Source organism: Plectropomus leopardus, chromosome 22 (assembly GCF_008729295.1).
Source record: "Plectropomus leopardus isolate mb chromosome 22, YSFRI_Pleo_2.0, whole genome shotgun sequence".
NCBI lineage: Eukaryota > Metazoa > Chordata > Actinopteri > Perciformes > Serranidae > Plectropomus > Plectropomus leopardus.
The window spans coordinates 4165413-4237501 of NC_056484.1; positions in this window are offsets into that span (position 1 = coordinate 4165413).

Genomic DNA, 72089 nt, shown 5'->3' on the forward strand with positions numbered 1-72089 from the left:
ATGAAGAAACAAAAGCAGGATCTACAATGTGAGGGTGTGTTTGAAAAATCTGTATGTCAGCCTTTTATTGCGTCTCAACCACGATAAAAACAGCTATTGATATTTGGGGAGGTTTTCAAGTTACTGCTGTTTGAACTCACTGTTTTGTATGCACATATTACAAATGAATGTAAGATTTAGGGAGGATGTATATATGGACAATATGTTTTTAACATTGACATAAAATTTTGTTATTAATGTATATATTTTTTATAAATTAACATCAGAACAAAGCGCTATGTTTATGTGGAATCAGTCACTTGTATTGATGAACTCATTATGTATCTCATCACCTAATTCTATGTATCATTTTAGCGTCATTTGGCTCATTGTTTTGGTTTTTCGGCTCACATCTTTACTTATTTTGGTTAAGTAACACCGCTTTCATCTGTGTTGTTTTCAGCAGCAAAGCTCTGATGAACCCACAGTGATCTACCAAATCAGCACTAAAAGGTACGTTGAAAGACGCGGAAACATGCTGGTGAACAAAGTGGAGGATTACCTAAGAGCTACAGGATACAACAAGGCCTAAAACGTGACGACAATGATGTTTTGCAGGACACTTGGATTACTTCAGACAGGCAGTATGAAGACATTTTGTGGTTTTATTAAAAAAAAATTCTTAAACATCTGAACACTGGTCACCATTTGCTTCAATTGTTTGGGAAATGAGAGCAACACATTTTCCCCTAAAAACCCCCGCAGTGTTTTGTGGATTATTAAACTTTACCCGACTTTCCATCTGCATGAGGGTTAGAAGATAATGACTGAATTTTCATTTTTGGGTGAACTGTCCTTACTGTCCTCCTTGGTTACTTTTCAAGTATGATTTGAGCTCACAGCTAAGGCCGGAAATATAGTTGCTGTTTAAACCTTGCATTTCCGTCTGGCTGCATCTGGCTGTGTGATGAGTGTTTTTGAATATATACTTACCTCCACACGATGCATGTTACTGGAGGATATCTTTAGAGAGCACATGAAAGAGCTCAGGCTGTATATAACTGCTGGATGTGTGGAATGTAAAGAACAGAGAGCATGTTAATGCTGAGATCAAGGCAGAAAAGGCAACAGCGGCAACGACGTCTGTGGTACGTAAGGCATCTAAATCAAGCCCATTGGGACAATGAGGAGTATGTGTCTCTCGTGCTTTCCACTCTTTGTAATCCCTGCTGCTGTGTTTACAAAGTCACATCTGCTCTGCCTCTACACTGCCCCATGCTGTTTATATACATATGGCATCTTGCGTCCGCAGCATGTTAAAATTTTGAGAAAGCCCACAGCTGACGCACCAAACCGACGCAGGGGACACGTTGCAGCGATCACGCTTATGCGTAGTTAACACCAACTATATCTCTGGCCTCAAAGCTATATGGTTTGTTGCCATGATGTGACGGTAAATGTTTTTATGATCAAAAAATACAGACAATATTGCTCCTGCATTTCTCCCATTTGTCCAAAACATAAAATCCTCCAGGACATGTGGACTGGCACCAATAGATCAATGTAGGATAAGCTAATAGTATACCTGTGAGGCTTGAGCAAAGAGGAGAACTCAAAGCAGTCAGAGAAGTGAAAAGTGCAGTTTCATCAGCTGGGTGAAGAAAAGTAGTTGGAACTAAGTGACATATGTAGTTGACTGAATGACCTGAAGTCATACAGGATATCAGCAGGGAACCAAACCAGCAAACACCGCAGTGAATGGAATTGCGTTTAATAACAGCCCTGGTAAAGATACATGCTGCATTTTATGAGATCTAATAGGACACCTCTAGGGGGAGATTTCAATCCCACATCACTGTTATTGTATTCTGCTGTGATTATTAGGCCTCCTGTATTATCTTCCCTGCTGTCGGAGGCTCGCTCATGTTTAAACAGAACCCCTCACTGTGATAATTTTCACAGCCAAATGCATCTCCCACTGTCTCTATTGGTTTTATCAACATGAAATGGGTTTCAATTGCTCTGAACATGATTTTAGACGTGACATGGAGCCAGCCAATGTGACCAAAGATTGATTTCATGGTTCTTTTCAAATAAAGCAGGGGGACTGTAACGCCTCCTGCATAGCACGGGTTGATTAGCATATACATAGAAAGGTAGCTGTTATAATATTATGTCTTGTCTCCATTAGATACGTTCATCTCAGGTATGAGAGCGTCTGCTCTGCAATGCATTCCCCATCAATTATCCAGCTTGCCCCAGACTGTCAAGATCTGAGAATAATGACCGTACTCAATCACTAAATTTGAAAGTAATGAGCGCTATTAATATTTATTTTTTAGTAGACGCAGGCACAGCCTGAACAGACGATAAAACAAGTGTCGCTGACACATCTTCTCTTAATTACCCAAAGGGAAGTTTGTTTCTTAAACTCAAGACAAAATGAAAACAAAACGTAGTTAGTTTGACAATTAGTTTGACAGTAATCATTTAAAGGCACATCTAAATATTTTGAAAAAAAATAGCTGATTTATATTTTCTAACGTATCTAGGCAAAAATAGCTGACTTTTATGATTTTTTTAAAAAATTGTGACTTTTAGTTTCAAAATTACAGATTGTATCTCTCAAGATATTGGGCCCATTTAGGGTAGAACTTTAACATTTTCCTCTTTACTCAACAGTTCATGCGCCAACTTTTAAAACATTTCATGAACAATTGATTTGCTAATTTCTTTTATGTTTTGCATTATAAATTTCTAAAGAAGTGAAAATAAAACCTGAACAATGGTCATTTACATACAGTATGTTTTGAACACTTGAGTCAAATCTAATCCTTGAATATATTACGACCTATCAAAATTGATAAACAAAACATTTGATAGCATTGTTTTCTGCTGAAATATCCTAGCTATGAGCGACACATTGCTGTCATTCTGAGCTGAACTTTTTTCGAAGGCACTCGTTCTTTCTATTCCTGTCGCTCGCTTTGAAAGTGTCCACTGGACAAGGAAGTACTGCATGAAGTTAATAATGAAGCATTATCCATACGGTACCTTCTCATTTCACGAGAAAAAACAAAATAAGGTGGCAGCTAGCTGGAGGGAGATCACCAGGAAGCTTAAAATAAATAGTAAGCATCGCTAATAACAACTTGATTGCTGCTGACTAAATTGTCATATCCAGTGAATACTACAATGTAAAATATGTATTTTTCATTTAAAATGTTGAATTATTGGAAAAAAGAAAGTAGTTGCCCATCTTTGAAGTAGTTACATAACTAGTCTGATCTCGAGTGCACAGCTGATAAGGCAAGTTGTTTGTTTACATAACATAATGGCACTGTCAATTGTTTTTAAGGCTTATAAACACAGATATTTTGTTGTATCTACAATCCAAACTAAAATATTTCTTTGCCAATGATTATGTTTACTGTGTTTCCAAACACAGTGTCCTAACTGAATGTGACTCAAGCGAGCGTCAACAACAAAATCAATTTGATTGCATTGTTTTCTACTGAAATATCCTAACCGGCTGCGAGTGACACATTGCTATCATTTTGAGCTGAACTTCTTTCAGATGCCCTAGTTCTTTCTTTTCCTGTCGCTTGCTTTGAAAGTGTTCACTGGACAAGGAATCACTGATTGTGTTTTCTTTGCTTCAAGAGGTGCTCAGACTCTTTCCTGCTACTGGATTTTGCTTTTGAAAAATCAGTATACTACCACATTATTGCTTATGTTTTTGGATTTTTTTTGGTCATTAATCTGTCTACTCGTTTATTTTGGTGGCATGATGAAAGTCTGTATCACACTTTCGTTCCTGCGCTGTGCTGAGAGAGCTTTATGCAGTGTATGCATTTCACCTTGGATGTATTGGAAAGGGTTAATAGATCACCACCACATGGATTTTCCAGTCACAGACAAATGATGCTATTTGCTCTTTGCTTGAGTAGAAGTCTGGATTGATTTGTTCAGTTTGTCCTTCTGAACTCTGAGACTTGACGAGGCTCGGGGGAGGCCTCCGTCCATCATTTAAACTCATCAAGGTAGCAGGGTTTTTTCCCCCCTTCTTATTAATAAAGGTGCCCTCTGGCAGTTACCTCCATAGCACTGTACAATCTTCCATTATTGTTTTTTTCTTATTCTTTTTTGTGGCCGCGAGATGAAAAGAATTTACCAAGCATGAAAATTGATGACCTATTTCATTCACTACAATTCCACAAGAAGTAGAGCTCTAATAAATGAGCCTCGCCAAGCTTCATGCTTTCTATTACTGAAGACTCGCGGCTAAAAGGCAAGGCTCGAATCTCTACTGTACAATATCATCTGCCTTTAATGCTGCGGCTCGAGCAACCCAGAGTGCTGACGCTTTCCATGCTATAGGTGTGAGTGAGGCTGCAAAATTAATGATTTGATATGAAAGTAAATCAGGACAGCTTAGGCAGGCTGAAAGGAACAATTGGAGATAATCTCCCTTTTACTGCAGTGCCAGAATATCCTTCATTTTCAAGGCCTTGCTTTCTCTTTGAATCTAAAAGGATGTTTCTGCAGTGCTTGAGCAGGCACCTCACCTTTGTTGTTTCTGAGTGTTTCTAGTCAGCCTTTTAAAAGCATGCCTCATTTGGGAAAAAAGAAAAAGGAAAAGGAGACGTTAAGTCCTTTTTTCCTGATCGTTGTCTCTTTAATAACCATGAAAATTATGTTTTTCTTACTGCAGAGTCATGATTAACTCTTTGAAACCTGGACTGACATCACTTTTCTTGTGCTGCCTTCAGATGCCTTTCACAAGTATTTAAACCTTTGAACCCTGAGCAAACTGATTTCTTTCAAAAACATGAGAAAAAAGGCAATCAGTAATTTGGGGATGATGTCCAGCAAATTGTAAGAAATTAGTACATGTGGAAAATTATTTTTCAAAAAGCTAAAAAAAAGTTTCCAGAGAATTATACTTACATTAATTAATAATAATTATGATTATATATTGATTATACTTACTTAAAATTCTTTTCATAGAATTTGTATAATTTTAGAGTAGTTTTTCAGGTCTTTTCTTTTTTCTTTTTTTTCTCCACTTTGCCATTTTGGTTTTGTTGTTTTGTTTGTGTGGTTGTTTGGTTTTGAGGAAGGGAGGGATTTTTTATTTGGTAATTTTCTTGCACGTTTTACTAATTTCTAGCAAATTTCAATTTCAATTTCAATTTCATTGCCTCTCTTCCATATATCTGAAAGAAATCAAGTTAATTTACCTTGATTTCAAAGAGTAAAGGAAAGGACTCCCTGTGGATCCAGTAATTGTAAACACCTTTGCAACCTCACATATCAAAGCAATCAGTTACCTTTGCAATCCCGTCGTCTATCTATTCTTTATAATCCTTCAGGCTACTTTCTTTTATCATTATTTATTCATGACTTTTATCATCGGGCAGCTGATTTTACAGCGAGCGAGGACAACTTCAAAGTTGTGTAACGGATTAAGATGTTTCATGGGTGCTGTTGTGAACTCCAGCGTCCTCGAGTAACAAGCTGAGGGAGTAATTGAACACTTATGAAGCTCCATCGAAATCCCTCACAGCCCTTTCGAAAAAAGTATTTAGTCACAAAAGAATAAAGTCTTAAAAGCCTCTTATTCCCACCAACACCTGCACAAAAGAATAGCTTTGCCAAACTTTTCAAGGCTTTTTCATTTTTAAAGCCTGCCAGTTCAAGGGTAAATAATAAGTAAATAACAGCAGTGGATACTTGGAGAAAAAACTATAGTTAATTCCTGCACATAGTTGCCAACGTTTGACTTCTTTGTGCAGGAATAAAGACCACAAAGATCAGCAGCCAGGATTTAAAAACACATAATTATGTGCATTATTACCATGACAACAGGACTTTTTATTAACTTGTCATTTGACCAACTGAGGTCACAAGATCTGTGTTTAACAGCATTCATTTGCTGGTGATGCACGAGCTATAAATACAAATAAGCCAATAATATGTTCTTCTTGTGTTCACAGCTTGTTTTCACTGCCCGACAAGCAGCCAAAAAATCACTGCAAGTTTAAAATTCAGTCGTTTCTTTTATTTGTTTGTTTTCCAAGATATTTCTGGAACTCTCTCGCCAACATGCCACTTTAATATTTCCCCAGCTGTGAAGAGGTCTTGTGTTTCCTTTGTGTATTGCATTGTGAGAGCACTTGGACAATGAGTCGTATTTAGTATGCATGCTGCCTGCTTTAAGTATACTTAATTTTGTCCCTTTGTCAACACACTACAAGACACAACCTGCTGAGAACTGGTATGTATGCAGACTATATTTAAGGTATTAGGGATGCACCTAATGAATATGTTTGTTCCTATTTAATCCATATGTCATTTTCCTGATGAATCGATTGATAATTTGGTCTTCATAATGTTAGAAAACTGTGAGTGGAAAACTGGCTTCATCAAATGTCTTGTTTTCAGTTAACATTTCCAAACCCCAAAATATTAAATTAACTATAATGTAAGAACATGAAAAGCAGCAGATACTCACATTTGACAACCTAGAGAAAAAATCATATTTTTGGCTTCTCTGCTGGAAAAATGACTTGAACAGTTATTGAGTTTTCAAGATAGAGTGTTGCAGTTGTACTGGGAATATCTGCATATATGCCCGTCACAATGACTGGTTTTGTTAAATGATAAAACAGGAAATATTGAGGTCAGAAAACTGATCAAGGTCATGTTCATATACCGTACGATAAATGAAAAATGTAGGTATTACCACAGGCATATTTACACATATGAAAAGATAGATGGATGGATGGATAGATAGATAAAAAATTATTAACTTCTGGCTCTCTTTCTTAATAATAAATGAATAAATAATAATAATTTTAAGGTCATTTTCTTGTCAGCGTTTCTTAATTTCTTGCAGTTTGTGGGACAACTCTTACTGAGTTGCGCAGCGCCTTTTTAGCCCTGTTTTTAAGAGAAATTAAACCAATTTGCTCAGGTTTCAAAAGTGTAAATGCATGTGAAAGTCCTCTGAATTCAGCACAAGAAAACTGATGTCGTTCCAGGTTTCAAATGATTTAACAGACTTTACCATAGACCTTTCAAACTGGTTTATGTTAAACACCAGGCACTTTCCAGGCCACAAAACACACCACCTTATAATAAAATTAGTGCTGTGATGACTCTCCTGATAGCTTCTTATTAGATGAAACAGAAAGGAAGGGACACACTGCGCCCTGAGCAAACTGTCGCTGCAAGGCTGGCAGATCCTGGTGAAACTAATGAACTGGATCCAAAGACAACATTAAGACTATAGAGCACTTGTACTTAACAAGTTATTGTAAGTATATCTGCAAAACCCTCTGAAAACAATACTGAAAACAAGAGCTTAAAGCAGTTGGTGAGGAAAACATCCAGTGCCCACCGAGGGAACCACTGCTACCAATTAAAAGTGAGATGCAATCAGGCTCGACGCTTGAAAATAACACGGTGGAGCTTTTGTGTTGTCGGTTGCTTTGTGTATTCATCAGTCGGAGTGGAAAACAATTTCCACTTCTTTGACAGAAACCTCCAATTTAGCCCTAAAAACACACTGTACGCTGCTCCATACACTCGCTGTGCATCCTCGTGTGCACACTCGCTGTGTTTTTCTTCAAGTGCACTGGGGGAGTCCAGCTTATGTAACACTATCCAATTAAGGAGCTGGGTCAGCTGGAGGACCAGCCGTCCATATAGCAGCTCTCCTCTCAGGGTGCGGCCATTCTTTGGCCTTTTTTTTTCTCTCAAAGCACTTTGGCAGCTCAATGCGAATAGCACAAGTCAAACTTCCAGCCACAGCAGCGGACAGGAAGGCTGCTCTGGCATCTCACGCCTGACCTCATCCCCTGGGTTAGCATACGATATACATAGATGATCTGTAAATATACAGCCAGAAGCCAAGGATGTGGCTTTTTGAGAGGGAAAATCTGCAGTGACCTAATGTATATTTATTTTTTCATATGATTTCAAGAAGGTGCAGCTTTAACTGAGGATGATGTCTAAAGCTCCTGAACACCACATACACTGCACACACCAACAATCACATGGTCAATTTTGATCCAACCAACGTAATAAAAGGGTCATTTTAACCAGTACCCATAGGGAGCAAAAAAAAAGTATTGTGTCAATGTTTACATACTTTTTCAAGGAAAGATGCCAAATATTTCCTAGTTCCAGCTTCCACAATGCCTTTCTTTGTCTTGTGTTATACTTAATTCAATATCTTTTGGTTTTGTTCTGTTTACTGAATCAGATAAGTAGTTTATAAAACAAAAGTATCAAAAACGATGTGTCTCTAGCTTTCCAACTGTTCAGATGTGCTGCTTTTCTTTGTCTTATGTTATCGTAAATTCAATATAATTGGGTTTTTGTTATGTTTGCTGAATCATTTAAGTAGTTTAGCAAACAAAAGTGCCAAAAATAGTATGACCCCTGCTTCTGAAAAGAGAAACATGAACTGTTTTCTTAGTTTTCTATCATTATAAATTATATTTCTTCCAGTTTTGGGATGCTGGTCAGATTATCGAGCAATTTAAGGAGGTCAGTTTGTAGTGTAGGAAACTGTGATGGGCATTTGTTGACTACTTTCTGACATTTTATAGACCAATGGATTCATTAAAGATAATGAAAGGTGATTAAAACCGAGAACAATCATTACTTGCAATCATAGATAGATTTTAAGGAACGATAATAGTAACTTGTCACCCCGCCTCTCACCAAATGACAGCTGGGATAGGATAAGAGAATAAGTGGTTACAGCCAATGAATGAATGAATGAATGAATACATAAAATAATCTAAAATATATTTTGTAAAAATCATAGAGAATGATAAAGTAATATAATACAATGATAAGACAATTAAAGCTACTGAAACTGGTACTGGTATCACCCAGCTGTACCACAGACTGAGCTAGTGCCGCCCTGTTTAACAGAAGGCTGGCTAAATAAAATGAATGCACACGAGTTCAATGTTTCAGATACTCCCACATATCGTGGACTGTAGTAGATGACTAATAAAAGAGCCTCCCTCGCTAGAGAAACACAGACCCTACTTACTTTTTGAGTTGTTTTTCTTATTGAGGTCAGAGAGCCTTCGTGAGAAACAAAAAGCTCCATTAAAGTTGCTGTAGGCTGCTCGCGAGATGAATTTACTGCCACTGCCTCACCTCATTATTCTCAAAAACACACAGTAAATTCCCCAGAATTGCCAGGGAGAGTTGCAGACAGGTATTCCTCTTAATGAGGCTCAGATTCTTTCAGTTTCAGAATAAATTCTCAAATGTGTCCAAATAAGATAATTTGCATAAGATGGTGAAGTTTCTCACCACCACCTGCTGTGCGACACGGTCCTGCCGTGTTTCAGGTGTGACACAAACTTCCTTAAAGTTTTGTATGAGCCTGCAGTGCTATCCAGAGCTGTTTCAAATTATGCTCAACACATTCTAACATATGTGGGATGCCGCTTTTATTCAGGTTTTAGGAGCATTATTTGGGCATTTCTACAGCTAATTTGGAATATGCGTCTCAACTGGGTATTTCACCACAGTTTGCGACACACAGCCTCTCATCTATTTATGGTCAGCTCTGTGCGTTGTCATGGATACGTTGTACACAAACCAACTTGGCAGCAGTTTGCAGGCTGGTGGAGAGATGCATACAAAAGAAAATCCCCGATTTATGGTTAGACGGAGAAAAACACCTGCTTTTAAACTTCATGAAAGACTGTGATATAGGTTTTTGTATATGTGCAACTATTGAGATGCTGGAAAGAAAGAAAGAGAGTCCAACAAGTCCACCAGTGGTAGTTAAAATGTGAAAAAATCCTATTGTGATGCAAAGACGCAACATGATGTGCAGCTCCAGCTTAGGGCCGTACCACACTCAGAATTATGCAAGTCGGATTTGGTTTAATATGAATATTCAACAATTCCTTTGTTTTCCATACAAAGTTTTAAAGTTTCAACGGGCACCACAGGAAGTTCAGTGTGACAGCAGCATTCATGTAACACAGTAAACAAGATAACAGCGCTGACGAGGGTTGTAAATGAGCGACAACATTTTTTGCCAATACTAGATATCAAACAAAAGCAAAAGACTGTATCCTTTTAACTTGCTGTGGGCTGTAAATTCACCTCTTCTAAGAAGAAGGTGTCTCCTCTCTTCTCCTCTGTGCCGCTGCCTGCACCTCTGTGTGTCAAAGAGTAGCGTGAAAGTTAAGAGCACTCACTCTGCAGCAAAGTGTGGGGACCAAAATGTAAAGAAAATGACATCTTGACTTGGTAATTTTGATTGATTGATTGCACACAGCACAAAAAACCCTTAAAAAAACCCTGCCCTTAAACGGTCTTTAGGGGACTTATGATCAAGTGGGATTCATCGTAGAGCACACCTGAGTAAGTGCAGATTTCGGTGGTTAAGAGTGCTGGCTGCATCTGGAATGAACACCTTTTAAATTTTCTCTAACCAGAAAACAATGAGAAAAAAAAATAAGAGAAATTAAGGAAAATGTTGCTGCATGAGGTCCATTGTTATTTGGCTGGAGACTCTGAGCAGGAAATGAAAACAAATGGTGTGACACCGTTAGCTTTCCTGGAGCATGGAGCATAAATATTTCACTTTGAAGGTTTTACATCTTTGCTCCAGAAGGATCTTACACTCCTGTCCTTAAATCCACTGCTATTACTGATCTGCCGCTACATACTCTGACTGGGTGGAGGCTTTACATAACACCCACTCACTCTGCAAAAACACACACATGCTGGAGCCAGAGAGCAGCTACAAATGTACCACAGCTGGCCCAAATAGAACAAATCCCTCAAATAACCCTGGTCATTGTATTTTGGTGTACAAAAACAAGGGGGTCTGGGTTTTCACAGGCGGCCATTAATCAGTCTGGAGGAGGAGAAGGAGCCCCCGGCTGTGTTCAAGCTCCAGCGTTTAGAGTGACAAAGGTGTTTTTATGTAAACCCATCCACAGAGGGTGAACCACCGTGCTCCTTGTAAATCTGTCCACATTAGAGATATCAACAGTCAGGAGGAGATATTGTTTTCCAGATACAGATCTTTCCCTCCAGGGGAGTGAATTATGAAGATGAAAGAAGAGCGGCGGCTGAGTTCGGTGTGCAGTTCGGGCTCTTTCAAGTATCTCATTTCGTCCTGATCAATTTTCCACAGAATGTGTTTTAATTCTCTAAATGCTGCGCTAATCCAATTTGTTGGCATGCTGCTTTATGGCAGTGTGAGCCCTAATGAATAAAAGACCCTGAAGGTTTGCTGTATGTTTGCGTGCGTTCCTTAAGAATAAAATAAAATTTAAAAAGATTTTTCTTGAGTGTAACTCTCACAGGGACATTTTCTCAGCAGTGTGTTTGTATTTACCTCGCAGGAGCTATTAAGATAAAACAGTTGAGAGGCACCTCATTACTTTTAGGAACATCTCCTGAAAATCTGTTTTATTGAAGCAAGCTGTAATTTCTCCCCTAATTTTGCCTTTTGTTGTTGTCAGTGACGGCCAGGTCAGACTGCTAAATGTTCTGAAAACAAAGAAAAAGTGGCACATTGGAATATAGGCAGTGTAGTTTTTACACAGGTTAATTAAATAACCAATTCCTTGGTCAAGCCTTTTTGTCCAATCAAGCAGCAGCATCGGGGGCTGAAAAATGAAGCCAGTGCAGAGGTGACAAAAATTGGAGTTCCTTGAATGTCCACTGAAAGCTGGCCCTAAAAAAAGGTAATCTCCATAGACTCCCATTTTAAAATGTTCAACTTTACAGCAGAAATAAACATCTTTATAGCCTGAAAATTGTGAAATATGAACATCACTATTTCCCAAACTGAAAGTGATCTCATCAAATGCCTTGTTTTGTCTGACCAACAGTCCCAAAATCCAAAGATATTCAATTTGCTGTCACATAAGACAAAGACAAACAGGAAATCCTCAATAGTTTTGGTTTGAGAAATTACTTAAACAATTAATTGATTGTCAAAATATCACTTTATGACCATAAATATTGGAAAAATGCCCAAAAAACTAATAAAATAAAGCTGAAAGGGTAGTAAATAGCATCAGTCATCTACATGTGAGACATTAATATTGTGTCGTGTTGAGATGTATGTTTCTTAAAATATTAGAAAATCTGATTTATTAATGTCAAATGATAGTCAGACAAAGTGGCATTGAGCAAATGAAGACCTTCAAGAATTCATTCTGATGAAAGAGTCATACCACCAGCTGGATTAATTAAGGTTAAAGTCAAAATCAATCCAGATTACCATGCACTTGATTAAATTGCCCGGCGTAATTAAATATATCCTCTCCTCGGTCAGAGGACGACGGGAGCAAAGTGAGAGAAATCTTCACGCAGTTGGGAATAGAGCCAGTTTAACTTCTTCTCTGCGAAGTGGAAAAAGGCAAATTCTGAGCCACTGTGATATAAAGAATGACAAGTGGAATCCTTTCGACACTTTTCATCACCGCTCCAGTGATTCTGGAGCCCAACTCGTCCCTTAATGGTGAGAAAAACCCCGTCGGTATGAATATAACACAGTGAATGTAAGTGAAAAAGACTTTGCGGAGTGAATCATTAAAATACAGGTGATGTGAAATGTAATCATTCTGGCCTCATCGCTGCGGAAAGCTTCCAGAGTAATAATGAACACATCAGAAGAGCACCTCTGACAGGAGCTTTTCAAACAGTTGTTATTTCATCTAAGTTCAAATACAGAGTGATCATTTCACAGGACGTCAAAGCGGAGTGGATTCAGTACTTTGTTTTTAACTCTATGTATTTACTAATGATGTGACCTGATTCTTTCCCCATCTGACAGACAGAAAAGTTGGCTTCTGTTTGTCCATAAAGTTTGAAGTTTTAATAAATAGTATCTCTATTAAACTGAAGCTTAAAGGATCAGTGTGTAGGATTTAGAGGGATCTATTGGCAGAAGTGAATATTCATGATCATGTTTTCATTCATGCATAATGACCTGAAACTTCACTTCCCTTGAAACTTTTTTCCATTTGATTTATTACCAAAGTTAACATTTTACAAACGGATTTATGGTCTCAATTTCTGGTTTCAAGTCCTCTTCATTACAGAATTTTGTTGTAGATTTGGTACCATTTAAAACTGGACTGACAAGACCTGTCAATCAATATTGGGGAATTGCAATGTGCTTTCCACCCAGCTCCACGTACCCCTTAAGATATGGTCACTTTTGGCTCCCAAATAACAAGATGGCAACGAGAGTTGGGTTGGTGTAAACATTTCCAAGTGCACTTCTATAACATCATGTTAAGGAACCACGCACCTGTAAGCAGCGTGCTCAAGATCAGACTTTAAACCTTAAACGATAGCTGATGCCTTGCGATCTTCCATCCAGCCAATACCATGTAGGTTGTTCTTAGCTATGGTCACTAACGAGAAACTTTCAGCTCCGTGGTGAGTTTTTTGTAGTGTTCGTCACGTTCAAATCCAAAATGTTGCCATATTTGTGCAGTTTAAGTTTTCTTGAAAGACTAAGAAGCAGATCACACCGAGATGCATCATGCCATGCGCGACCGATTCAAAACCGCCTTGGAAGCGCATCTGGAAAAACAGCTGGGAGCGCCTATGGAGCGGGGCGGCGTGCGGGTGGCCAAAAGTGACACTGACAGGTGGTGTAACTCCGTGCCTTGAGCTGGAAAGTTGAAAATACTTCAACTTTTATGCGTGCCCAAAACCCGCCAGAAAAACGCAGCACAGAGGAGCAAGAGAGGAGCGCACAACAGGCGTGCTGTAGCGTAGTGGCGACGTTCACTTTTTTCACACAATTTATGTCTCCAGCACAAACACGTTTTTAGCTACAGCTAAGTCAAGGAGATCATCATGAGTTGGCAGTAGTGGAAACATATGTCATCTGACGACCCGGCCCTTGGTAAAACCCTTCAAGTGGAAAAACACCTTGTTGTTCACAGAGCCAAAACAGCCAATCCAGTTTCTCTCCATATACCACGAAAACAGTTGCCAAATGACCAGCAGCAACATCTGCAGCACTCTTTACTAACCCCTTAAAACATCCACATAATAAAACTGGCCAGCCTCCAGCTGGAGCAGTCTGTTGCCACTCCCCCTGCTCCGTCCCAGTCTGCTCAGCTTGCCAAAAAAGTGTCTGATCACAGACTGGATGTCTTCCTTAGAAAGTCTTTTGTTATCTCCCACCTCTGATCTCAGAGCCTTCCTGTCCAAACTGATAAGAGTGAATCAAAATGGCGAATTCATATCAACACGCCAGACACTGATACAGCAAATGCAGTTTGACAAGCGGCGCTCTACATATACAGTATAATGACAACACATGGCAGACATGTGGAGAATATTATCAAGTCAGCGAAGGCAGCGAGGTCAGATGCAGGTCAATAACTTGGAGACTGCTTCTCATAATCCTCCAAAGGATGCTTCAGAAAGAACATGCTCAGAATATTTATCTATTCCTTTCAGATGGTTCAAAAACAACAACAAAAAAGACATTTTCTGTTTTGCTCCAGCAGTTCTTACATCACAAGCTGCTGCAGACCTCCATCTGTTTCTGGGCTTTCTCCGACAAACTTCTAATCAGCTCTGATTGTTTTTCTTTTGCTTCTGAGCTAACGCTAAGTGACAGATCCAGATCCTGTAACATACTACACTTTCCTAAATATCCTCTTAGGTTTCACGTTAGACGCTGCAGAGACCATAAAACCTAGACACGGGGAAATTAAAAGCATGGCAGTGTTTTAACCTTGGAGCTTGATTAAAGTTTTCAAACCACAACCGGGGGAATTTCTAAACTTTTCATCTCAAAATTGAGTATGCTCCCTCAATGCCAAATCTAAATTAGTCTGCGCAAAGTATTTGGCAGGTACTGGTGCGTGTTATTACATTACAGGACAATCTGGAATCATGTATTAATTCATTTCCTAATTAAAATCTTTTTTTTTTTTATTGAAGCAAAGTCAAATGTAGACTGCCTTTTTGTGTTGCGGTTAAAGAGATGTATCTCTCGTTCAGTGATACTCAACTTGCAGCCTGCGGCCCAAATCTAGCCTCCCGTCGGGTGCCAGATGGCCCCCCAACCATTTTCCAATTCACGATAAAAATAACGTGATTCCCACTGGGAAGTGTTTTTGTGCTTTTTGTAAATATAAGGTACCATAGTGCATAAAAGCTACATCAGAAAAGAGTTTGTTTATCAAAATAAAAGTGCCAGTGGATGATCCCCTGCACCCCCTGTCAGAGGTCCTAGCTAAGCCTCTAATTTCCTAAAATCCTGCAGAAATGTCCTACAATCCTAGAAATAACCTAAAATCCTGTAGAAACATGCTAGATCCTAAAAGTATCCTAAAATCCAAAAAAAATCCTAAAGTCCGAGAAACATGCTAAAATGCTAGACATGTCCTAAAATCCTAGAAATGTTTTAAAATTTGAGAAACATGCTAAAATCCTAAAAACATGTATGGGTCTGCTGCGACTGACCCCTGGCCTGTGAATACGCAGAAGTAGCCACCAAGTAAAGCAAGAGAAGTATTCCTGTTTTAGTTTGAACAGAGAATAACTGATTATAGTCTGTTATATATTGTTGTTTAAATCACATGCAAGTTTTTTTCTTTTTGCTTGATTCATACGAGGAGGCCACGCTGGGTTACAGCTTTCACTTTTACAGTAAAAACAATGGGATGTCTTATATAATGCTGAGTGAGCTGCCAGGTGAATTAAAGGCCGGCACTTGACGGGGGGAATGTTTATAGACAGCGGAGCTACGCCTCCGACAGAAAACCCCCATGTCGACCCACAGAGAGAGAGAGCGAGAGAGACACGGCCTGCCTCGCCGAAGCGTCCTCATCAGCAGATCTGGAGTGCTGCCACGGTCAGGCAGGGTCGCAACTCAGAGGGAGCTTACTTTAATCAGAGGCACGCTTCCTTCCCCACCTCCTCCTTCCAAGCACGTCAGAGTGGATTGTTGTGTGCATGAAAGGGAAACGCACGGCGAGATCAGCCGCAGCAGAAGCTCCGTGGGACCCGTGCAGATTGATCTGATACCCACCCCAATGAAGATGTTTGTTCAGCTGGAATGGCTGATATTGACTGCTGCTTACTGAACAGAGGAGAGGGAGAGAGACTGTCTGTCCACTACAAAAGACTTGAAATTGAGTCAATTGAAGATGTGGGCCCATTTTTTGGCCCTGACTGTGAGAAAAGGATCAACACCAAAGACAGATACGTCGTTACAGGTGATCAGCATTATCCAAGTTAGATTTGTAATATCGCAACAACAACTTCCTACAAAGAAACTTTGATGTCGTTAAAGCTGGTGTGTGAAACTTTCGTCTTCCCCCTCTGGCAGAGAGAGTAATTGCACAAACACTGCTGACGTGTGCTCAGCCCAACTCTGACTTTTTTGAGTTTTTTTATATGGAGCATCCTTCCAGAAACTTTTCTTTTCAGCTGCAGCTTCCAACAAAGTCGCTACAGTCTCTTCCCCTTTCTGCTCCCCTTAGTTCTCGCTGGTTGACGTAAAATGCATCACACCTGCTGCAGCGGCCCAGAAAACTTGTCAAACACTGCAGCTTGTTCAGTGGCCCTGCGCGTCGGTGCGTCACTGCGTTCCCAAGTGGTTCAGCCACAGGGTACAGATTTTATAAAATTACTACATATTCAATTGTATCTCAAAAAATGCATACAATACGTGGACGTGGAACACAAAGAAATAAAACATATGGCAAGAATGATGTGTGATACTTAAAACTCAATAGATATATCCTCCTGCAACCACAAAAGTGCAGATTATCCCTTCAAAATCAGTGACTTAAAAAGGCTGCAAAGGCACAGCATGCTAATAACCCAAATATTAGAAAGAACAAGGCAATAAAAAAAATATCTGACCAGCTAGAAACAGAACTTCAAAATAAAAGCCTTGTGCTGGAAATTCAAAATAAAGTGTGTTTTTTACAAACTTGACATGTTTGGGAGTCACTTGCGGTCCATTCAGAAAGGACCCATGACCCACTTTTGGACCGCGACCTGCCAGTTGGGAACCACTGCCGTAAGGAGCACTCTTCCATCAGTTTTAGACCTGTCAGTTTCTGCTCATTACCTTCTCAGTGTCTTACAAAATAAACTTCTGTCTTCAAAACAATCAAGGATTGAAATAACTACATTTTTTACAGTATTTTAATGCCTATGTCACATGATGTCCGCAAGTAATTATTTTACATGGTTATGAAAACTCAACTTTAACAATGATAATGATTCTTCTTATTATTATTAATATTATAAATTCATATACATAAAACAATGTCATTTTTTTAAATAATACATTCATCTGAAAGGTCATGAAAAATTACAACTACAACTGAAAAACTACAGTGGACTTATTTGATATTTTAACACCCATGCTACAATTTTGTGGCCCGTGCAAAACTTTCAATCTCTGTTGCACCATTCCTTTGTGCCCAAAGGGTTCCCACCATTATTATTCCACATCCTTACTTTCTGCTGTACTACATGCTGACCACACTACCTCACAGGCAGCAACATCAATTGTGAGGTGCAGAATCGTTCAGTGTGAACTGAAATTACTGATGCTGGTTTCAAATGTCTCACAAAAAGGATGCATCTCACGATACGCTTTTATTTACATTTAGCCACAAACGGTATTACATTAAACAAATCTGTGTGCGTCCGTCTGTATTTTTCCCACGCTAAATGCAAATCAAGGTAGGTGCTACTCCAGTCCAATGATCTCTCGCTCACGTTATACAGAGATGCCAAACCTCTCAAATGTTGCACAAGTCGACCAAAGAGCCAAACACCCTAAAAGTTGGAGTTGAATTTGGTGTAAAAGATGATCTGGCAGATGCAGCAGATTTCTCACATTGAGCTATACTTTATGTCTTTGTCTCCTCCTCGGGGCTCATCAGTACATCTGGCTTCCAGATGATGAACAGTCTATGGGCATGAAAACAGCCCTCAGCAGATCCACAAAATCACCCCTGACGTTATCACTCATGCTATCAAAAACAGAAAATCATACCACAGAGACGAAATATGTACCCAGCAGTAAAACCTGTACCTGAAATTACCCTTCCAGCTGGTAAAATATTACATGATTTGCAATTTATAGGGTTCATCAGATAAATTTCAGTGTGAACGTGAATGTCATCCAACTTAATATCCTGAATTGTGATTTCAGAAAACTAATGAAGGCGTCTGATATTAGCTAATGAAATGTCAAGGCCAAAATTAAGCCGATGCAGGTGGTTATTAACCATGAATAATTAACAGTTGGGGTGACAGGCGTGGAATAACAGAGTGTGATAACAAACCCATAGGAAGGTGTGTGGTATGTGTGTTACACTTGAGGGAAGAAAATGAGACGGGCCTGTACCTCGGCGCCTCGCAATGACATCCTGCTGATTTTTAATTTTTCAGGAGAGAGCAATTTAACACATTGAGTGTTGTTCTGGGAAGCCCGCTGATTAAAATTGGCTCTGTGTATTACCCGGTGGCCACACACTGGCATCAAGGGACCAATAGTAAAGCAACATTTAAAGTCACAAATAAATTATAGCCCACATCAATTGGCATTGAAACAACTATTAATTAGTTGAAAATAAAGTCATTCAAGTCAAGCAAATTAATCAAAAATGAGCTTCTTAACCCTTTGAAACCTAGATCAACATCAGTTTCTTGTGTTGATTTCACAAGCATTTAAGCATTTGAAATCAGAGCTAATTGGTTTGACTTCTTTTGAAAACATGGCTAATAAGGCAACAAGCAACTTGGCAAGAGACATCCCAAAAAATGCAAGAAATTAAAGAAAGCTGACAAGAAAATGAATTGAAATGTGAAGATGTCACCTTGGAACCTATGATGGTCTTTTTTCCTTTTTTTAACATTTGACCAAGAAGCACTCCAGAAATGAATCACAGGTGCTCAAGACATGATTTGGGCACATTCGCCTGAAAGTGAAGTAATTTACAACTCATGTTTTTTAACTATGAACATCATCATGGATCTGACTCACCCAGTAATCATCTCTTTATTCTCCAACCTTCTGGCAGCAGATACAGGAACATCTTAACTCATACATCCAGGTTCAAGAACAACTGCTTCCTCAGGGCCATCGCTCAAAAGAACAAAATCTATGACGCTCTACTCCGTCACTCCGTCTCACTAAAACTCCTCTGGCATATTCTGAGTACATTTACGGACTGCAGCTCTCGAGTGTGGAATATTACAATCGTAAATACTGTATACCCTAAAATGCAGAGAAACCAGGCACTCTGCATTAACAAACTTCCATGTCTAAAATTATTATCATACTTTTTTTACAATTCAGTATCTAAAATTAGAAATTTGACTCTCTTCTACAGTTAAATTTAAATTTTAATGACTCCAGTTTGGCTGGCCCGAAAGGTCAATCCACTTGAAGCAACTTGAGAAAACAAATGCAAACAGACGAGAAAAACACAAGCGAGGAGAACATCTTCATCAATTCAAAACAAGAGAAACTAAAATTCAGATTGTATTTCCGATATTACTTCACATATCTGCCACGTCTTCTACTACAATCATGGCAACAGCCTGCGTGCCTCCTGTGTTTTCAGTCTTTTGCTAAACTTGTCTTGAGTGCATCTTGCAGTTTCTGTATTTATTTGTGTTGTCTGTTTGTGTATCTGCATGGATCGTCTTTAGTGAAGAATGTTTAACACTCAGCGCCGCTGTGCTCGACACATGAATAGAGATGCAACTACAATTGAGAGTAATTGTTATTTTCAGCCCCTAAAACAAATAAAAACGACTTTTTGGCTCACGTACTAACCATTTGTGCCACTTGCTTTCAGCTTTCTCTGGATGGCACGCAGAGATACAACAGAGAGACTGACGAGGATATTTAATAGACCATTGAATTCCGCTCAAATTCTGCTAATTACCGAGCTCTGTTTCCACCAGCGTGCTTTTGTATAATAATCCGATTAGGGGGGCTTTTCTCATCTCGCTATGCAGTACAGGCACACAGACACACGCAGTGACCATATGCATAGCGAGCTCAAAACTCCGCCAAAAATTTCACTTCGATGGGCTGTAAATGTTTTGACATTTCGAGGCTTAGATTTAAGTTTCTTCTGACCAACAGCTAGAAACAAAAAGAAGGCATCAGTTATGCAGAGGATCCAGTCTGTACAGACTGACATCATCATTTGTCCCACATTTAGGGAGCACAAAGGAGAGACTTTAAGCCTTTTCCTCTAAAGGAATCTGTTGCTTAATTGCACTAAGTGCACATCCAAAGTGTGCTTTTTTATTAAAAACAGATCTCATCCTTTTCAGAAAACTCAATGACCGTCTCTCCGTCCCTCCCTCCTTCTCCCCGAGCAGTGCGTCAGCAGTCAGCCTCACTCCTCCAAACAGCAGCAGCAGGATTAGACAGCAGTGTTGCCATGCGAGGCAGGAGCCAGAGTTGCCCCTGTTAATAGCTGCTGTGAGATTAAGGGAGGTAGACAGGGTAGAGACAGCTCATAAAGACCCGGCTGATCTAAGGCATACAGGCGGCCTGGGAGGGGAAGGGAGGGAGCTGGGGGGCCCAGCCGAGGCGCAGGGATACCCCCATAAACCTGGACCGTAAGTCTGGCTGACAGGAGCTGAAGATGCCAGAGAAGGTCAGGAGCAGACAGATCATGTTCTCACCACCACCGCTCAGCAGACACGACAACTGCTCTAACACTGAAGGAATCTGACAAGTTGATTTTACGTAACATAATAATATTTTAATATATGATATAATATATTTTCATATTTTACTTAATGTACCGCCACGTGGTTGTATGCCTCTGTGCATGAGTCAAATGCAGTAAAAGAAAAAGGACAGTAAAGCATGTCAGTGCGCTAGAGTTGAGACAAATGAGACCACATCTGGACAACCCTTGAAACAAGTTCATTTGAATTTAAGAGGTTGGAATATTCTTTCTGCAGTTAAGACATGTTCACTTGTTAGAAGAATATAAGACTCCAAGGAATCAATTACTGACTAAAATAACTAAACTGAAACGATATGAAATGATTTTTTTAGATATTCACCACAGTGTTAGACGAATAATGGTAGAAAAATTCTTAATCTTCATAAAAAAACACATAAATAAATAAATAAACGCCTGTATCTTGAAACGTGGACATAAGGCATGTTGCTGCACTAGAGTTAAGGTTAATATTTTGGGGGTTGTAAATACAACACAATATTATATTGAGTCTGTAGACAACAAAAACATATTTGCTGATATCACAAAGTTGATTTCGATTTTAATTCTATTCAGGGGTCTGCAATCAATATAAGACGATATCAGTAAATATCAGCTTTGTCTTTTTCTTGGCTTATCGTTATCTGCCTGGTGCTAAGCGGCTAACACTGTTTGAATATTTTGGAAGGAGGAGTGCTGGGACGGAAATTGTGAATTAAATGTGCCATGGGAATTTTTAAAAACAAAGGCATATCTGAGTGATGACAATATGCGTCGATGTTTTCACTTTGCATCGACACATGGGCCTACTGAGTCATTGATCACTGAACTGATGCATCGATGAATCGTTACACCCCAACTGAATTTTAGAAAATACTTAATACAAGTTGATTTTGACGTTTTCTGACAGTGAAGATGCTTTCACTTGCCTATACACTCAATTACAGAAAATAATTGAAATGAAAAGTCGAAAGTAAGTACTCTAACCTTTACTTCAGCACAAATTTAAAGTAGTTGTGCTTTCATCAACTTTTTTTCTGCAACTTTTATGATTTTGCTCCCATACACTTCTGAGGGAAATATTTCATCATAAAAAGCGTTTTATGCTGGTCTTACCTGAAACAAGTACATATTTTTCACTTTTTATGAGAAAGCACAACTTAAAAGTGAGCTGTGTGAGATTTAGGGGATTTAGAGGTTTCTTCCTCTTCAAATGAAAAAGCAAAGGTAATTCAAACCAGTAAAACAGAATAAAACAGACACATCAGTGTAACTCTGATGTTCCTCATTGCAGATGGGCTTCTAAATACGGTGGCTGACGCAAAACACAGATGGCTTTATCTAAAGCTAGTGTTTGGTTTGTCCATTCTGGGCTACTGTAGAAACACAACAATGTAAAAAGACAACCTCCATTAACAAGGACCCACTTTCAATGTAGATATAAACAGTTTATTCTAAGGTAAAAACCCCGAAGACAACTCTTTTCAGGTGACTGTACACCAAAGAAAATATACTTAGTAAATTATATTCCATTCCTGCCAATATATCCACCTAAATCCTACACATCTGACCTTTTAATGGCACAACTACAGACAAATGTTCACGTGCCTCCATTTTTGCACCCACAAATCCATTGTTGTCAATCTAGATGCACAGGTGGTGTACTAAAAAACAAGAGCAACATGTTGAGGCATGCAAGCATCCCAGAAAACCTATTTTTTAGGGCATGATGGCTGCACCACAACCAGGAACAGCCATTCACAAATGGTATATCTCTTTCCTTTCTTTAGTAAATACCAGTTAAGGGTAACGGGTATGGAGAAGCTCATAATTTTAGTGCAGTTATTGAGAGCTGCACAACCTCTTTCACACCATGGACAATATTTTAATAGTCTAAACATCGAACATACAATGCCTTAAACAACTTGATATTTCTGGAAAGTCACAGTCGCTTAGCAACCTAAGGCGCAACATGCCTTGGCACCTGACTAGCACCCAGCACCCAACTTCATGTTTTCCTGGGGGTAAAAGATGCAGCATATGCATCTGCCCTAAAATGTATTTAAAGAAATATTTCTATTACATGCGTGTTATGTACCAAATGCATTTTGTTTCCCAAAGCCTCTTACAGCACTGTAAGACACTAAAACTCTCAACTAAAAGCCCGACTAATTGAATTGTCTGCAGCTCTAAAAGGCAGCAAGACTCACTTACTTAATTAGGGAAAAAATTCTGCCATTCTACATACTTTATACTGCAGTAACTTCCTGTGTCTATGCATTTGAGCGACATTCAGTTAACCATGATGATTTAGTCTTGTATCTGTGCCAGCATCTCTGGCCAAAATTGTTCTAAAACGTCTCGGTAATGAAAGCGTGAGAGCGGTCCTCTTTTTAATCTGCCTCTTTATGTTGTGCTCTAATTGCACCGCTGATGAAAAACTGTAAGAGATGTTTTTGTTAGAGCGCTGCACAGTTTGAGTCAAATTACAGCCTACGCCACGGCTCATGATGAAAACGACAGCTTTGATGGTGTAATTGAATTAGACTGAAGCTCATTAAAGTGTGGACATGCAAAACTGTACCTCTGAACACTAAACTTTATATATGTTTATTATAACCACACTTACACAGCTGTAAACAACTGATATTCAAACCAACGTGTTTCTGTGATTTAGAGATAATATTTCTCCGTTGTTGGTACAGTGAGATCGATGCATGTTTTCCTCCAGGCGGTGTCCACTCTGGCTCGATGGGCTGAATGATTTTTGCCATCACAACCTGCACAAGATCAATAATGAGCCCATCCCCGCCTCACTCATCATCACAGCGCCGCTGCTGAGATTATTCGTCACTCGTGATTATCAGGCAAGCTGCAGTCACTGCCGCCGAGGTCGAGTTTGGGTTAATTGCAGACTGAAAGGCAAGGTGATAGTGAATAATTACGTCCATATTTACAAAACACTGATTCCAGTCAGTGACAATGTTGGAAATATTGTGTCACACTGCGAAGCAAAGAGTGAGGGTGTGGAGGTCGGAGTTGTGAATGAATGAGTAAGTATTGTTGTCACAGAAGACTAAATTTAACAGAGTCATTTGAATTAATTATTTAAAAACATTTAAATTACTAGCAGTGAATGTTGCTCCACTTTACAGTTAATGTAAAATTCTGACAGACTCAACAGAAACAGAATCTGCATACCATTATGTTTCCCCAATGCACAAATTTATACTGTAATTGCTAATGCAACATACATTTAGGAAACAGGATTCTTAATGCCCCATCTATTTATAGTGAGGATATTTTTATTAATGACAAAAATAATGTGGTAACTTGTTACTTTCAGGTCGTAACCTTTTAACACTTGAATAAATATCAGTTTTCTTGTGCTGAAATGAGCAAAATTGGCTTAATTTCAAAGTCAATGTGCAATTTACACATTAGGCGGGGGCTAGAAAATGACCTGAAAAAAGGGCTTTAAACTTCATTTTTTTAAAACTTTTTTCTTGCAATTTGTGGAACATTTCTTACCAAGTTGCTCACAAATTGGATGCTGGATTTGTTTTCATAAGAGTCTACTTCTTTAGTAACCCCGCATCTACCTTTTAGCACACCCACCTCATTAACTACCACCACACCACTGAGAGGAGTGTATGTGGAGTGAAAGAAAATCAAAAAAAACAAAAAAAAACAAATCTGTGTTGAAATCAGCAGCGAGGGAGCTAATTAATGTGACCTCTAAGCAGCCGGTGGCCTCAACGAGAAGCTTACAGAAGGCTGCAGTGAGCTTCACTGTTCAAGCTCTACTCAGTAAAAATGATCACGGGGCGACGGTCAACTGTAACACTCTTATGATGTGTTCAATTTAATCTAAAATCTAAAATGCTAGGTTTAAGAAGGATATGGGTTTTGTGGTGATTTTATGTGAAGCAACAGACTGTAGCTCTCTGCCAATGACAAATTTCCCCTTGGGAACAATAAAGTTTCCTCCATCAATATCTATCGAATATGATCATAGCTGTGTGCTATAAAAAAAAAGCTTATCACCAATAATATGGCCATATATTTTAGAGGTAAGCGCATTGGAGGGTAAAATATTGAATATAGTTGAATTTTGGGCCCAGAAACTGGCAGATAATCCATATCAGTTGCAATGATAACAGTGGCCTTCCTCTGTAATGATGTGCTTGTTTTCTTGTTATGACAATCTCAAGACACAAACCGTGTTACGTAACGTTCTCCCAAGGCCACTAATAACCTATGCAGTACTGTACATAAGGTTAATGAACACTGCATACAGAACAAAAAGGAAACGTGCTGTACTTTCTAAACAACATGCCTTCATATGATCCATCAGGTAAACGGTGTCTGAGCATACTGATTTCTAGGATTCAAAAAGGCCATTGTTCGCTGTCATTGTCCTTCTCCTCTTCCTTCCAGATCAATACGAGAGCTTAACGCAGCACATTTCTAAATCCAGCCAAATGAAAATCTTCAGCACGAATTCGAATCTCTTTGCAAAGCCCCTCAATTCTCTCGACTGTCCCCGCAGCTTCCCTCCAGGGAGTTGTTGCTGCTCCTTCTCTAAATCCACAAGTCAAGCTGCGACGACTCCCTGATCACTGCAATGTGAGACCTCGTGAGTCACGGCTGATTCAATTGATCCCCTTCAGGAGAGTCAATCCTGAGTCAGTGAAGCCAACAGGGGCGGCCATTCCTGATTAATACCTCTTCTGGACCCGCCGCAGCTGTCTAATATACTGCCTCAGAAACACAGAATGATCGCTCGCCAGTCACGAGAAACGTATCAGCGATGTCGCACTTCACCGCTAACACAGAGAGAGAGGGAGCAAAGGAAATGAGCTCCTGTCTTTCTCTTGAACTTGATTGTTTCTCCATTTTTTCTGTTTCTCTGCATGTGTGTGTCAGATGATCGGCTGTGAAGTGGAAGCGAGGGGGGGACTGCGACAAATTCTAATTCAGCCCCTGCAGCAGCATTTCACTCCAATCGATCTTTTATCCCTCAGCTGCCTTATCTGTTGGATCACTTGTCTGAAGAGTAAAAGAAAAAAAGCTGCCTTGGCAACAGAGGATAATTAAGAGATTGGGCAAGCAAAAAGATAAAGGAGAAGGTTTATGTCATCGGAGGAAAGTGGAAGGGTCTTGTTAGGGCACAAAAAAGTCTTGATGTATATACCTCGCTGTAGGTAATATCTTCAATACGCTTCTAAATGTAAATCTGCAGGATGCATTTGTCCGTCACTGTGGGAAATCTAAGAGGGAGAATAAATGCACTATCTGGCATGTTAGATTTGTTTATTCATCCGTTGCCATGTTGCTAAAAGCATTTGTTGAGCACTTCTTTCAGGTAATTCAGACTCATTTTTGGCTCCAAAATATCTTCTCTTTCTACAGAAACGATCAGAAATACAAACAGCGAACAACATGTTTCGAAAAGTGACTGACTAGTTTGGACTTGTTTGGGAACAAAACAGGTCAGGAACCATCTGAGCTGTAAACTTCACAAAAATGACAACGTCAGACTGGATTTGGACACATTTGGCTGCGATGAGACATGACTTATTTCAGCCTTGACTCCCAAAAGACTTCACTTGACCCAAAACTGGAGCAAAGACATTCAAGTCTCAAGTTTTGACTTGACTGAATCCCAGAACAAGACAGCGACAGGCTGATCATGCATTTTCTGTCTCTTTGTAGTTGTTTTAATGTCCTTTTTGTAATTTTGTGTTCCTTTGTGCTTGTTTGGTCACTTTTCGTAGTCTATATGAGTCTTTGTGCAACTGTTTTGCATCTTTTTGTAGTCTTTTTATGTCCCTTTGTGGTATTTTGGGTCTCTATGTGGTATTTTGTGGGGGGAGTTGAAGTGGTTTAGTGTCTCCTTTAAGTTGTCTTTCTTTTTATGGTTATTTTGCCCATTTTTGTAGTCTCTGTACTCATTTCGTGTCTGTATGTCATCACTTTGAGTATCTTTCTTTGAGTTACACATTGCAGCCAAAGGCCAGAGGGGCCCTGACACTTTGGGCCCCTGGGTAGGCCGCTCAGTAATCTATCCATGACTACATCTGTACATAACAAGGCAAGAATTTAACCACCAGATATCAGCCAAACAAGGTTTTCAGGGGGTGTGAAGTTCTCTTTAACAGCTGCTCTAGTATCTAGAATTTAAGACCTGAGGCGTCTTGGCGGTATGGGAACGTGTGGGTGGTTTAAATCCAATTTAAAATTCATTGTTGAACTCTATAGTTTTGGGTCATGGTTCTGTATGTACAACAGAGAAAAAAAACATTTCTTCTCCATTTATTCTCCAAAAAGAACAAGACTTATGACTTATGCTCTATGCTCCTTGCTCTAAAAATTATATATATATATATATATATATATGTATAGTTATTTCTTTTTTTTTTTTTTTTTAAATCAATGTTTTTCAGACGCTGTTCAGCTCATATATATATATATATATATATATATATATATATATATATATATATATATATTATATATAGTGGCGACATAGCCACACAATGGGCATAAGGTTAGTAAATCTAAAACAAGACAAGAGAATGCACCCATGCCAGCAGCTCTATGAGAATGCACTTAGACACATTGGTGCTTTGAGCAAAATTCTGACAAATCTTAGTTTTTCTTAACAACTGTTATTTAGCTCTAAACGCAAACTACAGCACTGGGTGATAGATTTGCAGATACTAACAAAAGCACTGCACAAATCAAAATACACATTCCAAATTCAATACCAATCCATTCAGTGGCTGTTGAAATAAATCAGTGGGAACCAAAGAGGTAAATGAACCAACCAATGGACACTGCCATCCAGAGAGTCACGCCACTAACATGGCTAAAGACTCAGTATTGCTTGATCTCAATAAAAGCAACACAATATTTTTAACTCATTCAGATCCATGTTAGTGCACAAATGTGCCTTGAGATAGTCACAATAAAGGGCCACTCTAAAATGTGCAGTTTTGTGCATGTGCATGCTGACAGCAGGGATGCCCACCAGAGCTGTCAGCTGTCCAGATGGCTGGTCTCAGATGATCTTGCAGGCGAAGAAGCTGGATGTGGACGTCCTAAGCTGTTGTGGTCAACCATGGTCTGTGGTTGTGAGGACAGCTGGATGTACTGCCAAATCCTCAAAAATTATGTCACAGGTTGATTTGGCAAAGTGCTCTGTGAACAAAAACTGACAGAACTAACCCTTTTGTATGCATAGAAAAAGTATTAGATCTTTAACATCAACTTATAAAAAAAAGTTGACGCAATGAGAAAAGTGCTGCATTTATATTTCCACTCACTGTACTTGCTCATTCATGTGTATATTGCAGGTCTAGCCCATACTCTTTATTTAATTTGCAGAGACTCAACAATTTCCCCAAGAGGAAACACTTGGCGACGGCGGCGCAGGAAAACCTCCTTTGAGACATCAAAGCCAGCTTTTAGACTGTAGTTTGTTAGAGCACCAGATTTACATCTTTAAAAAAATACAAATGCAATCTCTGTTACGTCTTGTGACAGAGCCTTGTCTGAGTCAGGTTTGGTTAACGGCTCAGTCACACCAACATTTATTACAGCAAAACTAATAAACAGAATCTATTAAATTTGGTCAAACTGTGCTGTAAATTTGCACAGTGCTGACTTCTGTTTGTTTGAAGTTTGACATGTGAATTTGAACTATTGACTAGTTGCAAATCAATTTGACACTGCTGACCTTTGAAGCAATAAAACGACAGTAAATAATCAAGCCCCCAGCACTACCTGTTTTTGACTCGCCACTAATAGAGATGCATGCAGCTAAGTGTAACAAAAATGCCCATTTTTTATTTAAATTGTATCCTGAAGGGGGAAAAGGCAATAATAAATGGAGTTTATTGAGCATATCAAACTGAAAATGGTCATAAACCAAAAAGGATATTTATTACAGAAGAGTTCTGAAGAGAGTCACACTCGGTATATACAGTATAGCTTCCCCTCCTAAAATGAAGCTAAACTCAGCTATGTGTGAAAAATGGAAGTGGACGTGACAAAAAATTGCAGAGGACACAACCTCTGCGTCCTCACTGGTAGTTATGGCCAAGAGACACATCACTGCACCACTATTGAGAAAATGACACTTTGCTGAGGAAAACTCTGGAGACATGTCACCAAGCTTTACATCTAAAAAAGAAGTGGGAGGCGTCCCATCAGTTGTTCTACGTACAGATACAACATGAAGTCATAATCACAGGTTAGAGAGGAGATATTTAAGGTTGGGACCGGTTTAGATATCAGCCTGTTTCCTCAACATGTACATTTATGCAGCACATACACACACCTCTTAATCTACGTCCCTGACAGTATGAGAGGGAGGCAGAGTCCCAGCGAGACATGTAGACAGTAGATTGTCCAGCCGTGACCTCTCAGCTCTGCCCGCCTCACCCCGCTGATGTGAGGAAGGCTGACAGCCCGGCAGAGAGCAGGGAGACAGCGAGGCCACAGGGGCATTCTGGGAAGAGACCGGCTTCTTCCTGAGCACTTTAAGTCAACCAGCATGCAGAGAATATGAGCAGTGCAGCTTTAAGTTAAAATGCTTAAAGGGGCTTTTGAGGTGGGGTTGTATGTGGTGCTTATCCATAGCCTATTTACTAAATACAGCAGATGATGTTCAGAACGCCAACAGTTTAGAGAAGCAGGCACGAGTACTGCCACGGAAGCTAAGCAATGTGCTGCTGCGGACGGGGGCATCAGCAAAAAATTTTTTTGCTACCTATATCAACATCTTTGTAAATGTACTCAATATTTTTTAATATTTTCACTGCTTGACCTTGCCATCAGACAGCTTTTCCCACCCTTTCCGACGGCGAACTGAGGCCATTATCTATGCTCTCTTCAAAGCCACCAGACTCCATAAACAGAAATTTTACCTCTCTGCCATGATTGGTTTGTTTGTTTGTGTTATTGTGTGACTTTGGTGAAACTGAACTTACTCTTTGAAACACTAAACTTACACAAACAAACGGATCATGATACTGCCCAAGCCTGTGGTAGACCACAGGCTTGGGCAGTATCATGGTATTGCGGTATACCAGGGTATTAGGGTTAACTGCAAAACAAAAGGTGATCGTGCATTTGCTGTTTTAGTCCCGACCCTCTGGAACAATCTTCCCCAATCCATCAGATTTGGGGAGTCCTTGGACTGTTTTAAACGTCTACTAAAACCCCACCTTCATGAGCAAGCCTTCCTATTGAGCAACACCATGTGTGATGTTTTTATTTATTTATTTTGGTCTTTTTTGTCCCTTTTTGTGCTGCGTTCTACATTTTAAATTTTTCAGCCTTCATTTATTCACTCATTTTAGTGTGTGCACATGTGTTTGTGAAGCACTTTATGAATGCATGTTTTAAAAAGTGCTATATGAATGATGCTTTACGTACTTATTTACATTTGAACCTATAATTCACTCACAACAGCCACCTGAATACATAATACAGCCCACACGAAGTGAACACCTGAAAAATAAACTCATCTATGCAATGCCACCAGAAAGGATTAGATTAGATGATGCATGACGAGCCTAATAAATACATCCCACAAAGTTCAGAGAGCTGCAGCAGCCCAATAGACTCCAGGAAACTTTTCTTTTACACATTTTTATAAACTTTTTATTCATTTCCTGCGTCTTTCAGTAGTGTTCGCCTTCATGACTTTGACCACTGACCCTCAAAAGGCAGCCATCCAACAAAACCGATTAAGTCTGCTTGCTCTACAGCCAAAAAGCCTGTGTAACCCTGGCATGGGGATCTCGCCGTGAACCCCGAGTGGCCAGCGTACCCTTGTCCTTCACGCAGAAACATGACAGCAAACACGTAAGACGAGGGCAGCGGCTTATGTGTCTTCATGGTAACAGCTCTGAATTATTCACTGAGCAAGCTTCAGAGACGCTCCTTAAAATGCTCTGCAGAATTTCGGCTCCCTCTGTTATACCCTGACATGTTATGTAACTTTGTTTACAAGTGCAAAGCATTATGGTCTGTGGAACTGCACTGCGAGGAAACACAGGTGACTCTCGAGATGAAATTTAGGTCAACAGGTTGGGGGAATAATAAACTGAGCTCTGCAGCAATTAAAACAGGGTGTCTGTGAGGATTTATTGAACTTTTTCTGCCAAAAAAAAGGCATAAATATTAGATAAAGAGCACAGAACATTCAGCTGGAAAAAACTTTAAATACGGATTGCATCTTCATTGTATCATTTATAGCAGTTGCTCCGCTGTGTGCTCAGGCATTCATTTATTCAAGGGGCTCTTTAAAAGCAACTGCAGCCAACGTCTATCGAGTTAAATCATATTCAGGCTAAATGGAATTGAGGGGCTGGTTGAATCTTTTGACTAGAACTCTGCCTCAGACTAACCGACCTGAGTCAGACGCACTCCATTAGCTAATTATATCCCTTTAAATGACAAATGCAGAAGTCAGAGGGCGGCCGCTGCATGAATACTAACAAGATTTTACCTTGTGGTTATAAGCAGAGACTTTAACATATAGCCAGATGAGAAGAAGAGAAAAAGAGAGGGATGAAGGGGGAAATCTCCCAGCTGCACAAATGAAATCAGGATCTAGCTGTGCGATCTGAATGTGATTAGGCTGCAGGAAAATAACGAGTGGTGGAAAGAGGGAGTGAGCCGAACAATCCTCTAATGTCGTTTCACATCAGGGGAAATGCTAACCATTTTTCTGATCCCCCGGGATAGAATAATAAATCACTTTTACTGGAATATACTGTACAGGAGCCGTAGCGTTTCAACTATTTCTCCAGCTGGCCGAGGTCGAAATATCATTACACCTGGGATACAGGTGTTACCAGCAACACCTTGCATGCTATGTGCGAACAAGCCAAAGCCATTCATCATTTTTGCTGGAGCTTTTCTTTATATATATATGGAATCACAGCATGTTTTTTTTTCTAAATAAATGTCTCCGGTTTCTTGAAGACTTTAACAAATGCAATTATTTCTTTGGCTTTTGTCAGGCATCAATATAGACTAAAAATGAATTCTTTAGGTGTCTTCTGTGCATCGTGCTGAAACCTGAGGTGGTGGGTGGAGGCGTACAGTGTGCAAGTGTTGGTTTATTTATGGTGGCACAAGCTACAGTGTCGTTAGAAGAAGTATGATTTATCACCTCCTACAGCTGCTCAATGTATAGAGAACAGACTTTTTCTGCTCCTCCTTATACATTTCCAATGTTGCACTCCAAGTTGCAGACTGTGAGTACCTGGAACAGCTTGAAAGAAAAGCACTATAATGTGTTATAGCAGAAATACTGTGTTAATGTGTTAATTAGAGACTGCATGGAAACTTAACTCAGCGTATTTAGAGAGAAGTGTATTGTGTGCTAATGGTTTTAACACAGTCATTAAGCTTCAATTCTTAGTCACAAAAGTAGGTGGGCGTTCTGACCTCAAATAGTTAAAGCAATACACCTCCAAAAATGATAATTTGTCTATCAATTACTTACCCTGTGTTACATTGAATTTGTGGAGAAAAGCTAGTTTTCCTGCATGCTTCCATGGTGAATGAAGATTCAAAAGACTGAGAAACTCTTTAAGGATTTCCGACCATGTTTCAATGAGAACAGCCCTTCTAAAAAAACGGAAAAGTCTTTCCTTGGCGTTTTAAAAAGAAATCCTCGTTCATAGGATACATTGTGAGAACGATCCTTGTGTACACAGATCCGCAAAAACAGCTGAAAACGCTACCGTATGCATGCCAGGCCAGTAGTTGGCAGTGTAACTTGGTACGACACCATAGAACACCACGCGCATGCGAAAAGTGCGGCTGTGACGACACTGTTTTCACAGGATCCGCACATTGCCAGTTTGCACAGCAACAGAAGGGGTGGCGTTTTCAAAAGATTACACTCTGGAACCTGGTTTCAAAAGTTTGTGTTTTCAGGCCCACAAAACGCTGTTGTCATGTGAAGGAAAGGCCAAACTGAAACAAAAATGTAACGTTTCACGCAGAAACAGTTACTGTGTAAACTGCCCCTAAGTTATAGGGGTCCACTTTTAACAGCAGCTAAAGTTATCAAAACATATGTTTACAAACTCTCACACAACTTGTGCAGCATAATCAAAGTGTCATTTATCCAGTGGTACGCCTAATACTCGCCAAACACACAGACCTTTCTGACAGGGAACTGAACAGAAAATGAAACTTATCTGTACTCTGTTCAGAGCCAGTCTCCATTGACCAAAACAGTAATTTTACCTTTCTGAAGACGAGAGCTGCTGGTCAACCACTGCCACAATCAGTTAGTTTGTTTGCATGACCGTGCAACTTTGGTGTTTTAAAGGGATGTTTCAGGTTCACCAAAGTCACACAATAACACAAACAGACTAACTAAGCTAGCCAGCAGGAGACCAGCAGCGCCTGTGTTCACCAGGGTAAAATTAGGGTTTTTGTTGATGGAGTCTGGCTTTAAAAAGAGCACAGGAAAGTTTCACTTTCAGTTCAGTTACCCATCAGAAAGGGTTGTCTGTTTGGGAAGAACTGAGCATACAAGCAGAAAAATGAGACTTGGATTATGCTGCTGGGGTTGTGTGAGAGTTTGTGGTCAGATGTTTTGATATAGTATGTTAAACATGGACCCCTATGACCTTAGTTCATCATGAATTTTCTCCATTTTTGGATTCTTCATTCACTGTCGAGGCATGCGAGAAAAAACAAAATTTCTCCACAAATTCAACTTCAAACAGGGTGAGTAATTGATACACATATCATTTTGGAGGGTGAAGTAGTCCTTTAACTAATTTACTAATAACCATCATTTGACTGACTAGGAAATTAGATGTCCTGTTTGATGTCAGACACATTTTAAAGATGTTTTTTCAGACACAAGTATTAAAGCACCACAATTTGCATGATGTCTCTTCATCCTCCAAAAAGCCAAACAACATACGCAAGAATATTAGATCTAACGGAAGATGGACATGACGGAAGATGACATGAATGGTACATTAAAGGTTGAGAATCTGCCTTTTTTCCCTGTCATGTGTGAGAAGAGCAAATGTTGGCAGAGTGGTAATTACACTGTGATAGAGAGCCTCTTGCTATGATGAATAACTCTGCTGCATTCATCATGCTAATTTCAGACATCTAATGCTTTGACGCCTGTTGCAGGGCATGATGCCCGACAGCCGGAGCCAGAAACCAAAATTTACTTTCTGGCCCATCTGGCAGTGACAGGTAAACTGAGAAATTTACCATCCAAACACATTTTTTACCGGTCATTAAATTGCATCATGCCATCTCTCACGGAGACAGAAAAATCCTCAGTATGTTGTTTGTTCTGCTGAAAATGTTGTAGAGTAAAATCAACACTGCAGCTGTTCTTCAGACTTTGAGATTTGTAAGTTTTTTATGATTTTGGTTTTATATTCTCTCGTCCTCACGTCATATTCTTTTAGCCGGTCACACAAGGGTCATAATATTGTTCCAACATAATCTCAGCTGCTCAGAGAACATAAAACCCAGTAATTTCAGCCTGGCAGTAATTCCCAAATAAATTACCACCCAACCAGCCGTCGACCCCATTTCACTTCATCGCCAAAGCCAATTTTTGCCCGTGTTTGGCGCACGGTGGGCAATAATTTCGAATGGAAGCCAGAGCACAGTGTTGCTGCAGGATCAAAGCTTCAAATCCCTCCTGGAAGACACATTAAAGTAACTACATGAAACACTCTGTAACCGCAGCGTCCAAAACAGAGAGAGGGAATTCTAACGGGGGACAAGCAATGGACAGAGCTGGAGAACGAATGTACGAAACAGGAACTATGACATAATCAACTGTATATGTGCCAGCTCGTTCAATATGACCTTTTTATTACTGGTCTGCAGTTTCCCAATATTGTCCTAGGTTTCCTGTAAATATCTATGTATGTGTCCATAATTCTGGGATATTTTGATTCCGGACGGACTAAACTTTTAACAAAATGAAGCAAAATACCTATGACATAAAGTGTCTGTGTCACCACACAGTGCCACCAGTACATGTATTGAGAAGACCATTTTTCGTGTTGGCCATTGGTATGTGTCTTTTTGACTGACATTACAGCATCAGATAGAGCAGCAGCAGCTGGACAGCCTGTACTCTGACAGAGAGATATTAATGCAGAGAGAGGAAGGTTTGCATCAAAGCTGACCTGCACAGCACCCCGAGCACTTAATGGGTTTATAAGTTCGAACCAAAATGCACAGCAGCTGCTTCCAACTAACTCCAGCCTCCAATACTTTTTTGTAATGTGCCCTCCTGATTGCAGAGCAGTTTATGATCTCTGCTGAGAGGCCAAAGCGGGGTCCAGGGTTTTGATCAGAGCAGATGGCTGCTGAAAGTTCACTTACATTAGCCATATTCAGCAAACTCGTTCTGTTCTGCATGTGATGCCCTATTCTCAAATAATACCTGTTTAAATATTGTACAACAGCTTAACAAACAAGGTTACACAGGATATAAGATAATAATATAGTGCAGCAGGGTTCCTACAGGCTAAGGCAAGTTTGAGGTAAGAGTTTTTAAGACTTTTGAATGCTACTGGAAGTAAAATTTAAGAACCAATTTCACAAAATTGAGGAAAAACAACACGAACCAAGATTAACATTTATTAAACTAAAATTTAAAACGTTCTAGAGTGGACCACATAGAATGTGGTAGATGTAGACGAGTGATGTTGATCCATCTATCCTCATCTGCGTGACATTAAAGTCTGTCAGATATTAAGATATTACCAATTAGTTTGAGATGCAATGTCAGAAAAAAAGATTTATATCTTTCTTGCAAGGTCTTAGCATTTTTAACACTTGTGAAAGACTGCTTTAAGACACTTTTATACCAATTATGGCCTTCATTTTATGTCAATGAATGACTTAAAGGATCTGTGGGAACCCTGAGCAGATACAGAGTTTGGAATGATGCAGCTGCTTTTGAAACAATTTAAAGCAGAAAGCAAAATGTGCAGCGCTTCAGTGAAGCATGAACTTGAAATAACAAACCTCCTGAGATTTAACTGGCAGCAAAGGAGCGACCTGGTAAGAAGATATCACATTTTCAAAACTGTTAAAAGAATAAAAAGGAGCCCTCAGCTACAGTCCAGTATAGAGATGTCACACACACCTAATTGTTAAGGGGAGACGACGTGAGAAAAGGATTTTCTCCCTGCGTCCTCTAATCTGTTACACAACATACCAACAAAATAACATTTGCTTTTCATGCTGCCAACTTCAGAGCAATGAAAGAAAGCCAGCACATCCACTGGCTGTAATACAGTTGGAAAATGTACAGATTCCAATTTCACAACTTGTTAGGCTGCGGTAAATTGTTTTCATGCTTGGCAAGCGGCCTGAACCATTACACCGCGAGTAAAGTGAGAGAATATACACTCAGTTCAACGTTAGTGCAACACAAAGAGGCTTACCTGTAGTGGACAGCAGGGAGATCAGGTCCAGGAGCATGGAAAGAAGGAGAGAGATAATTATGTTAGCAAGGATTACACTTTTAAATCCAGCTGAGGTTACAGACTCGCATGGTGGGATCACTGCAGTTTATATAATGGCTGTAACTCTGGATCTCTGTGGTCATCAGACGACTGGTGTTAACTTATATTTTTAGGGTGCATCATTTTAAAATTGTTCAGTGATTGTTGCAAGTGGATGGCACATAAATGTCTTGGAGGTAATTATCCATTCAATGATATCATAAGCATTAAGGGCTGATGGATGCCGTGGTTTTCTATTTAAAGCCCCCAGAGGAAGCTATTACTGTTCATAATCGTAACAAAGAAATGCCCGCACCATGTCAATGAATTATTCCACTCTTCTAATTTCAGTGGTAATGATTTTTAAAGACTGGCACGCATGGAGGACAATTCCAAGAGTTTCCAATGACACTCTTTTCTTTTTATTTTCTAACAGTCCTTTTTTTAGTACTGTACACACTGGGTTTTCTCTAAGGTTGCCATGGCGATTGGATGCAGGGCTCTCAGAAATAGTTTTTTTTTTTTTGTCCAAGTCTGCCATCCCCTCCCAAGGAGACTATCAATGATAAAAAGTATGAGGAATCATATATAGTGTCTCTTCTGCTTCACAGCAGGCACCCTCAACAATAAAAACAAACATGCACATTTAAAGTGATTGAAAAATGTCAGTCAGCATGATGTAATGTCTGCATTGACATTCCCTCTCTTGTGTCTGCATTCAGATGCCTTTCACAAGCATTTACACCTATGAAAGCTGAGCGAATTGGTTTGATTTCTTTCAAAAACATGGGGAAAAAAGGAAATGAGCGAGTTGGTGAGAAATGTCTTGCAAAATGCAAAAAAATAGTAGATTTAGAGAATTATTTTCCGAAAACAAAAGCTAGGGAGCACAAGAAAAGTGAGGTTGCTTCAGGTTTCAAAGAGTTAAAAAACTCAATTGCAGGTGGCACTTTCTAAGTTAGCCTCAACCACCAGTGTATGAATGTGTGTGTGAATGGGTGAATGGTGTGTGTCAAAGCACTTTCAGTAGCCAAACAACTAGAAAAGTGCTGTAAAAGTGCAGGTCCATTTAACATTTGCTCCCAACTTGAAGCAAAAGGCTTTGATTCCCAGAAAAACACAGCAGGGGCAATAGCAGCTATATGGCTATGATTGGATGGAATTATACACAGCAAGAAATGACTTGATAATCACATTTTTTCATCTCGTCCTGTGAAATTACTTTCCAGTCATTTGAGCACAAAGAGTGAGATAAATATATGTTTATTCAATTGTTTCATAGAATTCTTGGGACCAAATATGAGTACTTTGTCTCAAGCAGAGCTCTATAATGTCCTTGATCTATCTGAAGTGGTTAAAAAAAAATCTCGGGCAGGTTTTATTAAGTAGTGCGTTGGCCTGTGGCTTAAATGGATTACTCGCAGCCCTTAGATATCCAAGGCATGATGGAGAGCTGTATGGAAAGCAGCAGCACAGAAGGCGATAATCCCTCCATCAACTCTTACTGTATGCAACACACCACCTGTAAAGAAGTAAAAGAAAGTCTGCCAATCAAATGGTCAGGGGACATTGGGGAGCAGAGCAGAAATGTTCTACAGAGATGGACACATCACTGAGTTCATTAACACTCATACCGACACCTTTGGAGTAAAATCATTATTCTGAAGGGATAACAAAGATTAACTCCACATGAGGAAGAACGTGGACTTTGAAGTAACTACATCATAACGTTGCTAAGCAGGTCGTGTACCAATTAACAGTTTGTGTCGGCTTTTAAATAGGCTGACAATCACAGATGAAGTGCTTTCAGAGCGACGTGAAGCCTGCAAAGTGGCAGATAGTTGCACAATTGTATCACGCTGCTAAGGCACAAGACCCAACAATGATTAACACGTCTGCTAACACAACCTGAAGAGTAAAATCATCGGCTCATTGACGCAGATAAACAGACTGTTTGACATCACAATAATTTAACAGCCACAATTGACCTTTACTCAAATTTATAAGATGGTCTTAAATACTATGAACTTCATAGAGAGGATGTTTAGAAATTTAACTGTCTTCACAACCGCTCTTACAAAGTATATTTATAGGGGGTTTAACGATCCATCGATCTGCATCAATATGTCAATTAAATGAGCTACAATGCAAAGTGAAAACATCGATCCACATCATCCTCTTTCAGATGTGCCTTATTTTGAAATTCTGTATACCATTACACAGTGTCAGGCAGATGATGACAAGCAGACAGGAGAAAGATGATGAGGATTATTTACTTGAGAATAGATCATCATTTTAGAAACTTTGTTTTCAGAGAAACTCGAGGCTAACAGACAAAGCACATGTCATTCGTAGACAAAAGCTGTACTCAGGAAGTGTCACGTCCCTGGCTGACATCTCACTTTGCTAACTTCTAACAGCAACATTAGCTGCTCTGTTTAAAAATGTTAGACGTGCATACAGACTGAAATTCAACCATGCTGTTCTGTCGGGAGATGCCGTGACCTAAAACTATTACTTCACCAACGCATTTCGGCGCCCAGCCTTTAGTTAGTTACTGTAACTTCCTGAAGATGCTACCTTTAGAACCTGCAAATGTAGTAAAGGCATTTTACTTTATAATCTAAAGACGAGTGCCTTGGTTCCTTCCTGTTTTTTCTATATTTGTTTATGCCCTTCACCAAAGAGCAATGTCTTTTTATGTACTTTTACTAGTTTCAAGACACCCTCCTGTTTTTTGGCTTGTCATCATTTGTGAAAGGCATCTGAATGCAGCACAAGAAAAAATGTTTTCTATCCAGGTTTCAAAGAGTTAATGAGGAGGCTGGAGGCTTAAAAAAGGATTTACTGTAAATACCAAAACTAATAGAGGCTCTACTTTAACACCAAACCCATTCATCTGACAGGTTGTAGGAGCTGCAGTATCGTCAAATGTTTGGCCGTCAGAAGAACTTTTACCTCAGAGGAAAGTCCCAAAGAGAAGTTTATCCGTTCACCTCTGTAATATTCATCAGCTCTGAATTTTAATGAGTAATTTGACTGAAAAGGGTAACGGGAGCACAATGGTTAGGAATGGGGGGGGACTGCACAGATGTGTCAGAGCGTCCCTGTCTGGCCATGAATTTCCAGGCGCTGCAGTGTCGATGCGAACAGACGTTAACCTGGATGTCAGACTGTCAGAGAGAAGCACGTAGAAAATCCCTCCCGCAATGTTCCTGTGTCCAATTATCTCCCAGAAAAAAATGACATTTACTTGACTCCCTGCGGATGCAGAAAAGTACCCAAGGAGACAGGCCTGAGAGGAGACTGGCATACTAAGTACAAATGGAAACACAGAGGAAGCGCCTTAATAAATCGTCCGAAGGTAAAAGATTTGCTTGTAGAAAGTGTGGTTTAGGAGGTCAGCTGAACCGAGACATGGTCAGGGATGGAGCTAAGCTTGTAAAAAAGTAAGTAGAAGGTTACGTGTTTCTGGGGAACTTTCCCCATCTCAATTGAATCAATGAGGTGTAAAATATTCTGCTCTTTCTCCCATACAATAGAAACTGTACCAAAGAGAGAGAGGAAGAGAAACTACAGATATTTTAGCTGCTTTGATATTTTTAGAGCGTTTGCAGAAGTCAGAATACATTTGAATATCCAGGATAGAACATTTTTGCACAGGTCCAGGGTCGGCGACGCTTGAGTGAGTCCAAAAACTTGGTTTGAGTAAGTGTGGAAAGTTAGCTGAATAATGTGAGAAATGAACATCGAGGTGTTCTGTGCTGAGACGGTGAAACTGGAGTGAAATTTTAAAACTGACACGAGGTATATTAAAAGGAAGAGGAGGCAGAGCCAGGAAACAGAGTAAAGATAATAATAATAAGGATAATAGAATATTGAATATATTAAAAACTATTCTTCTGGCGCCACAGTAAGTGTTATTGAATATGGCTCTAAATGTAGTTTTAGTCAGAGCTTGTTTTTTCTCTTCCCCACTGCCTAATAAGAATTAACTAAAATTAACAAAATGCAGTTTTATGGATCCATAAACCAGTAGTTTCATATATGTATGTCCTGATTCATATGTAGCTGTGGCAGTTGATAATGCTGTAAAAATGGATGTCGGTGTTAATGAGCTGCATATTCTAAAATGCGAATGCTTCACACACATCTTCAACCACAGCAGAGATGATCAATACAGTCAGCAGTATCAAGATTAGTTTCCCTAATTCAGTATCTGACCAAATATCTCTCCTTCTGTTTCTCAGTTACGGCGTTGAGTAATGACCAGAAAAGTGTTTTTCAGAACGTTATGATGTCAAATGTTGACCTTTGAACTTTTTGGATACTAAATGTCATCACTTTATTACTTTACCCTATTAGACATTTGTGTGAAGTTTTATCAGAAATAACATATAATTTCTTGAGTTATGGCAAAGTTTTGTGAGGTCACAGATTTTTTTTTGGTTTTTGCCTTTATTTGGGACAGGACAGGTATAGCGTGAAAGGGGGAGAGAGAGTGGGGATGACAAGCAGCAAAGGGCCGATGCCGGAATTGAACCCGCGGCCACTGTGGCGAGGACACAGCTTCTGTACATAGGACGCCCGCCCTGCCAACTGAGCTACTGAGCGCCCCGAGGTCACAGCGATCTTTGACCAAAAAATTATAATCAGGTCATACGTGAGTCCAAGTCAACGTAAAGAAATTAGCTCAAGGTCTTGATGAGATGTTGCATGCACAAAAAGGAGACAGATGCAAGGTCACAGTGACCTTGACCTTTGGCGTTCAATCACCAAACTCTCAGAAGTTCACTCTTGTCTCAAAGTGGACATTTGTGTAAAATTTGAGCAAATCCCTCAAAGCCTTCTTGAGATATTGCATTCATGGATGAAAGGTCACTGAGACCTTTGACCCTAGACCACCAAATTCTAATCAGGTCATCCACAAATTAATGTGAACATTTGTGCCAAATTTGAAGGAATTTTCTCGAGGTGTTCTTGAGATATTGCTTTCACAAAATATACAGATAAATGGATGCAAGGACATATGGAGGGACACACAGTACAGGCAGACAGGCGGACAACCAAAAAACAATGCATCCAACCTCTGTTTTGTCTATACATGCTGTTATAACACACTTCATACCACGTAGCCAATCTTTATCAAGAATATGAAAATGTAAATGTCAGCTGTCACAGTACTGAACCAATAATCTGTTGATATTTACAAGACTTGAGAGTCTAACAATAGCATAACCATCAGTGCTGGAGAAAGATTATGACCTGAAAATCATACTCAAAATGACTCCTGGGCTTTTTTTTAATCTACAAAGCAGATATATACTTATGAAAAATGACTCAAAGGTTAGACGTAAGTTAGAAGTTACAAGTTAGACGGCGTTCTGCTCTGGATCACATTAGTGCACCTTCTTTATTGACCTCGAGGTGAGTTTGTTTTGTTTAAAGACAGATTAATACTTGTGGTTATTTATAATATATCATCCTGGTGAAAACAGTTTGGCTGCTGACGTCACATTTACGCACCACTTATGTCTTTCTTTTGGATGCTCATCATGTAACGGCAGCATACTGAGCCAGAGAGCTTTATCTATCTCCAAATATTTCTCTCCTCTCTCTCTGCTGTGACTATTTAATTAAAGGCAAAAAAATGTAGAAATAATCACAACATGACTGTAATTTGTGATAAACTGCCACTGTGAAACCGAATAGAGTGCTGAATTTGTCATCCTCTTGATTAAAGCCCAGGGCTCCTGTGAGTCTGCTGCCCTACCGAGCAAGATAAGCGCCAGTGTGGCTGCCAGAGAAACCTCCACTGTACATGTAGGTACTGTGTCTGTGTGTCCCCCGTGGCTCTGTGTGTGTCTTTTTTTGAGACCAAACGAATGACAGCCTGACCTTACCAAACCCAAGAGCTGACAAAATGATTTATACTCGCTGCTGATGAGTGAATTTGGCAGATTTTCCCCCAACTGTATAAATACCTTCAGACAACCTCCACTCTTCAGTCGAGTGGTGTCTGGAACGGTAACAAAGCCAACAGCTTTCTCCGTGGATCAGGGCGTCGATATGACGAGGGTATATCCACAGAGAGTACAGAGTTTGCAATACATTAAATTAATGCTGATCAGCATTCAAAGCAGACAGAGAGAGGTGATGGTAGCTCTGAATCTCTCTCTCTTTTTTTTTCACTGAATGTTTCTACATTATCACTGATGTCAAAGCCTTTAACCCTTTGAAACATGGATTGACATCAGTTTCTTGGGTTACATTTGGATACCTTTCACAAGTATTCAAACCTTTGAAACTCTGGTAAATTGGTTTGATTTCCTTTGAAAACATGGCTAAAAAGGCAACAAGCAACTCGGCAAGAGATGTCCTGAAAATTGCATGACATCAGGAAAAGCTGACACGAAAATGACCTGAAATGTAGTAAATACTTCCAAAAAAAAGAGGAAAAAAAAAACAGTTAGAAAAATATTCGAAAATCATTTTTTTGAAATAATAATTTAATGTCACTTATATTCACAGTTAATCACATTTAAACTTTTTTTCAATCTATTTCCTTGGAGTTTTTTTTTTGGGGGGGGGGGAGGGGGGTTACTTTTTGTACTTTCTTTTTTGTGTGCTAATTTTCAGCTAATTTTCTTGTAACATTTTTTTTTTTACTAATTCCTTGCTAATTTTGGGTCATGTCTTCTGAAGTTTCTCATTTCCTTATATTCTTTTGACAAAGATTAAGCCAATTTGCTCAGGTTTTATGGGGTTAAAGGGTCAGTTCACACAACTTCTTGGTTCCAATACCCATACTACCATTAGGGTTTACCGGTTTCAAGGTATAAAAAATGATGGTTACCATACAGTGCTTATGTGCTTATATAAGGCACTGAAAAAATGCAGGATGGAGAATCTAACCTTTATTTTAGCTTTGTTTTTTATCTTTTTGTTTGTATTATTTTACATTGATATTTTGCATCCTGCATCTTGCATTATTTGCCCACCTGTTTTAAATGTATTTTAACTCTAGCATAGTACTACCTTGCTTGTGTTCAGTAGGACTGTTTGGCTTTCAGCTCTTGTATTGCTTTCTGAGTATCCCATTTCTGCTATTGTTTTGCTTGTCAAAGCACTCTCGAAACTCTGCTTTAAAAGGTGTCACATCCATTTGTTATTAAAAGTTAATAGTATAATGGTTCGGGTTTGGCGCTCCCACCGCCGTGGCTCAGGCTCTATCCCCTGGTGAGGGAAGTGCTTTATACTTACTATACTACTTCAAAAACCCACACCAGCACTACATGTGCTTTCACATACTCATACATATTTATAATACTATCCATATACTGTATATATCTGACCTATAATGTATTCATACCTCCAGCTGTTTATTTTGCATTTCTGCACTTTATTTTCCCTACTGCACCTGCTGCACATCTACTCTTAACACTCACTGTATATCTAGAGTACTCATATTACACTGTTCTTACCGGCAGAGATCTTCATTCTGTTTTATCTTCGTATATTCACTTATTGCTTATCCTATACTTCTGATTCTCAATTTGTCGAGAGGGTCCAGGTGCCCCGACAAACAGTTTCCTATTTACAGTGAAAATAAACTGATTCACACTGGGATGTTTTTGTACTTTGATTGTAAATAAGTGGCCACAATGCATAAAAAAAAGCATCAAAATAGAGTTTAGTATCCTTATCTTATATATTACCCACACTAATATGCACTTAACACTTCTGGTTGTCTCTGTACTCTTGTACTTAATGCATGGCAATAAAGTTTGATCTAATTTATGATCTTAAGTTTCTTCCAACTGGGCCATTACCATGAAAAGTGAGCAAACTGTGAGACATGGTTGAAAGCTCTTAAAAAGGCTGGCAAGGGGACCTTGAGTTGAAATTATTTTGTCAAACTACTATAAACTCTGTTGATGCAGAGAGCTTTGGTATTATTTGTCTAGGTCTGGAGACAGACCAACCCCTTTGCCAAAATAAATGTTGGCATTGTACATTTCTGCAAACCTGGGATGTGTTATATCGATACATTATTTTGTAGGAAATATGTTTATATTTCACATTTTCTTTATGTTTCAATGCCAATGCCTGAAAAACAGCCTTTTTTTCCTGACACAAACACCTCAAAAGGCTGAAAAAAAACAACCTTTTGTTGTTGGTCTTGAAAACAGTGGTCTGCAGCTTGGCCGCCATCTTCCCTAAGTGTCACGCTATCTACGTTCCCCTCCACCTCCTGATGAGAAAGTCAGAGAGGACTGTCTCTGGACAGAAATGCTGCAGTTGAACTCTTACGGGATTCTTCTATTGCTGGGCACCACATATGAAATCCCACTAACCTCCATTAGATTGGGGTGGCTGCAGAAATCTCAGAGATAGAAAGTCCAAATGGAAAAATAAATCTAGCACTACAGTAGATGACTTTTGAACTGTGGTTCTCAACCTTTTTGGCTTTTGATCCTTACAGGGATGAAATAAATGTTTATTAATTGGAATTTAAAGATGTCACCTTGGAACTTGGGAGATTGTGATGGGCAATTTTCCACTATTTTCACTTTTTTTCTTTAAGTCTTAGCGGCTTAATGAACTAAAAACAAGCCTTAAACAATACCTATTTGCAGAATTATGTTTTTTTTTTCTGCTGACCTCTTTTGTTGGCATCCCCTGAGATTTACCTTCGCAGGGAAATTGAAAAATATTTCAGAGAAATTGTGTGTTAAAGGTCAATTTTTTGTTGAACTATGCTATAAAATAGCAACATATCTGTGTTAAAAGAATGGCTGTTATTTCTGGAAAATATCAACAACAACTGTAGGTGAAAACATGCCTACAACAGCTCACCGCTGTGAGCAGGAATCCAACCTGAGGCCATGCTGCTGCAGCAGTGGCTACTGTAATTGAGCTTGTTAGCTGGAGTTCAGCCGAGATGAAGGGCTGCTGCCTCAGTGTGAGGCCGGCTGTGACACCATGGATGCAGGATCCTGAACAGGCCTGTCTTTTGAACAGGCCTCGCGCTCCACTGAGCTCTGACTGAGAGGGAGCCAGTCCACCGCCAAGTTGGACAACGGAGACCGCAGAGAGCCCAAAACAAGTACGGAAAAGTTTCAGCAGGAACTCCAGACTTACAGTATTTTTTTTGGCAACAGTAGTAGTCTCCTCCTAAAGAAGTCATGTCCAAAGTCCAGCACAAGGGCCAAATGTGGCCTGATGATCGATTTAAAATGGCCCTCGACTTGTTTTTCAAAATACACTATAGGTTAATCAAACAAGATCACTTTGTGATTTTATTAATTTACCTCATAATGGCAGGACAATCAGACAGTTTGTAGACATGCACCACACAGGAAGTAATGTGTTTTCATAAACAGACATAATCAAGCGAAGGAATGACTGCCTGACACCAGATATTTCATCTAGGTAGCCAACAAAGAAGTGTAAAGTCAAGAGCAAGCCCGCCACATATGATGCAAAAAGCAGTTGGCCCAAAAGGTTTTTCACATTATCTAATCCGGCCCCCAGTCAAAAAAGGTTTAGACACCCGTCTTACAGGACAGCCTGTTCTTACTCTGACTTCTCAAATAGCTCCACATGCAACGTGCACGGGCGGTCGTCTCTCGAGAATGTTTTTAAACAATTTTTTTTATATGATTTTGTTGTTGTTTAACACAACCTCCTATAACTTCACTTTATCAAGAATTTTCTCTGCTTCTTGGATTCTTCGTTCACCACAGGCAGGCAAGAAATTTTCCTTCAAAAATCCAACCTAACACAGTGTGAGTAATTGATATACAAATGGTAATTTTGTAATTTAGTTTTCGCTACATATTTTTTTGTCAGACTTACTCATTAATTATTATTTTGCTACGGATTTATACCTCAGTTGTTCCTTTCTAACTTCAAAGCACCCCTTCCTTTAACACCAAAAACCAAACTTCACTCCGTCACCTGCACGTGAGCTGCATGAGTCACACATCGTGTCATTTTCTCTACACACAACCACCTCCATTGCTGTGATCTGAAACGCTGACTGTGTCGTCTCTGTGTTCAGCACAGAGGCCCATCGGCTCTGTGTTGTTGCAGTGGACACGTGCAATCGCTGCCACTTGCCCAAAGGTAGTAATGTCACACTCACTCACATGGGACATTGATCACCGACGCTTGTTGGGTCAATGATACAGCCCACATAAAGTCTGCAGGGTGGGCTAGATCACCAGCATGGCTGTCATTATTTCATCCAGACATGCCATTATCTGTTTATCGACTCTGCATTAGAATTTAGCCTCAGTGTTGCAGTGTTTACACCGAAATGTATCACTTGCAATGCATCAGTGGAGGACACTCATTTATTTATTTGCTGTTTTTTATGTTAAACAGCTTGTTAGCTGAGTTTCTCATTAGATTTCGAAAATTTCCAGAGTTATCTCGGCATTTTTATGCATTATAAGCAATCCCATCTACTCTCCACTGGACTTATTCAAGCGAGCTTTCTGACTGCACCAACAAGCAAACGCTGGCTCCCTTCACTTGAAACCTGGCCAAGAGAAAAAATATTGACCTTCCTCAATTCAGAGTCAAGCACAGATCCTTTGCAGGCGGTAAAATTCAGGGTGAGACGATGACTGAAAAGAGAAGAGAAAATATAGAAAGAGGCTGAGAAGACTGCACAAAAAGCAGTGGTGTAATGTAACAAAGTAATAATACTTGTTTTCATATTTCTGTCAACTTTCACTTTTACTCTACCACATTTCCTGAATAAAATGTATATTTTTACTTCACTATAATTCCCCTAAGCATTTCAGCATTTTAGTTACTTACTATAAAATAGAGGACCCTCCTAAAATCCTAATTTTTTTTTTTCTCCAAGTCTCCATTTTTAGGCGGTGTATGCAATGGTGTAATGTAACAAAGTAATAATACTTAAGAATATTTGGGAGTATCTGTATTTACTTGAGTTTCTTTATCTCTGTCAACTTTCACTTTTACTCAACAACATTTCTGGAAAAACAAACAAACTGTATACTCTTACTTCATTAATTTACTACATTTGCCTGAAACATTTTAGTTACATGCTACAAAACAGAGTATGAGGGGAGTTAGGAAAATATGAATTTTGTTCTTTAAATCCTTTCAGTTGTAAAAAAAAAAAAAAAAAAAAAAAAAAAGACCTTGTTTTCTTCAAGTGTAATGTAGGCTTCATTTCAAAGGTGGTGTATGGTGTAATGTAGCAAAGTAAAAACATGTCATTAAGTATTATTTATGTATCTGTACTTTACTTGAGTTTATATAGTTCTGTCAACTTTCACTTCTACTCCACTAAATTTTCAAAATACAATGTATACTTACTTTAACACATTTTGCCAAAGCATTTTAGTTACTTACTACAAAAAAGAGAAGAAAGGGAACTAGGAAAATCTGTATTTTGTTCTTTAAATTCTTGAAGGTATAAAACACAATTTTGTTTTTCTTCATTGTTAAGATGGTGTATATTACGAATAAGTTAACATCATAATTTTTAAAATCAGAAGCCCTTGCTTTTTTATTAAAAACATTTACTTGTACTTTTACTTTCAATACTTGAGTACATTTAACATCATGAGTACAGTAATTCATCAAGTAATATTCTAATAGGTGACTTCAACTTCTAGTAAAGTCATTTTCTGGTGAAATATTTGTACTTTTAGTATGGCTCTCAGGTACTTCATTCACCACTGAACAAAAAGGCAAGCAGAGCTAAAAATATGAAACAGCTGCTCAGATACCTCTGTGACCTCCACCTCCAAAAACCCTTCCATGAAATTAAAATAATCTCCACCTCAACACTGAAATACTAACAAGGGTGCAACAACCAAAAGATCTATCCCTTGTATAACTCCATCCTCAATCACAGTTCCTTTCCCTTTTAACTTCTTCCAAAAAATAAAGGTCTAAAGCAAGGAAGTGCACACAATACACCGCCACTGACCCCGCTCACAGAGACAAAAACTATCCCGAAGAACACTCAAGTGGTTCGTTCCGCGTGGCACCACCCACCATCTCAACATCCTCTTCCCTCCGGGTGTCTGCATGCTCAGCCAGCCATCCTAATAAGTGAGAACTGGCCAAGGAGTCATCCCCCGTGGGCGTCTTGCACTGTCTACTTCTGCATTAGATGGGATGTGAGATTCTTTTGTCCTTGTGCTGTTTGTGTCAGTAAGTGCTGTCTCACTTCATTACAAAGACGGCTGTATGTATCCAAGAATCTTGCAAAGATCAATTCATGGTGCGTGCAAAGGTATAAAAGAAATGAGCCTCAACTGAAGAGCCAGAATAATAATAATCAATTTGAAGGCACTAAATTGGAGCAGATTCTAATTTCAATGGGAAAAAAATGTAAATGATGCCCATTTATGACCATGTAGGGCCTTTATGATTGTGGGCGGTCAGCAGGCTGGCTACTGATCCAGGATGCAGCTATGGTGATACAACACTGTGTGTCCTTGAGGGCTAAGAAATTGGTTGAATGCATTTCTTTCCTTATAAAACATTAATAATCCAATTTTTTAACACTTTCTAAGCCTTCTTTATACATCGGCAAGCAGTTTTCTTCTTTTCAGCCTTTTGCTCATACATTGGCATGAGGGCTGTGCGAAATGATGAAATATATCATCTGATAATTTTAAAAAAAAGGCTATGGTTTCATATTACGCTATATTGCCTATTTTGTTTACGTCATCTGATAACGCTTTGAATCCGTTCGTGGGACCGAAGGACCGCTTACACAACGTATTGCACCAAGAGAAACAAACATGGAGGAGCTGGAAAGCAATACTGAACCCAAGGATTCAGCATAAAACACTTTCACCGGCATTTAGTTTTTTCCTCTCTCTCCTACAGCTCTCTGCCTCTCACACACACACACACACACAAATATCAGGGCTTTTGCAGAGCTCCAGACCGTGACTATCTGGTCACAATGTGCCACTATGGAGACACACTATGCAAATACTATTAAGATATATATCGTTTATTGCCATATAGCTTAAAATTATTCTTATTTTATTTTAAAGCCATATCGCCCAGCCCTAAGTGGCATGTGTCTTGATATGTTACTGCCATTAATTGTAAGTATGTAAAATAGTGTACTGTATTTATTAAGTACACCTAGCTAAGATATTGCAATCTGTTACAACTGTCTTGTTGGGAAATGACCACAGTCAACCACTACTGATTTCCTATCGCTATTATTTTTCTTCTTTTTTCAACTTATGTGGAAAAAATGGTCTCACGCCCAAATAAACTACAACTTCAAAGTTTCTACAAGCTAAGTTTCTGTTTCCACTAAGTTTTAACCTATTTAACTCAACCGTTGGGTTATTTTTGTCTCCCGAGCATCTGCGCCACCAAGAAATTAGTTCCTTTAATGAGTCCTTCACCCAGATACCTCTGATTCACCAACAAAACAATTAATATTCATAAAGTGTTCATAAATAGAGACCTGAGACGAGGTGTTCCCTGAACAGGCTGCAGTCACCTCATAATTACCCATAATTCATCACTTGTGAGACTCATTTGATTATTATGGCTGATCTCGTGTGGTAGGGCGTGTGCTCAATCGGTGTCTGTAACAAGTGTGCTGTGGCACCGGCAGTATTCGTTCTGCCACATTAATCGCAAAATCTACGGGGTTGTTTTGATGCCAGTGTAGGGTTGTGTTGAGGGGAAATCAATTCTGAGTAACACTGTGTTTGGAAATAGGCCCAGCCAAAGTTCTTATGTTCAAGTTTAATTGCATGATGTAATGGTGAGAGATGAGTTAGGCTGTGTGTGAGGGATGGGAAGGGTTAGCGCATGAGTGTGTGTGGTCTTCGGCTTCTATCTTTGGGAGGACCATTTTCTTAGACCTAGACAGCGAGGACATTTAAGGACACTGAGAACAATCGGGCCCTTCCACATTTCTTCAAAGGGCATTAATGGTTAAAGAAATAGTTTCTTGCTGAGAGATAGATGAGTGGCTCAATGCTGCTCTTATTACTTTTACACTCGTCTGTAAGTTAAATATAAAGCTACAGCCTACGGACAGTTAGCTTAGCTTAGGATAAAGACTGGAAAAAGTTTAATCTATACAAAAACCAAACTCTGAAAACATCCTTTTGCAGTTTTATGAGGGGTGAGGGACTCAAGGAAGTTACAGCCAAGAATTAGTCTCACTTAAAGGTCCAGTGCATCAGATTTAGTGGCATCTAGCTGTGAGTTTGCAGAGATCAGAACTTTTCCCATGTGCCAAGCATAAAAGAGAACTACAATGGCCACAAACAGGAAAACGCAAAAGGCCCTGTCTTTGTTGGTCCGTCCTGAACTGCTGTAAAACAACATGGCAGAACCAGTGTAACAGGACCCACTCCATATGTGGATCTTAACTGCTCATTCTGAAATTACAGAAACAAAAACAAATTAATTTTCAGACTATGAACTCACCAACACATAGTTATGAATATTACATACCATTTCTGCCAAAAAATGCCCCTAAATCCTACACACTGGACCTTCTAAACCACAACTTGTCATTCTGGTTTTTGTGCGGCTTACACAAATAGGCTATAATATGTAACATCTCTAGTTAGGCTAGCTGTTTTCCCTTGTTGCAGTCTTTATGCAAAGCTAAGCTAACCTGCTTCTGGCTGTTTTATATTTACTGTACATACATGAAAGCCCTTCTCTCATCTAACATTCAGCAAGTAAGAAGATAATATTGTTCAGCTACAATGTCAAACTTTTTGAGTTTGCAGTTTTGCCGATTTTCAACCAGCTCTGTGTCATCATAGTGTGGGCAGTGTGTGCGGATAAACAGTGCTTGGCTTCCCTCTGTGGCATATGGGCGGGAAACTCCAAGTGCTGGTGGCACAGGCCAAACCACCAAACACTGTTCATTAGCACACACGGCCATGACGGAGAGCAGGTTGAAACTCTGCAAAGTATAGCTTTCCCCTTATGAATTACTTCCAGGTTATGAATGGAATAAATGGTTTGTGTAAGGCATACATTTTTGATAGATGAAGTTTAAAGAAGTATTTTACTGAAAGAAGAATAAAGAAGGTCCTCCCATAAAACTAGGCCATCGATGCAGTAGAAAGATGCAAATGTGTTTGAAATTAGTGCTCTCTTACCAGACAAAAAGGGGTGCATTTGCTCAAGAGGTAGAAACCTAACCTACACCTGATGTAATGTGGAATGGTCCGTGTGAAACAATAGCAGCCGGTGATCTGGTATTACAGTTAAATGGTATGCTACAACATGTTTACCTCGAAACATTTGAGGCAAAAAAAATCAACAACATAATCTATATTGATATTTAATCAGCACTGTCTACTTTTGACTTTTTTTTCTGTCCTAGTTTGAGAGACAGACCGAGGGGCCAGGGTGTCTCTTGATCTGCTCTATACTTTATAATCTGTTGTGGCAGCAGCAGGGTTGGTGGGCAATATCAAAATTTAAAAGAACAACTTGTAGTTTGAGCAGCTGCCCAAAAAGCCAGCAAAACAAATGCTGTAATTTGCATTAATTTATATTATGTTACAAAAAATTTACAAAGTATCCCTTTAAGTTGGCTTTTTGTGTATGGTCCTCACAAGAATAGTTGTACAGAATTGTGTGTATGTGTATACAGTGAAACACAGAGAGATATTATGAGGTTCTGGTGACTTTAAATCCTCAATTTGACCACAGGGATTAAACCTGTCCCAGTGTTTTGGGTCACAGTCTATTCCCTAAAGCAGAGTGATGGATGATAACCAAAGATAACATGCAGCTCAGTTTTAGTGCAGCAATAATGAAACCAAGCATTCAGACACATTGCTCCATGCTGTTTTGCAATCAGTTAACTGCAATGTCAGTCTGTTTAGAACCATTTCAGAATTATAATTATTCTCAGTATTGTCATTTTTTTCTCTAATTGCTGCTGGGAAAGTTTTTATCTGTAAAGTTCCAGCCCAAATACTTCCTTTTGAAAGCTGTAATTCTTCCAAGATGAAAATGACGGCAGCAGGAGAAGAAGAGGACGCTGCGCCAGCTCTGCCACCTCGTTGCGGTGCTGAAGTTTGGAAGACTCTGGCGAGGGGAATGAGATTTTCTGATGTCATCCGTGACCCGGGTCATCTCAAAACCCTGAGCAGAGCCGTAATGGCCTCCTCCACAGGCACTGCGCTGTGGCCAGGAGGACTGGCTGTGACTCAAATTAAAAGCCATAACAGGCCCATAAATTTAAAGGGAATCTGCTGAGAATGGAATGAAAAACGGGAAAGAGAGACAAAGAGTAGCAGTTCAATTTTACCCGTCTTTGAGTCATAACTGTGGCATCTTGCAAAACCAAGACACTACTGTGCTTTCAATAAACCATAATCAGATTAAAATTCTTCTTTTAAAGTACAACTTAAAAAGAAACAAAATCAAATGAATAATGTACGTCCATCATACCAGCAGATTCATGAGGCTTTGCTCAGTCCCTTCTTTGTAAATTAAATAAATGGCGGTTTCATATCCTCACAACCCCAACCAACTATGACTATACTCCCACACTCTGTAATGAAGGTAATGTTCCCATAATTGCCCCGAATCTTTGCTCTGGTTTTGGTCACCATGGCAACACGATCAAATGTGCTGCAGCCCGAGACAAGCTCAGAGCAAAAGGACTTTGAGTTGTCTTTACTAATGTACAACTTTAAAAGAAAATGCATTAAACACTTGTCTCTTCCCAGTTACAGTTCAGATTGTGTAATACTTTCACTGCTCCATCCCTTGCTTATTGTTGATGTGATAACTTTATCCTGCTGTGACCTTCAGGAGCGGTCTACAGTTTTATGTAAATATAGCCACAACTCAGTAGAGACGCTCTGGCAGATGGCAATACAGCAGACTTGTAGTAGTATCAGAATTACAACTATGTAACCACTGATTATGTATTCTAAAGTGGGTTTTTTCACTTTTAATTTGCATACATTTCCTACTGCTGTGGTTTAATTGATACATACATACATTGCCAGGTTATTACATACACAAAGTGCAGTCCAATGCTTGTCAACTAGTCTGCATTTACACGCTTGTAACTAATAAACCGGGAAAGGCGTTAAACGTTGCAATGTCTAAATGTCAATTTAAACAAAAAATACTGGGGTGTCTGGTGGCTCAGTGGCTAGAGCAGGCATCCCATGTACAGAGGTTGCGTCTTCGCCGCAGCAGTCTCTGGTTCAATTCCAGCCTCGGCCCTTTGCTGCATAAGTCTAATGTTTGCTTATTTGCTGATAAAATACATTAACAAATCTCTTACAAAACAAATATGCAAATAAATGAATAAATGATATATGTGTTTAGGCTAAATGTCAGTGCAACTGTGTTGGCAATATATGAATACATAAATAAACAAACGAAATAAATGTAGCACCACTAACAGCCGTCTCCTCAGAAATATTGCATTTTCAAACTAAAAAGTAATCACTCCTGCTCAACAGTAGTTTGATTTTTCCACCATGTTGGCCATTGATTTGCCCCAAGACCCTGAACAAACATGCTGTAAACTGGACAAACAAAACACCCCTGCTGCAGATGCCCCTCAGGTCACACTGCTGGTCACTGTGTGATATAAGCCTGTCAGTTAAACACACACTGTTTTGAGATACCATTTACAGCAACTTGGCAACTGAAGCACGAGAGGTTGAAGCGACTGTAACTGCATGTGATCGCTCGGTGAACTGAAAGCATGTGACAAAGCACAATCGGAGAGCTGCTCATGTGTAAAACTGATATGAGTACACGAGGAAACGTTTCCGCAGGGCTCAGTGTTTATGTGTCGATAGTTTGCTTGGTCAGCTAAGTTTGTGTACGTGTCGTGGTTGAGCAGGGACTTCCTGACTAAAGCTGCTGAGGTTTATATCCATCCTGCAGATTTAAGGTCATGGCACATTGATCTTTAAAGAGCACAATTAGATTGGCTCTGACTTAATGTTTGAGTTTCTGATGACAAAGACGTGACAGTTTCATGACCTTTGTCATGTGTGAAATACTTCAGAAAACAAAAAGCAATTTTTTCAAAAAAAGGGACTTCAAAATGTACCATGACATAGGTTTTTATAAATGCAAATTTATGGTGCAAACTGTGTTTTTCCCATGCATGTGACAATAAATTTCTTCATTTTACATTTCTTGATGTTTCAACAACTCTGTTGGCACTTTTGATGCCACAATCCCTGGTGGAAAGACAGCAAAGTCTTGGTAAAAAAACAACTGCTTTTTGTGGTACAATCCCCAGTGGAAACTGAGCAATATCTTGTTAAACAACAAGATCCCAAGTGGAAATGCAGCCATGTGTCAGTAAAAAACACCCTATTTTGGGTGATAAAAAAGCCAATGGAAATTGTAAATGGACTGCACTTGTGTAGCGCTTTTCTAGTCTTCTGACCACTCAAAGCACTTCAACACTACATGTCACATTCACCCATTCACACACGCATTCACACACTGGTGGCTGAGGCTACCATACATGATGCCACCTGCTACTGAGTTACCAATCACACACACTAACACATCAATGGTGTAGCATCAGGAGCATTTTGGGGTTCAGTATTTTGCCAAATAATACTTCGACATGTTGACTGGAGATCCAACTGCCCATTATTCCCCTTAGTGGACGATCTGCTCTACCAGGGTTGGAAATTAACTTTTTTGTCCACCTGCCACCGTGGTTAGTTGATTTTAAAATCTACCAGTCACTTAGTAGATTACCATTGTTTTTTTTTGGTTGGTAAGTAAAGCAAATCTAGCAGCCACTTGTGTATTTTACCAGCATTTGGCTGGTTCTAATTTCCAACCCTGCACTCTACCTCCGAACCACAGAGGCAAAAATGCAGCAATTAATCCCAAAATGCAGCAATTAATCCCAAAATGCAGCAATTAATCCCAAAAAGAACTACTGTTTTGTTGTTTATTGGTCTTGAATAGTGGTCTGCAACTTGGCAGCCATCTCACCTAAAAGTCACGCCATGCAACATTCCCTCCACCACACAATGACAACGTCAGCTCATACACGAATACCCAGAGCTACGTCACTTTAGTTTAAATGACCCCTACAGAGAAAGAGCTTTGCACACATTTCATTAGAGTTCAATTTTCCCATCATCTCTTGCTGTTTAAGTGCCACAGTGCCAAGTGATTCAGCAGTGTTCATCGAAGAGCCAACACAAGATTCAGAAGTGTTAGTTTACTTCTACACACTATAATCAAATTAAAAACACTGAGCCTTAATAAGCCTGGAGTTAATTAAAAAGCCATCAGGAGCTGCAAACTGTCTGCTGCCAACATGAAGCTGCCAAGAAATGTTTGATCCACTGAAAAAAAAGTGACAAAAGTGGCAAAACTATTTGGATCAGCAATGCTATTGTTAGCAAGTTGCTAGGTTAACTGCAGATGTGCGGTAAAACTGACCTTCCTCTTTCAACATAATTGGCTCATTTCTTTGTCACACCGGGTCCTTTGTGAGGGTAATAGTTTCATTATGACAGAACCCATTCTGCACCTCGGCAGACTCATTCTACAGGCTGCTTTGCCCTTACATGTCACTCGATTTGTCAATCCAGCTACACGCTTCTCCCTCTCGTCTCTAGTTCCTACCTTCTCCTCTCTCTGTAGTTTCCCTTTCATCTTCTAAGTGCCTTCTTTATTTCTATCCAGATAAAAGGCAGACATTTGTTTTTCTTTTCCTTGTGAGTGGCCACATTATGAGAGTGGGTCATGGGCTTTCTGAGGACATGTTGCGATGCAGCCAACAGGTTCCCCAAATCAATCAAAATATGTTCATGCTGTTTGTCACTGCTTTCCATAACAACCCATGAAGCATGTTTTGACTTGATGTCCAAACCAATAGTATTAATCTGACACCGCTACAGTTAACCTTTTGAAACCTGGAGCAACATCACTTTTCTTGTGCTGCTTTCAGATGCCTTTTACAAGTACTTAAATCTTTGAACCCTGAGCAAATTGGGGCATTTTTTTCCCAAAAAATGGGGGAAAATGCAGTTAGCAACTTAGTAAGAAATATTCCACAAATTAAAAGATTTATAATAAAAAATAAATAAATAAATGAATAAAGCTAGGGAAAAATGTCTTGGGAAAAAAGAAAAATAATAATAATTATTTAAAACTATGTTTTATTTTATTTTTTAGGAACTTTTCCCTTGTAATTTTCTTAATTTTTTTTGTTTTTTACTCCCCCCCCCTTGTTTTTTTTTGCAAATGTTGGGGTCATTCTGGGTTGTTAAGGGTTAGGCACAAAAAACATCTTGTTTGGAAAGATTGTGATTATGGTTAAAGAAAACCAATGTTGACTGTTGTTGGTAAACAGTAAATGAACAACAATCTTCCACATCCAATACACTCTATTAACTGATTAACCCACCAACAACCTCTCTCCCCTGCAAATATAGGCAGATTTAGATTTTGTCGTTTTGGCTGTATACCAGGTCAGTGGGAGGCTGCTGCATAACTTTATAAAATCTAAAAATTATAGTTACCACTTAGAGTTGTGAGGCCTTTGTCAAAGACAACTGCAGAATTTCTTGCAGGCCACCTAATCACGGATGTCCTCTCATGTGGGAGAAATTTAAAACTCCCACAGGGAAAGGGTGCGACTCTTGGAGCACATGCAAACTCCATGTAAAAGACTTATTTGTTATCAAGTAGCCAGCTATGAATATTTCTTCTTTTCTATTTGGTAAAAGCTGTAATTTCCCTTGGTAAAATGACTCACCTAATCAGAAACTCGACTGATTGCCGACCGCCTTGTTGTTGTGAATGATTGGCTCTCTCCATTGTCACCTTAATTGTGTTCCTTTCTTTATCTTGTTCTCTGTGATTTTTGTGTCCTTGAAGTGGAGCACTGGTGCAAGTAAACAATTATTATTTCAATTTTTTTTTGTTTTTTTGTGCTTTGTTGAAGTGGTCCAGAAAATATACAGTGTTGAGCTGATGTCAAAAGCAGCCTCACCAAACATTTGTGCTGGCATAATTAGTTGGTGGTTTCCACAGATCTAAGTCAAGGTTAAAGCTTGATCAGGTCATTTAACAGGACTATTGTCCTTGTCACATAATACAAGCAGCGGGGGAGAATGTATTTATTGACAGAAGTATGTCCGACTCCGCCACGGCAGGTGGAGATACGCCCCCTTTCAGCTAGTTGCTACTAGACCAAATCACAATGTTTTGTTTTTTTTTTTTTACAATAAATTCAGGGTAGAAAATCATCGTGTCACATACATAAAATCAAACGATGCTGAACCAAACCCTCGAAGGGACTGCGGTATGACTTTTTTATTTAAAAATACTACCAGTTAAAGCAGTATGTCCCTCACCTAAGCCAAAATAAAAAAACATAAGTCCCTCCCCAGTGCTCAATTTTTTAAAAAAATTCCTTAGCCGTTGCAGCACCTTCATAAATAACAAACAGTCCCGCCACAGCAGCTAGGAGTTGTTAGGCATTGACATGAAAGAGAAGCTCAACTCTGACCCGCATTATCCAGGTGTATTAGTCCGACTTCGAGAAAGTCAACTTAGTGCAATTTCAGTTGGACTTACATGTTTCTATGTATTTCAAAAGTCCAGTTTTTGTCAGACTAACACAATAATTTGACGTTTTCTATCATGTAAATATACTGAATGTAATGTGTGATGCCATGTAACAGCAACAATCAAACACAGAGAATACAGTGGAGGAAAAAGTGCAAGCGATATTTATGAAACAATGTAGCTCCCTGCACAGCCGGCAAACGTCTATGGCTTCTTTAACAAGTTCAGATGAATCAATTGAGCCTGGGTTCAGTTTCACAAGTCCTGTACAACTAGATGTATGACAGATGGGGTCCTTCAGGGATTAAGAGCACAATGACAGTCAGTCAATAAAAGACCAGCGGGGAGAATACAGTGGGGTATTGCGCAGGGCAACGAGGTCCATTACCATTACCTTAACAAATGTCCACCACTTGCTCATCAATCTCCCTGAGCCCCTTTTCTCCTCTGTATACTTTTCTACACACATTCACACAGATACACGCATTCATACTCTGCAGAAAAAAATCTGTGGGTTCCCATAAAGTGCGGTATGCCTGGGATGGATTGAGCCCACGTGGCGATAAGGGGTGTGATTATTCATTTGTGTCAGAGATCTAGTGCCTGGAGATAAGATGGGCCCTCCGCAACAATGGAGGGCCTCAGAGAGGGTAGATAATCGAGCCACTGACCCCTGTAGTATGGACTCAGCCACCCGCCTGCTTCCTCTCAGCTTTCTTTCAGTGGGCTTATCTGCTGGGAGTAGCACAGCGTTGCGTGCCTATCTTACTGTACCAGCTTGGCAGCGTTCCTACACGCCGATGTCAGTCCCCAAGGTACAAAAGCCTCTGTATGGCTTAAGAGTTTGTGTGGAGGAAGCACGGGGGAGCGGGAAGCGCAGGGGGAGGATGGAGGAGATAATCTGGCACATGGCTCGTGTTTAAGGTCTGTGGATCTGGAAATGAGAAGGCACGGACACGACTGCAGAGTTATCATGTTTTCTTTTCGAATTCTGTTTCTCTGAGTAAGTAAAAAAAAACACCTTCATGCCCCAAACTGACAGTAAATTTCACATATATTATAAAGTACATGAATAACTCATTATTACCTTTACAATGAATTAATTTGTTTTTCTGGTTAACCCTTTGAAATCTAGTTAACCCACTGAAATCATTTATTTGTGCTGTTTTCACTGGCAGCATGGGAACAAAGGCATGGGAAACATGGGAAAAAAGGCAATGAGCAACTTGGTAAGAAATGTTTCACAAATTAAATTAGTAAATGTAAAAAAATGTTTAAAAATTAATAAAGGGGAAAAGAAAAACTATATTTCTAATGATTATAGTTAGATATTTAAAATTATGCTACAGAATTATTATCCTTTTTAATTCTTTTCCCAGGTCATTTACTTTTCATTTATGTTTATTTTTTGTTTTACTTTCTTTTTCATTTTTGGTTTTGTTTGGGTTTTTAGAAATAATTTTCTTACTTTTTACTAATTTCTTGCTAATTTTAGAGTCAGTTCTTGTTTCATTGCCTTCTTCTCATGTTTTTGACAGAGATCAAGTCAATTTGCTCAGGCTTCAAAGGGTTATTAGATTAATTTTAGCCACTAGTGGAGTAGCTCTAAGCGCTAATTAGTCAGATGGTTGGTCTGTCTACCACTTTTGTCCAGAACAAGATAGCTCAACAGCTATTGGATAAACTGCCATTGAATCTGATTCACAAATTCATCCCAGAGGATAAATACAATAAAGTCTGGTGCACACATTTATGTCCCCCTGAGGTTACTTTTCATCTAGTGCAAACATCACGTCAATTTTTAATTTGCCTTATACATCGGCTTACGATCAAATACCCTCAATACTAATGATATCGACCTCAAATGTACTTTGTATTTAGAGCTAATTAGCAAATGTTAGCATGATGCTACCACGCTAAACAGTCATGGTTCAGTGTGTCGGATTGTCTGCACTGAAGTGGCTGAGCAGGTGGCTAGCCGCTAACAATGCTAACTTAATAAACACTTCTAACATATGTGGTATGTGGCCAGCTGAATATAAGCAGTAGTGTTTCTCAAACTGGCCTCGCCCATGACTTCCTGAATTTACATTGTGATATACTTCTCGGATTTTTCCAATCACTTTTCTCAGCTTGTAAATATATGCTCAAAATTTCAGGAAAAAAAGGGTAGAAACTGACCTTTTTTGGGGTTTGAGGTGTTCTGGCAAAGGTTTTACAGACAAGTCATTTACAATTGTGGTCTGTGGGGAAAATGCTTTTAAGGCCGCAGGGATTTTTTCGCTGCATTACCGCCACTGTGAAAAATTGGTTGCAAGACTCAGCGGCTCTCCTAGGGGGCCTAGTCTGTTTTTCTTTGTGTTTTTTGTCTTTTTTTTTTTTAAACTATCTTGGTTTATTAGTGTTGTTGCTTTCTTCCATTTATCCAATATCCAATCCAATATCATCGCTTTGTTGACTTTGTATTCTGTTTTATGTATGCACTGAATAGCAAATAAAAGGTTTAAAAACAAAAGAATACAAAAAATAAATAAACCAATCAAATCAATGCATCATGTCTTTAAAACAGTCCAGTTAATTGATTCAGTACCAGTTAATATAATCCACACTTCCAAATCCTGTATACACAACTGTACCAATATCACTTGATATAACTAAGTATGCACACATTCAAGCTAGCAGCAACTAAACGCTAAATAGAAATAGTTGCAGCAGGTATAAAACCCCGCTCCGCCCTGCCTAAACGACACGTCGCATCCATGCCCCATGTATTTGGGCCTTCATATGCACTAACATGCACAGCAGCCAACACGACTACCATGACAACCCACAGAGAAGCTCAGATTACAGCACACAGAGATGTGGCATAACTTCATTCTCTGCTCAACAAGCTGTTTTTCTTGCCTCTTCTCTGAGTCCTTGACTGACACTGCTGCACCTGCTGAAGGGGAGCTGATTTTAGTAACATTAATATGAATCTAACCCACCTGTAGGCAGTGAGACAGTCAGTGAAGCTTCTATAGGAACCCAGCTGAGTGGTCTAATCACACGCTTGAGGAGCTATTCCCAGCCGAGAAAACAACAGCTTCATAAAAATGACCTTTTATGTGCTTGTTATGTCTCAGAGTGTTTAACTGTTGCACTGAGCTATGCTGAAGATGCCATAGTGTCAATGCTCTCTGCAGTAAATCTCACAGATGACATGTCCAGCATACAGATAGCCTCATTAGGCTCTGATTTATGTCAGTATGGTGGAATGATGGCTTAAGCCAGTGGTTTCGTGCGGTGACGAGAACTGGGAAAATTTCTTGGCAAGAAAAAAAGAACTAAAAGTACAGTAGCAGAAAAGGGTACCAGCACATTTAACACAGCTGGCATCATATAGTGCACAGCAACAAAACAGTTTAACCCTTTGAACCTGAACAAATAGGCTCAATTTCTTTCAAAAACATGGGAAGAATGCAACTAGCAACTGCAAATTGAAAGAAATAAAAAATACATTAAAAAAAAAAGAAAGTTACATGAAAAAAAAATCAAGGAAGTCACCTGGAAAAAGTGATTAAAAAGTAATAATAATTCTGTAACATAATTTTAAATATACAATTATTAAAAGCATAAGTGCAACTTTTTTCTCTAGCGTCTGTAAAGCAATTTTCTAAATCTACAAATTTCTTTCAATTTGCGGGACATTTATTGGCAAATTGCTCATTGCCTTCTTTCCCATGTTTTTTAAAAAAGATTTCAAACCAAATTCGCCAAGGGCTTAACAGACAGGGTTGGTCTTATAGAGGGTAGATGCAGCTGCAAGCAGAGTTTTCTGCATGCAGCATACAAAATACCATCTGTGCCACTTCAGGCACCTTTAGGGGCATCCTGTACTAAAGCTACAAGTAATAATCTGCAGGGGTGATGCTGCTGCCTTGGTATTATTTAGATTTTCACTATTTATGCAATCATGCATTCTGTTTAGTTTTACAAATCTGCTTGCATTTAATAATGTCCACTTCTTTTTGACAAAGTGGAACAAGAGTAAAATGATCCCGTCCCTTTGACGTACACAATGAGTATGTCATTCATGTTATTCCTGAACCACTTGGTGATTTTGTTTAACAAACGCAAATGTCAGGATCGGCTCGCAGTGACCCAGCTAAGGGCTGCACTTGCCATTCACAGTAAAGATCACATGCATGCTTAATCAGGTGTGAGTATCACCGAACAAAGAGGCGACATAATCTCAAGAACTGGCCTTGGGGCCCGTGTTCTGGCCAATTAGAGAATTAGAAGTGTCAGGCGGGGTCGTTTTGCTCCGCTCATTTATTCATAAGGCTCTCTGGAGCCTGTGGGTCTGGAATATGAGGCCGGTGGCGATGGCTGTTGTTGAATTTTATATCCCCGACACACATTATACATTTGTCCTGCAGCAGGGCAGTGATTTTGGTCCAACTGCTGGTCTGAAAGGTTATTCTCCGAGGCTACTCTGACCACCACACACTTTAGCAAGAGTCTCTGAGCTTTGAAAACACCCTGGTGCTGCTCTCACCACCTCTTCACCTTCACTGCATCATCAGGTAGAGCTGCTCAATCTAACAATTTAATGCCAGAACTACTATGTAGCTCAAAACACACTGAACTACTTTGAAACTCTGATAACTTTTCAGTACTTCTGGTCAGTTTCAAACAAGTCAAAAATATAACTGAATACACAAAAAAATACTATTAATTAGAATGCAGTACAAAACATATATTGTTGACTGAAAACAGTGAGATAAACAAACTTATCTCTAGTATTTCTAGCTTGCTACCTCGCTAAAGCTAACTTTTGTCATGAAATTACACCAGCCAGTGTATGGTGTATTTACATATAGGCCTATTGTATATACTGAACTGTATACAAGTGTAACAACATATGAGCTCTTGTAACAGTAGTTAAGGCATTTTAGCTAACAAAGTTGACTACCTAACTAACTAACTGTAAATAGTTTTGACTTTTCTGATAATATTTTACTGTATTTTTTAGTTTTATTGATGGAAACGGCTTGTTGCATTCGTTTGTGCATTAACTAGGATTATCTTTATTATTGATTAATTTGCTAATAGTTTTAACAATTAATCTATATATTGATAAGTCTATAAAATGCTGATGTTCAAAAAACTCAAAGCAATGTTTAAAATTGCTTATTTTGTCCAACCAACAGTCCAAATCCAAAAGACTGTCATACATTTACAATCAATCATTAAAGTTTCTTTCTCTTGACTAATCAATAAATTGATTTATCTTTGCAGGTCAACACTGCATACAAATCACATATATACGTACAGGGATACAGTTTGCTCTATGTAAACATCATATAGCAAAAAGACTCATAACCAGCATACTAGTGTTAAACATGCTAATTAAAAGAGTGCATATTAGCAAATGTCATAAATGTTGAGTTGAACAAGGCTGAACAACCCTTAGTGGATGTCTGCTCAGAAATGGCCAGACACAGCCTTGCATGCCATCCCTGAATTTTTTCTTGAAAGATACCTTTTTTTTTTTAAACTCAAAAATAAAGGTATCCAGGAGTTTCAGCCTCCCCATAAACTATTTCTGGTGCAGAATTCCCTGAAGGAAAGCAGCCTCATCTCTCTATAATTCAAGACCTAACTTTTAAAAAGAAGTGACACAAACACACTCACACACTTTATCTGATTTTCAAGGCAGCTGAAGCAGAAGATGGAGATGTGGTGAGGGTGGAAAGAAAATACGCTTTGGGCAAACTCTCATATGGTTCCCTTCATATGCTTAATGTGTCTGGATTTACATATAATATATTTTATGATACGGTATGATAACGTGGATAAATTTGCCACTCAGCCTTTCTAAGAATCTACATTTCAACACACCAGAAAATCTCTTCACTAGGGGTCAGAGATAAAATTGATACAGCATTTTGCGATATTTTGTGGAGCAATATTGTATACATATATGGACGCCAAGTTTTGTTTTATTAGTTTTCAGTCAACTGAAAACTTTTTGCTACTATAAAAATGATAGAAGTGAGAAATTTTATTTAAGAAATCTTTCCATTTCCATTTTTAAATTCTATATTTTAATGTATTTATTCATTCATTTATTAATCAAACATTTTCAGGTAATTTTCTTGGACCTTTTACTAATTTATTGTGTATTTTGGGGTCATTTCTTTTGTTGCTTATTGCCTTCCTCTCGTGTTCTTGAAAGAATACAGAAAAATGACATTTGAGTCGAGAATTTTTGACAGAAGTACTGGAAATGAGTTAAATCTCCCCAAAATCGAAGCTTTTAAACTGACAAAGATGACTTAACAAGACGGTAATTTTAACAGTGAAAAGAATTAAAGCTATCAATCTGTGGTAGTAATAATAAAATAACTGAAGCAGAGATTCTTATTTTATTGAGACAGAGCTTTACCAGTCAGTCTGCCTGGAGACAAGGCATCACACTGAGTTCTTTTGTCAGATACTGTTTTCTTTCTAAGATTTGTGACATGTGCTAATGTACATCTTTCTACCGGCCGGCTCCTGCTGAAACTTTTGATGGCTTTATTAATCAGCATCTATTATACGCTGGATTTAAATTGGACACCGATATGCTCATCAGTCACTTTTCATCAGCCCTGACATGCTTTCTTTGACGTGCCGAGCAGCACTTGCTGATGCACGTCCACCATGCATTTTAGACTGGCGAGGTGCAGCCCTGTAGTCCTGACTACAGTGTGACACACCGTCTCTCCATCTGCAATCTGCATGTCACTCTCAAATGCATCAACACACATCCCACCCAATAGCTGCATTTAATGTCACCGGCCTCCCACACACATGCCAACACACACACACACAATCTGCTGCCTGACTTCTGGTGTGTCATTTTACATATCAAGTGTGAAAACACACATATCACACACACACATATCAAACATACATATCACACACTAACAAATGTGCCATATTATAGCTGCACTTGACAATGTCACATTGAAGAGTTCAGCTTAGAGCTGCAGCTAATTATTAATTCATTATCAATTAATCCACTGGTTGTTTTTCAGAGAAACTGATTAATCTTTCAACAGCCATTAAATTGTTTTTTGGCTGTAAAAAACAGTGGCGGTGAGCTTGTTAGAAAACTATTGCCTATTTACAAATCCAACAATTATGGAGCAACATTATCATCAATTTGGAGTCACACTGTATTTGTGTTCATGTAATGAATGTAAGTCAAATATTCACATTACTTAAAATTTCATATTTTAGGGGGGTCTCCGCTATTTCCTGAGGAAAATATCAGGCACAGCTGCAGCCCAAAACAGCCCTGAGTCAGATGATGATTCTCCGTCGGTTCATCACTATGAGCAGTCCCTTTACACATACAGTCGTCATCTGCCTTAAATATAAAAATATTATAGCCATATTTAAGTCTTAGTAAGTGGAAAATGTCCATCCCAAAAGTCCAAGGTCATATCTTAAAAATGCTTATTTTGCGTCAACAGTCCAAAATTGCCCAGGGCGAGTAAAATGCAGCATCAGGCTAATAAATCCAGCAAATCACTTGCCCAATCCAGCAACTAGCAAAAGACGATAAACACATTGCATTTTTCGGGAGCAGATGGTGGAAGTATCTAAACAGTGTGCTATCACTTTCTTCTGATCTCTATTGAGAGTTGCACATGTGCAGCAACAGTCCAGCACTTGTGAGAAAATGATGGCAGTAAAGAAAAAGTATATGAGCTAAAGAACAAGTGAGCAGAAAATTATCCTGGAAACTGGAGATTTGTTGGGTGGCATTTGAGAATGTGAACTCCAACAGTAAGTGGGTTTCCATTAACCCTCAAATTGTGCAAATTGAAATTGAAAATATATAATAAAATGGAAAAAAATGGAAACACTCCTATTTATCACAAAAAAGTTTTTATGCTTGCACGAGGTGGTATATTAGGCAATTTAAAAACGCCGTATTTCGCAAAACTGCAATCGAAAGCTCAGGCATGATGCAGCAGGCCCTACAGAAGTTGAGCGGATCATCCGGAGGTTTTGAATGCACAATTCCTCTGTGAAATCGTGGACTATCACCTCCCACCTCGCCCTTCCATTATCGCTCGCATAACAGGGCTATATTGCCTTTGATTGGAAATAATGATGGCCAGTGCAGTGGCAGCAACAGAAATAAACCTGATAATGCTTTGAACATCCATCGTTATGCTTCGTGGAGTGTTAACGCAAGAGGAGAAGTTGCATAACATCACTCAATGGAAACACAGTCATCTCGCAATTGTGTTTTATCTACATTTATAAAATATCGCTTAACTTCTGCGCACATCTGTTATTTAAACCTGCCTAATAAATACATTCTCAACACTTGATTGAAAGTTCTTCCTAACTGGATAAGTCATGGGTCTGGGCCTATGTGAGGTCCAGTGATTTGATTTAGGGAATGACACTAGCTATCTTTACATAAAAACCTTCTTTATTGCAGCTTTATCCTCCTGTGTGGTTGACATTTATATTATTCTAAATAGCCGCCACATCTGTCAGCCTTCCCTTTAAACCCTCAAGTGAGCTGATTGGTGTGATTTTGTGGGGCGTTGGGACACATTTTGATAGGAGAGACCTCTCATGGAGAGTGAAAAATAAGCTCTCCCTTGGGGCACTCCCCCCCTCGGCAGTTAGTGTTTACTGCCTTGTTTATTTCTCTTGGCTGCTGATCGCCCAGCTATGAGCCCACAAGGTACACTTCAGGCCGGGACGCAGTCCAGCCAATTGAAAACTCAGGCTCAGGTTCCCTGATACAATCTAGTCTGCCTTCTCTTACATTATGTTTCACAGAGTGTGACCCAGTGGTGCTATGCAGGGACATGTTTAAGAGAAAGAGACAGTATAGTCTGTCTATTGTCCAGACAGTTGAACAAACTGCTTTTTGGCAGCAAGACAGAATTTGGGTTACAGGGGTGCAGCACAATAGATCAAGGTTGGTTTAAGCGGAGAGCAGCAGACATCAGACATATATCATGTCACTGAGCTTGAGCACATGAAAAGATTTCCACATAGCTCCACATGTGAAAATGTTTGTTGTTGATTTGTTGTTTGATGATGTAACTCTTCACGCTGTATGTACAGATTTATGTATTGGGAAGGAAACTGTGTGCACATTTTCTAATTAGGGTAATTTCTATCCTCATTTCATTTAAGTGTATAACTTCGGCCATCCTTCATTTAGTTAGAAACCCTGTGGAGTCTAAGCAAGCCTGGTTTCTGCCAGATTTCAATTTTATGCAAATCATTCTCTCAGGCAGTTCTGGTTGATGTTAACCTTGAAGTAGTACTTCTAAACCATTCAAAAGCTTTGTTTTGAATAATAAAGCCCACCCATGTGGACTTAAAAGGTGTCTTAGACACATTGGTCGCTTACTTTTTCACTGAGTGAACTTGGAGTTACACCAGACAAAATGGACTGCAATGAAGACCCAGATTCGTGGTTATAGAAAGCGCCAATACATCCAAACATCCAAACATCCATTATTTCTCCTCATTTTTGTACAGCACGCATCAAAATGGGTATTTTCACAAACACCAAAGCCAGGTGCTTTTTTAGCAACATCAGTAACCTTTTCCTAACCTTAACCAATAACTTTTTTTTGCTGAAACTTAACCCCAAACCCTTTCTACATAAAGATACAATGCAAAAGGCTACAACCAATATCATTACGGTAACGCCAGGACTTGTGCCCAAGCAGCAAAATATGCTAAGTACAAGGTCCTGTCTGATTGTTCCCATCCTTAACGTCAACATTTTCAGTTTCTGCTATCTGGAACCCTCCTCAGACTTCCAGTGGCTAAATCCAATAAATTAAAACGCTCCTTTCTACCTGCTGCTATTTCGCTCTTTAACTCAATACACCCTACTGCTTCATAACGAATTGTCCCACGGGGGACAAATAAAGTTATTGATTGAATCCATAAAGGCTTTACATCACGTTAATGTTAGTATTTCTTCTGTTTGGTTGGTGGTTGTGTGACTGACACATCCAGCCCCACTGAGGCCATTTTCATTCGACTCAAAAGTAGCAGTAGATTTTGTTTGGAGCAGCTGACATAACTTTTGTCATGTCAATCAAACAGAGTCATTACTTCTGTGCGTCAACTTAAAACAAACAAAGCTCTGTCAATCTCATCCATACTCATTTCCATTTTTCTGGCCATTTTCTAGGCTCTGGTAGTGTTGTCACGATACAGAAATACCTTGAAAAATACTGATATTTGATACCATTTTCAATATCATAAGGGAAATTGACATTGTGGGCAAACTACTTTTTTCTTGTCTTTCACAAGCATTTAACCCTTTGAAACACGAGCAAATTGGTTTGACTTACATTGAAAACATGGCTAGAAAGGCACCAAGCCACCCAAACTGGGAAAAGCTGAGGAACAAAATGAACTGAAAATGAATAAAAATAAATAAGAAATACATCTTTTTATTTTTATTTTTTTAAGACAGAAAAAGAGAGAAAGAGATAGGTAAAGAAAAATATTATCAAATTGTTATTTAAAAAATAATTAGATATTTAAATTTAATTAAATGATGTAATTACATTTACATTTTTAGCACTTTTTCAAGCAATTTCCCTGTTTTTTTAGTTGTGTTTTTGTTTTGTTTTGTTTTGTTTACGTGGTAGTTTTCAGGTAATTTTCTTGTAACTTTTTATTAATTCCTTTTAAATCTTGGGTAATTTCCCATGAAGTTGTTTGTTCCCTTTCCTGTTTTTCATTTGAGATTAAACCCAACCCCAACCAGTGAAACAACCGTCAAAAACCACAACACCTGAGGGTTTCCTAATGTGGGTTGTGATTCAGAGGTCTGTGGCCAGGCTACTGAGGCTTCACTCAACAAAAATGAGCGTTTGTACCTGAAGAGCTGCTCTGCCTCCAAGAAATATTTGTAAATCTTTACCTCAAACGCATCACTTGTGTACCTGGAGTAAACATTTGCTCTCAGCGGTCATTAACAACACTTTGTTCGCCTCCTCTTCCATCCTCAGTCTCCCCTGTATCTCCTGGTGTCTGGCTACCTCTCCGACCACCTGCAGCTCCCGGCTCTCCCTCCTCGCATTCCTCCCCTCGCCTCCCTATCTCCCAGAGGAGTGTGCTCACTGCGCGCTGCCATCCATCAGGCTTGTCATCGGTCGCTCCGGGGCGGTTGGCGAGGACTGCGTGGGACTCGGCTCATTTCCCTGCTCTGATTATCCCGGCCTGCTCAGCGGGAACGGGCCCCTGCCACTCGGGCCTTCGCCGCCCCCTCTTCCACCTCCTCCTCTTCCTCTTCTCACTTCTCCTCTGCCCTCCTGTATTAGTTCCCCCTTCAGTCAGTGCAATTATTGCACCCCCACGTTTCTCCCTGATCTCGTCACATCTCCACTTTCCTCTCTCCTACACGGTACAGATCAGCATGAATGGTATATACGTATGGAGTGCGTTCATGTGCGAATACATGAATGCGATGAGCCTCTCGAGGGTTTCCCCAGACTGCAGGAAAGCCGGAGTTTGATTAAAAGCGCTGTGTCTGGCAGCATGGGATTCCCTGACTGTTTAACAGCTATTGCTGTTTCATCATGGAAACTGTTAAAAGACTCTCCTGGTGGATTTTGACAGTTAAATAAGTGTGGAGTCAAGGTCCTGCTGTGAGCAGCGGTGAGAAAAGTACACCAATCCTTTATTTATGGGACAGTGGAGATGTCTTCAAGAGAATAATCCTCTGATTGAACTCCTGCATTTGAAATTCAACAGAAGTTCAGTATTTTATGTAAGAATATGGAAATATCAAAGTTAGATTCTTGAGGGATTGTACGGCCGTGCGAGTGTTTAATGATTTCTGCTTTACTTTCCAAATGTAAGATTAAAGGTGTTGCTCTTGTAATGGAAGTTTTGGCTTTCCTCCTCAGCTGGCAGGCTTACAAGAATATTTTTCAAAGTAACCAATAGTTGCTGAGGTCAGGTAAATAATGGTTGGTAAGTGTGTTTCCTGAAGGAGGATTACTTAAGTAGAATATCCTGCTGTAAAATATGCAGTTGTTGGTTAAATGTACTCAATTTCAGGGCATAGCAGCCGAATATTCTTTTCAGAAGTTGGTGAAGGCACGCTCTATACTCCTCGAGCGACATAACAACCTAAAAAGATAGCAGTAATTCAAAGTGAAGGGAACTATTGATTGTTTTTTTTTGTCTATGAAAATGCTGCAGTGCCTGTTACACCTGAAAGCCCCAGCCTAGACACCACCTGTCCCCAGTAAGATGCTTAAACCTGGCCCCACAGTCTTTGGTGTTTACATACTGTTTTTAGAAATTACTAATGTGTATGGGAACTAGGAATGGTTAAAATGTATTATCACAGGAGCACCTAAATTAGCTGGTGGTGCATCTAAATGAAAAAGTTAAGCACACCAACATTACCAATGTAAAAAGTCTGTCTGGAGTTCTGATTCTTTGGATGCTTCTCCTTAAATATCACCGCAATTCTGTCATTCTGTCTCTCAGACCGACTATTGTGCAACCCACCACTTCCCCATCACCACCATGACCAGTGAAATTAAACTGAGAGTTTCCATCAATCACCTGCCAGCTTTCCTCCAACACAACCACCACGCGTCTAGACTCCTGTCCTATCTGCTACATTCATGTAGCCATATGTGTTATCGAGACTCACTGAGACGGAGTTTTATTTTTTCTGACACAAACCTCCATAAATATTGTCACAATTTCTGTTTTTATTGAACTGAAATACAGGTTGATGTTAGGGCTGGGAGATAAAACGATAATGATAACTATTCAATCATTTTCCTTGATAGCCATATAGAAAATGTTAGATAAATCCTTCCATCGTTAATGCATCTTAAAGTCCAGTTACCACCCACAATTAATCAGGAGAAGAAGACTGAGCAGCGGCTGTGGAAGAAGAAAAAGAAGAAGAAGTAGATGAAGAAGAAGTAGAAGAAGAAGAAGTAGAAGAAGAAGAAGTAGAAGAAGAAGAAGAAGTAGAAGAAGAAGAAGTAGAAGAAGAAGAAGAAGAAGAAGAAGAAGAAGAGTGGCTGATCGGCCAACAAGAACATTCTAACTACAACATTCAACACGAGCATTAACTTATTTCTAGTATAATTGTTTTGAGCACAGCTTAAACCACAATTAAAAGTGGAATTTTCACTCAGGAGCAAAAAACAGCCTTAACCCTTTGAAACCTGGAGCAACATCACCTTTCTTGAGCTTGTTTCAGATGCCTTTCGCAAATATTTATTTATTTAAACCTTTGAACCTTGAGAGGTTTGGTGTGATTTCTTTCCAAAACATCAGGGGGAAAAAAAGCAATGAGCATTTGTTAAGAAATGTTCCACAAATGGCACGAAATCACGAAATGTTTTAAATAATTATCATAATGAAATATTAAAAATGATGTTACAAAATTATGATATTTTCGAAGCACTTTTTTTCCAGGTCTTCCTTGTTTTATTTTGTTTTGTTTTGTTTTGTTTTGTTTCATTTTAAATCTTACTTTATATAATATCATATTTTTTCTGTATCACCCAGTCCCAGTTGATCAAACTGTAAAAGTAAGACTCATCTGAAGCCCGGGAAAAAATATGAAGCTTTCTGCACCGTTACAGGACTGCTGTTGAACCAAACCAAGCAAGTTTCCTTTTCGCTGCATTTCGAGTGCTTCACATTGCGTTTGACAGCCCCGGCTCCCTGGAGGCTCCTCCAAAACGCCGCCTCACAAGACGACCAAAGGAAGTTCATTTGGCACGGCTGCTCCCAGGCATGAGCTGGCCTACTTTAAAGCTCAGTCTGCATAACCAACAGGCTGATCTAGTCTGGCCTTCCTTCACCTCCCATCCTGCTAGCCACCATATTCTGAGCCCCCAGACGAGCTCGGGAAGATCCGCTAAGGGGCTGCGTCAGCTAAAGCATGTCCTCGCTGTCTGCTGGTCCATTTACACTCTGCTGAAGTCATGACCCCATCTGTGGCTGTAACACACATGGGCACAGCAGGCGACAGTGGTCATTTGGGGCACTTGGATGGATGTCGCCTGTCTATGGCCCAAATAGGCATTGAGGGGAAACATGCATCAGTGCATTAAATTACCGTCTGCAAGCAGATTTTCAGTTGTAAAACAGACATAGAGTACAGTTA